The sequence below is a fragment of the Corvus cornix genome, chromosome 1 (genome assembly GCF_000738735.6).
Source record: "Corvus cornix cornix isolate S_Up_H32 chromosome 1, ASM73873v5, whole genome shotgun sequence".
In the NCBI taxonomy this organism is placed as follows: Eukaryota; Metazoa; Chordata; class Aves; order Passeriformes; family Corvidae; genus Corvus; species Corvus cornix.
In genome coordinates this window covers 25,527,818-25,599,906 of record NC_046332.1, presented here as the reverse complement: position 1 = coordinate 25,599,906, position 72,089 = coordinate 25,527,818, and the positions used below count along the sequence as shown (strand labels likewise).

Genomic DNA, 72,089 nt, shown 5'->3' with positions numbered 1-72,089 from the left:
CCCTACCTAACTGCTTAAATCTTTCTAACTGATTACCGCTTTCTGTGTTTATTAAGAGTGAGTACAGAGTTTCTGAGCTCTTGCTCTGAATGTGGACCTACAGCCCTGCATATGTACAGCTGCTAAGATCCATTTTAAACTTATTTTGTGCACAGGGATATTCTACTGGATAAACTGAGAAATACCAGGTGATGACAGAGCTGAAAACATAACATATGGTCGGGGACAAAGCAAAGGCTGTGGACCCAACTGAAAGGCTGAAATGACTAATTTCTGTATGATTAACTGTGTGATCTTTGAAGAGCCTGCACTGCAGGAGCTTCATATCTTCAGGATTTTTGTGAGATACCAAGAGCATTGGTCTATGTGGTCTTTTTGCAGAATGACTCAAAGCCTGGAAACCTTACCTTGAGGCTAGAGACATAAGAGGCTTAATCTATTCATTTTAGCATAAGAAAAGGTGAAGAGGTGGCTTGGTCGGAACCCACAAGACTTTAGTGTGGTAGAAGGTTTCTGTGAACAAAGAACCCTTTTATGCAGCAGAGAGAGGCATAATAAACCCTGTGTCTGGAAGCTGCAGCTCAGTTTATACAGATGGGAACTGAGGTGCAAAATCATGGGCTTGAGGCAGGAATCACTGGCAGAAATTCTATGCCTGGTGTTACCCTGCGGATCAGACTAGGTCATCACAACCAGCACTCTTGGCTTTGAAATCTGTGTGCCTATGATTAACGTGATTCCCACATTATATGCACACATCAGCATTGCATTTAGTCACTGAAGAAGAGAGAGAATGTATTCAATTAGCTCTGGGCTTTCTGCCTAAAAAGGGAAAATGAAGTGAGATTTTGTTTAAGGACAACCCTGGTAACACTGAAAAACACCATGGAATTATTAGCATTTGGGCAGATTGGACAGGTTTTCAAGGCCCAGCACAAAAGACCCTGCAGAAAGATCTCTGTTCAGTGAGCTGCACAGAAAGAAGGACGGAGCAGTGCCATGGAAAGGGACCTGGGGGTCCTGGTCAATGGAAAGTTGAATCTGAGTCAGCAGTGCCCTGGCAGCCAGGAGGGCCAACAATGTCCTGGGGGGCATCAGGCACAGCATCGCCAGCCGGGCAAGGGAGGGGATTGTCCTGCTCTGCTCTGCACTGGGGCGGCCTCACCTCGAGTGCTGGGGGCAGCTTTGGCTGCCACAATATAGGAAAAATATAAAGCTATTAGGGAGCATCCAAAGGAGGAATATGAAGATGGTGAAGGGCCTTGAGGGGAAGCCATATGAAGCGTGGCTGAGGTCACTTGGTCTGTTCAGCCTGGAGAAGAGGAGACTGAGGGGAGACCTCACTGCAGTTACAACATCCTCGTGAGGGGAAGAGGAAGGGCAGACACTCATCTCTTCTCTGTGGTGACCAGTGACAGGGCCTGAGGGAACAGCCTGAAGTTGTGTCAGAGGACGTGTAGGTTGCATATTAGAAAAAGGTTCTTCCCCCAGAGGGTGGTTGGGCACTGGAGCAGGCTCCCCAGGGAAGTGGTCACAGCACCAAACCTGGGAGAGTTCAAGAAGTGATTGGACAATGTTTTCAGGCACAGGGTGTGATTGATGGGGATGGTGCTGTGCAGGGCCAGGAGCTGGCCTTTGATGATCCTTGTGGGTCACTTCCAACTTGGCATATTCTATGATTCTGTGATACTGTGTTGGGGCTTAGCTGTGGTCCTAGAAAGCATATGACATGCTTATATAAACAAGTCAGAGGTAGGCAGGGCTATACTAGAACCCTTTATTTCAGTCAGATCTTGTGTAAGTAGAAAGAGGAATATACTTTTTTCTGAGGATGGTCTTATTTAAAAAGTGTGGTATGGATTATGATGATGGTGATTGGAGGGAACTACATTCTCTCCAGAGCAGCACTGGTTTAAATGTTTTGGTTTGCTGGAAAACTCCTAAGTTCTTGTAGGAACTTGAAAATAGTCACTTTAAAGTGTTCCTGACTCACATTACAGGAATACAATGCATTGAAAATACAATTTTCAAGGCAAAAAATTATGATTTTCTTATGCAAAATAACTTGTCTTTGAAAAGGTAAGCAAGATACCTATTTTTTTAACCTGCACTTTCAAATCTCATTGAAGTACTTAGGGGATATTAAAATGAATTTTTTTGGTGATTCAGAGAGAAAAGGTTTTAATAATAATTATGGTGCATGAATAATGTTTGGTCCTTTGACAGTTTATTAAGATTGGAAATACTTTGAAGTTGTTCATCTCAGGATCACAGAATCACAGACTGGGTAAGTTTGGAAGGGTCCATAGTGGATCATCTGGTCCAAGCTCGCTGCTCAAGCAGGGTCATCCCAGAGCCCATGCCACAGGATTGCATCCAGACAGGTCAGGAATATCTCCAGTGAGGGAGACACCACAACCTCTCTGGGCAACCTGTTCCAGTGCACGGTCACCTGCACAGGAAAGAAGTTCTTCCTCATGTTCAGGTGGAATTTCCTGTTTATCCATTTCTTTCCATTGCCTCTTTTCCTTTTGCTTGGCAACACCAAACAGAGCCTGGGTCCCTCCTCTTGACACCCTCCCTTCATGTGCAGGACCCTGCATTTGCCTTTGTTGAATTTCAGAAGGTTCTCCTCTGCCCATCTCCCCAGCCTGTCCAGGCCCTTCTGAAGGGCTGCACAGCCCTCTGGGCACAGCCCTCTGGCCACTCCTCCCAGCTTTGTGTCATCCGTGAACCTGCTGGGGAGGAATCTGCCACTTCACTCAAGGCATTGATGAATGGCACAAGAAAATCACTTTCTATACAGTCTTAATTTCTGCTGCCATAGGGTGCTAAGGCATCTGTAGTTGTCACCCACACACAAAGGCTAGTCCTTTCAATACAGCTGTTTATTTTGTTTCTCCATTCTTTCCATCAGAGTGTTGAGTTACTCCAGACCAACACTTCTATTTGTTGAACATTTCCTATCATCTGCCTCCAAGGTCCTCAGTTTAAGCAGAACCCTGAGGCGTGGATAATTGAACTCACTCATTTGGGAGCTTGGGTTGTTGTTGCCTTCTCTTTCTCTTCTCTCTTGCAAACTGTCATTTTAAAGATCACAGTTGTTTTTGTCAAGTTGTGTAATATGGTCTTGGGTTTTCTCATTCTGTTTTCCAGTCACCTTGCAAAGGAAGTATCATGTGGAGTCATGCTTTTGATCTCACCTAGGATGCTGGATCTGCACTATGCACATCTGAAATAGCTGGTTTAGACCCTTTTCATTTTCATCTTGTTGCTTTTGGCAGGGAAAAAAGTGTTCAAAAGTAAGAGAATTTGTTCCCGTCTGATTTGAAAGCTGAATGGCTCCCTGTTTGGTTTTTTCTTTTTAAAAGTCCTTTACATGGGACTGTTTTTTGAGGGCTTGTGATCACGCATGTAGTTTGCTTTCTGTCTAGCCACAGCAGTTTACCAGTTACAAAAGGGTCTTTCAGCACCTGACCCTATAATCAGGGCAAGATCTGCAACCTTTAATTGTTTAATTAGCTGGTCCTAGCTTAAAAATATTTAACAGTGCTCTCTCAGGTAACGCCGTTATTTCAGGAAGCATCCCTACAAAATATTTTCATTCCTTTTCCTTTGCTACTTTACCCAGCAGAAGGAAGCAAAGGTCATGATTCCTGACAGTGATCAGCCCATCTTCAAAATACTTGCAAGTAGCCCTTATCTTCTCAGCTAATGAAATAAAAGCCTCTCCCTGAGCCCTCTTATACTATGCTGTTTGTGCCTGATGTGCCTTCTGGGAGGGCATAAGCAGTGGTGGTAAAAAGAAAAAAGACCTTGTATCTTTTCACTGCTTCTTTGTTTAGTGGTGAATGGGAAATCTCTTCATCTGAAAACTTGTGTGTTTCTCTTTTGCTCCATAAAAGGGTGGAGTCAAATATAACCCCAAGCTGGGTATGAAGGCACTTTAAATACAGTGACAAACAGTACACAGAACAAACACCGCTTGTCCTGACTTCCTCTGTCGAAAAACCACCCAAAACCAAGGAAACAAACAAACAAAAAAGGTGATGCTTAACAGTCAAAGGCAGTACTTCTAAAACTGCTAAAAAGGTGTTCTTTTCAATATCAGTTAACTGTGGAAGGTAGCACTGACAGAAACGAGGTTTTGTGGGTTTGCAGACTTTGACTTGATGAGGAGAAAATTGAGCTACTGAGAAGTTTTTCTTCTTTTAGTGACATTCAGCCATTCCTGCTAGAGAAAGATGAGGAAGATGAGTTAGCATTTGTTTGCCACCTTTATCAGGCTGTCAGCTGGTCTCTTCTAGTTTATTTCTGGCAGAATTTCCAATATTTTAAATTCTATAATGCTGGAAGCTAAAAGAGTAAGAATAAACTGCCTAAACCTTTATCATTTCTGTTAGAGATAAACAAGAGTGAACTTAAAGTACATCAGCACTTTAATGGAGCCACTTTTTAGACTGTAGCTTGCTTTTAAAGTCAGCATTGCACTTGGCTCAAATGATGGATACTGACATTAAATGCTACTCAGACAGAGCCAGTGTTAATATTTTCAATGCCTTATTAAAAAGGAAGGAATGTAAACTAATTCTACTTCTGTTGTGATGAAGTTCCTTCATAACATCTGAGCAAAATCAAAACTGTTTGAGTACTTAGGCAAAGGATAATTTTCTGCTGTTTATTTGGGGCAGTGAGCAGGGAGGGAACAATTTTTAAAATGCTTACTGAGAGTCAGCTAATTTTCCTCATCCCTGTTTGAAAGTTTCCAAAAAAAGAGCATGAAGAAATCAGGTTGACTCCCATGGTCAACAGCAGCCAGTGCTAATGAATACATGTACTGTTGGTTAGTGAAACTCATTATCCCTGAGTGCCAAAGCTGAGACAATGGAGACAAAACCCACAGCCTTTCAGCTCCAAATATATCACTAGCCAAACTTGCCTGACATGACTAAGAAAATGATTGATCTAAAGAAATTACTATGCAAGGAAAACCCCACTTTTCCATCCCCAATCTTGTCCCTTCCAGCATCTGGCCCTAGCTGGATAGTCAGTCTACAGGGCACCTCACTGGCTGCTGTTATTTAGCTACAGGGAAGACTAATTTCTGCAGCAGCTGAGCACTAATGCATTACTTCTGGTAACCCCACTGCAAGGTACCGAGGTGTTCATCTATCCATTTTGCAGGTGAAGAAAAGGGTGGCACTTTCACCTCAGCATTAATTTGGTCTGCCTTGAGTCCTACCCATGTCTGCGTAGTAGACCGACATGCTTCAATTCTGCCAGGCTGATTTGCTGTGTGCCTGCTTTATAGCCCGAGCTGATCTGACCCCTCCGCTCTGTGTCACTACAGCCCTACCCTGTGCTGTTCACACATCAGTTCACAGTGTGGTCACTGTGGTCACCCTCTGTTCTAGCTTCTACCCGTAGCAAACTGTAGGCTATCAAACACTGGGGACACTGCCTCCTGAGAAAATCTGGAAACGAAGAATGCTGACTGGGAAGCAAGAACCAGACCATCTGAGAACTAGGCTATCTGATGAACTGTTTTATCAGCCTGTTGGGATAAAACAGGATAAACCAGTATCATTCCATTACCACACTTTGTAATCTGCAGTCCTTCTGTAGTTCCTAGTGACAGATCTTACGAATGACAATTCCTTCCCAAATGTTCCACAAAAAAAATACTGGCCCCAGCTGGTGATAAATAGCATGAGTGAGCTTAAGCAAAGTTAGGCAGTCCAATGCTTTGCATTCTGTAGAAGTTAATAAATACTTCTTGCAGTTCTCTTTTTACTCTTTGAATGGCTTTGGATGACACTGTTTTCCTGGAGGGTGGATAAGAATATGAAGCCTGTGAGGGTAAAGTGGTAATTCTTGCTGTCACTTATATGAGAGAAAGAAATTTGGAAAAGCCTGTGAACTAGAAGCAATGGATATATAGGGATTTAATGCATCTTGTCGACATATATTGATTGAACAACTCTGTGTCACGACCCAAGGTTATGCCTGGTACCAGCTTAGCTGTAATTCAGACAGGTTAACCACTGAAGAAAAGTGGACTTTAGGAATTTATTCTATTCAGTTTCCAAGTGCAAGGAGAAAGTTCAGTTTCCTGGTGCTGCCACAGCTGAGGAAAGGGTATGATAAACAGATATGTTAAGCAGAGATGGAAACCAAAGGAGAGTTATGTCCTCATGGTGAATAAGTGAGGCATTAGGAAGATATTTCTGTTGGAAGAAACATAGAGGTATTTTTCTCTATTCCTCTCCCCAGTTAAACAGAGCCTATGTAAGTAAAAAAGTTGTACTAAAAAATACTTTTATCTATGTTCCTAACCCCTTCAGCAGGAATCTAACTAGGTCCAAAGATTCACCAAACCTGATTCTGCAGAGATATAAAAGCAGGACAGATGTGAGGAAAAAGCCCCAACTTCAGTAGTTTTTAAGCTTCTGCCTTTCATATTCACTGTTGTCTACTCAATTTCTCTGTTACAGTGGGAAAGAGAGATTTGATTGCCCCACCCTGGACATCACAGTGTAATCTGCTCTTTTTATTTAACTGCTCTCTTTGTTCAACAGCCAATTACACGTTCATCAAATTCTCAGTTTAAAATCTTTCTTAGGCTTAGGGAATTTTTGCTGCCAATCTCAAGAATCCATCTACTTGTCTGTGCTACAGACTTGTGTCAGCTTAGACTAGTTGCACTTAGCCAGACCACAGTGCCCTTGCCTGGAACAGACAGCTTTGCTACACAAACAGGCCTGCTCTCATAAGGGATTGTGCTCAGCACAGGAGGTTTGAGCTAGCTGCAGGAAAATCTATTGTCTTGATATAAAAATCTGCTGTGCGATAAGAATCTTCCCCACCTGGATGATGAAAATCTGTTCCTTCCTTCCTTTTGCTGAGCATGTTGAGCTCTACAGATGTAAATGTGTCCATACGTGCTAAACATGTGAGTATTTATAGACGTTTCTATGGTGGCCTGAGTCAACAGTGTTGTGAAACAACCCGTCAGGACGTAGAGAAGTTATCTTTGAGAAGTGTGAGATTTTTTTTTTAAGAGCTGGAGAGAATGACAAACCCAAAATTTTTCCAGGGCACAATTTTTTACAACATGTGGTCCACCAATTTTCTAGTTAGGTCTATTTGTTGAAATCTTTGTCCTGTGTTTTAGAAATAGCTGCACTGTATTTAGGTGAATATTTATAGAAAAGTTAAGCCCTGCTCCTAAAGGTTGTCTCTGCTTTTCTCTTTTTAAAAGCTTGGTATTTATATCATCTAACCATAGGATAGTGTGGGTTTCAAGACTGTGGCTGACCAAAGTCCTGAGGGCCTGCCACACGAAAGATGACTTCTCCACTGGTTAAAACCTATCAAAAACAACTTTTCCACTGGATGTGCTGGGAAGCATCTCACTGAATAAAGCAACTTTTCTAAAGAGGACACAGTTTTGTGGCATAATTCTGCTGACTACACTGAACTTCTGCCTCTGAAGGGTTCTGCCCCTTGCCTCTTGCCTTTGCTATTAAAAACTTTATAACCTTTGCTATTATAAATTTTGCTGTTATAAACTCTTCTGCTTTTAAAGGATAATTGAATCTTGGTGAGTTTCATCTGAGTGAATTTGCACAGAGGTAGGACTGCAGCAGATTTTGAACATTGCAGCAAATTGCAAAGAATAAATCACTAGAGTATTTTTCATAAATGTGAAGAAAAGAAACCAGCCATACTCTCTGCTGCTTGAAATTATTGGTAAGTTCAATGTAAAAAAGAGAGACTATATAGCTTCCATTTCAGAACATCAGAAGTGTGAGATCCTCAAGTACTTTTTGACAAGCTCTACCACTCAGTTGCAAAAATTAACATCATTTAAGGTAAAAGGCCATTGCCAGTTTCATCTGTGTTTTATAAACATAAATTTTCTAAAATTGGAATGTTACCATCTTCCCCATCCAACCACTGAGGCTTAGTTATAAACGAACACTGGTATGAGCCATTCCATGCCTGAACTGGCAGAATGAAACCAAAATTGGTGAGGTTTTCTGACCTCAAACTAAGCCTACCTCTCATAACGGAGATAAGAATAAACTGAAACCTTTTATCTGGATCCCAAACTGTGTTTGTTTAGATGAATAGGGACCTGAAGCCAGGCTACCCACAGAAGGTGGAATGCAGCCACCCGGGTCAGAGTCTGGTCCCAACAGCAGAGGCGATTTCTTGTTGTTTCTAAGAGAACTGGAATATCTCTCACGATTAGAAGGCTGTCTTTCTACTGTGAGAAACCCCAAGTGTTGACATTGTGATGCCAAGCTGCAGCCATTCCGCAGAACAAGCTCTCTCCTTTGCCAGTCACAGCAGGGCACTGTAGCTTGCTGTTTGTGGAAGCAATGGCCTCATCCATAATTAGTGGCTGAGTGGCTACACATGTAAAATGCTCTTGTGATATTCTCTCCTTACATCAGTTCTCTTGCTGCAGAAACAAGGATAAGTGACCTTCAGGTTTCATTTGGATTTATGGATCTCATGACCAGCTGTGGCCTCAGAATGACACTTGGCACATATCATGTGGCCATTTGATGACATCACTGTTTACTCAAGTGGTCCTGTATTTTTCATCTCCATGTTCCAGATAAGTTTACTTAGCCTCCATTAAAAATTATGTTTTATTCAGGATTTAGATAACCTTTCTCAGCCCTCCAAGCTTCAGTTCTCTCTCTGATAATCTCTCAGCTATCTGGAACTTCTTTTTTTTTTTCTCTAGTAAATAAGTAGTTATCTTAAAGGTGAAATGTGGAAATATCGCTGTGAAAAGGGTAAATATAAGAAAAACAAGGAAACAAGGTTGATTCAGTCCCTCAAGCTGTTGTTTAGTTTAGGGTCTCCTAACCAAATGATTTATCTACCACACTTGAGGATGTGAAACAATAGATGACTAAACACACATGTGTTCTTGCAGAAAATCTGACTCCATAAAAATGATGAAATTTGCATTTATGGTGTTTATGCAAGATAGAGTTTTTGACTGACCTTTGTCCAAGGCACCTTGGAATGCTTTGTGTCAGCTGTCTTTCTCTAGCAGTAGTGCTCTGTCATTTTCTAATTAAGTCTGTGCAACTGTTCACATTAGAATTAAAACTCAGCAAAAGGTTGCAGGGTGCTGTGTCTTCATTATCTATTTTTCTCATCTTGTGGCTCATGCTGAGTTGCATTCTGCTTAAACAAAGCAATATGGTTCTTACTATTGAGCACACAGGACTGCAAACAGCAAGCTAGTCCATGGCTGTGCTGTTGTTTTGTGCAGTACCAGCTGGTTCTTATTGAGGAAACTGTACTGTGTAGTTGAATAATTTTGGTCTCTACAGTCCTTATTGTTCTGTTTTGGAAGGAGTGAAAAAGAAAGTACTAAATCCTTTGAAGAGCTAGGAAATGACAGTAACTGGAAGAGTATGTACTGCACAGCTGATGGAGAACCAGATGATCTTTCTCTTTTTTTCTTTTTTTCCTTTTTTTTTTTGGTTGCTGAAAGCACTGATTGACCTATGATGGGTTTACTGAGAAAAAAAAAAGAAGAAAAGATTTTTCTTCTATTTTCCTTCTTCTCGTTTCAAAACCATTAGAACATGACACTGCTCTTCCAGAACTCCAGCAGATTTTTCTTTTTAGAACTGTCTCACTCTATTGCTGCCTAAATTGATCACCACATTTGCATAATCTCAGCATGCATCAGTTTCCTCCTCTGTAAAATATCTTGATCTCTTAAAAGGAATTATCCTTCTCTTAAGTTTATGACTTACAAATTTAGAGATCTGAGGTTGAAAAAGATGAAGGTCACACTGTAACCACTCAACAAACTGATCATGGGGCTTCAGTTATTACACAAATGCTGATAAATGTCAGTAAGACATATATTTTCTTTCTTTCACATACACTTTTCTCTGTGCTCTACCCTGAGGACCCTAAATTTTTTCTCTGTTGAGTGATGAATCTTCCACTGAAAAAAGGTCTTTTGCACATACTAGTAGAGAATTGGGCTGGTGCACTCAGTGAAACTTGTTGCTCTGTTCCTATCTACTCTTAGGTACAGCATGCAGGTTGGAAATGGTGTTAGCCGTGTTTTATGACATCCTTTGACAGCAGCCATGAGTTGAATAGACTTTGGGCTGCACCTCCCTATGATGTGGAGTCCTTCTTTGAGTCAGGTCAGAGGGAGAGAATCAGCCTGGGATGTGGTAAGGTATGAAATGTCTCCTTCTTCTCTTCCAAGTGAGTTTCTTGGGAGTGTATCCCAAAGCAACAAATGGTATGAGATCAGAGCACAGCTCTAGGGTTCATCACCCAGTTTTCTATTGTGCTTGTGCCAAAGCAGAAGGTTTGGCTTGCTTGAAAGGAACATCCTTGTGGAATGGGGATGCTTCTTTTAAATGAGTGTGGCTGGATGGGGAACAGTGGGAAGGACTGAGTGCGGAATTTATCCTGGTGCACATTTCACATGATGAAATTTCCTTTGCTAAAGCAAACCAAGAAAAAAAATAAAAGGAACAGAAAGAACTTTGGTTTTTTTTTGTGGTAGAGCTGTGCTTCACGTGCTGCGTTGTGAAATGAATCCAACTGTATACAGCAGACTTTAATTAACTTTTTATTAGGAAGAAAAAAATCAGCTCTACAATATAGAAGACTATTTAAAAAATGAAGTATCTTGGCTATTTTTGATCCCAAATGCACAAAGGAACCAGATTACAATACATTCCAGTGGCTTGAAACATTTTGATTGGAAGAAAGAAATGTAGCTAGTTTTGAGTCATACAAGAAGACATCGCCACATCCTTAGGTTTTATTGCCTTTACTTGCACTGAAATAAATAGAAATCAATTTGTTTTGAAATAATGAAGAAATTACAGAACCAAGAATAGCATCTTCATGGCGAATTTCTGCTTTGGGTGAAACATTTAGAGCTAAATTGCTAATCTCTTTAAAAAGTCGTTGGCTGAATGAGACAAGTCTGTGAAGGAGAATGCTGATTTGGGGCTTAATAGCAGCAGTATATGTGTCCATGTCAGAAATTACATAAATAAACCAGGATGAGTGTGGAAGCCCTCATCATCTTGTTCCCACTGCTTAAACAATGGCTAAGTTGCTTCTAACCTACCCTCACTCACTCTACTTTTTTCAGGCAAAAATTCTCAGGTATAATGTTTTCTTAATGTGAAATAAAAGGAGGTTGATTTTTTTTTCAGCTGTGTTAGTAGTCTATCTTTCCTAACCCTGGCTTCTGTTTTCACCTAGTAAACTTTTGAACCTGATGGAAAGCTCAACGATAAGTATTTTCCTACAAGTTTTGTGCAACTGAGAAGAAAGGCCCAATGTAATACCTCTATGAAGGAGACACAGAAGGCAAGCAGGCTTTATTTGTTTCACCAGCCGTGCTATCTCTTATGCAGGGGTGTGCACAAGAAGACCTTTCACAGAGTGGAAATTACCTTTAGCAAAGTGGGAGAAAGCAGGGGGAAAGAGTCTTACGAAGTCATTACACCAAGTAACAATTTTTGGGCAAAGTGAGTGAAACCATTTTGGAAAAATACTAACATCTCTTGCCCCAAGAAAAGGTAGAGTATAGCATTTACCTAGTCCTTGTCTTGAGAGTTGTGTGCTTCTGTCTCAGAACTGACAGAATAATTTTGTTCAAATTCAGCTATTTTCTAGATTTGCAGAAAGAAGAATGAATAAATCAAATTCATTCAATTAATCAGAAAAACATTTGAAGGGAACTTTAAAGGGGTAAATTGGACCTAATTTCTTTCAGCTCTCAAAGAAACACAGCAAATGATTTGATATCCAACATCCAGAGAGCAAAAATGTATAAACCAATGCAAGCGTGTCTTTCAAATTAAATTATTCCTGAAACTGAAGTATATTATATGATAGCAAATTTGTCTTCTTGAAGTCTGCTACTCCTGTGTATTTTTTATTAAGAAACGAGATCCTGAGAGCCATCTTAACTTTTTCTTAATGAAGCCTAGAGGAAGACTGTGGGAAAAATCTCTTTAAAAGATCAGCATTTCCATTAGGATCACAGAATATTCTGAGTTGGAAAGGACCCACAATGATTATCAAGTCCAGCTCTTAAATGAATTGTTCATACTGAGATCAAAGTCACAACCTTGGCATTATTAGCACAGTGCTCTAACCAACTAATCTCAGGGGGGTTTGCCCAATATTCAATTTATCACCATATCATATTATTTAAGGATCGTTGTCCAGAATAAACCATAAATTTATGAAGTGGAGAACAGAATCCAAAAGCATTTTGATTCTGTGGAACCACCATGTTGTCAAGGGGCATATTTTAAATTCCTCTCCATTAACAACTTTGTTGCTTCCAAAACATAGAATCCATATTTTCTCCCTTGTCCCCCCTGCCCAGTAAACAAATATTTTGTGTCAGTGTTAGAATACACATTGCAGAAATCTCTCCCAATCCTCCCTGATCTAATGTAGATATAAGTATCTAATACTTCTACAGTAAAATAGTGCATCAGAATATAGGAGATATTAGGCCATAAACATAGAAAGGGTCCATAGCTAAAGTATTAAAAAACCTCTTCTTTTCAGTCTCAGAGGTTAATACTTTACATTTGGGGAGTGCATTTATGTTTAGTGTGGGACAGGAGAACATGCTACGGGGGAGTGTGGAAATGTTTCATGGTTACCCACTTTGGGAGACAAATCGCACGGAGGGGGGGCCTGTGCCCAAAGCAGGACACAGCCTCTGCTGTGAGGAGCACACAGCCTGAGACAAGGGTCTGTCCCCAGGGCCTCTGCCATGGCTGGCTGACAAAAAGAGCCGTGCGTGATTTCCCAGCAGATCATAACTTCCTCACTATCACTGCCTGTGTGTCAACAAAGGCTGGGGGCTGTTGGCATAAACTGAACTGGGAGAAAGGGAAACTGGAAACTACTGGCATCCAGCCCAGGCTTCAAACCACACAGCTATCCTATGTATTTTTTTGTTTATCTGAACTGGGGTTCTGTTTGAGGTCATCTTTAAGATCTGTGTATTCACCCAAGGACCACTCCTATATATAGCACACTTGTTTATGTTGCCCTGCTGTGCCAGAAGCCTTCTCTCCAGGAGATCCACATTGCTGACTCATTTTGTCATTGTTCTTTCCCATCTCTTGCTGGTAAAGGGCATAGTTGTTGCAAGCTGGTACTCAACTGAATTTGCAATTCATTATATATCAAATAATTCTGAAAACAAATGTCACAGTTTTTGATCTTTTCAGTTTCACCCAGTCTCCAGCTTTGTGCCTCAGTTTTATTCTCATTATAAAAGAAAGTTGACTTCAAGAGATGGGTATTTCTTAAAAGAAAACCTGTGTGTGCAGGAGAATGGGAAGGAAATACCCCAGAAGTAGTTAATTGGGAGATACATCTGAGACTAAGCCATTCAGATTTATAAGTTGCTTCATTTCCAGAACTTTCAACTCTTACAACTCCTGTGAGATATTGTTTGTCCCAGTGTAAAACTCCAGGGTTTATGGTGACTTCCCAGTGATGGCTCACTGGTTACTGTGGTATCTCCTGCCACACAGAAAGCACAGGTCTGAACAAACAAGGAATATAAGGATAATTCTGGCTTGGGGCAGCTGGATGGATTCCATCCTGTGGTTTTCTGTGGTCCTCTAGTCCTATTCATCTGTCTGGGTGGATGAAGACAAGCCCAGGAAGATGTGTGGCCACACTGGGGCTGCTCAGGATAAGGATGACACAGTATGTGTGTGGAAAAATAGCATGGTGTTCACATAGATGTTGTCTGGCACTGGTGTTACCAGTGTATGATCAAAAGCTGGGGGCTATCATTGTAATGAGGATGGCTTTACACACCGAGCCTCAAAATAGGGAAGAATTTGTCCATCTGTTTCTCTGCTAGGGCTGCAGTACTACTTACATTTCTGGCACTACTGCATGACTGTTTCTCTGTACCTTTCTAAATCTGCCTTGTTGAGCAGAAAAATTGGAGCTGAGCTGTAGCACAGCAGTGGGTAGTTACAGTATTTTGGCAGGGAAAGGAAAATCCGGCTCACCAGTGTCAAAGGACTAGAGGCTTCTCTGCCTTCCCTGAATAACCTGTGCCTGTGCAGTGCAGGAACAGACATAGCTATATCTGGGATCTAAGCTGCCCTCAAGGGTGTATCCAGGACCTTGAACTGGAAGGAGCAGACACAGAAGGATCTCAGTAGTCTCAAAGGACATTTCAGACAGATGAATAAAAAATTGGCAAGTTTCTCCAGTAAGGAGCATCAATTTAGACAGGTGAAAAAGTTGCTGTGGTGAACAGCCTGCTGCAAAGGTCTGCAGAGCAAAGCAGCATCACAGTGCACATTTGGGCAAAACAGATGGGAAAGCTGATGAATGCCTAAAGCTGTGAGGTTCAGAGCCTGCTAGAAACAAGCTGTTCCCATGCAGAAAGGTCCCTGGTGAAGCTGTCAAGTCCTGTTCTGTTATTCTGAACCAGAAAAGTCAATGTTTGCTCATCCTGGCACAGCTTCAGCAAAATCATCATAATAGTTTCCTGTGTGGTCTGAGATGAAAAAATAGCAGCTCAAAATGATTTTCTGTTCAGATTCAGTTCAGTACCCTCTCCAAAAGGCACTCTGGAGGAACAGCTCATTCTCAGAGCATACCAGTGTGCCTGGATGGTAAGACGAAAGGTTTTAATTGCTCTGTGGATTTTGACCTCAATTTTGCCTGTGCTTTGTTTCACCTACCATTGTGCAAATCACTATGTCACTGCTCCCTACTCACTCAGCAGCTTCACTGGGATGAGTGAGTGGGTCACAGCTTGATTCCTGGTAGGTAAAGACCCGTCTTTACAAAATCACTGCTGTGCTTGTGCCTTCACAGAAGTAAAGAGGCCAGTGGCTGACTAGGCCATGGAAATGGGCTTCTTGCCCTTAAAAAGGACCCTGGAGATTAGGGTTGCAACACATCAGCATGTGCTGTTGGCAGTAGCCGCTGCTATAGCTCATCTTTTAACACATGGAGATATCAGGCTCCAGGATCATCAATCATACATTCATTTATTTTAATGAAAGGAAAGAATGAAGACTCCAGTTTCCCTGGAAAAGGATGAAGAAAAGCTTGACCTAATGCCAGACTAAAAATTATTAAAAGAAGACTGTACCTTTCCCCTTCTCTATAGATAGGTGTGCTGCCAGTTCCTGGGCCCCAGACACTGCAGTCAGTGGAGCAAAAGAGCCATCTTCTGTGCTATTCTCTGTGCAACAAGTGCAGCATTTAGACCAAGGTCAGGCTGGAATTAGTGCTTTTCCCCCTGAGGGACATCATCACTATTATGCCAGAACCAGTCTGCACTGGGTGAGTTCCTTTGCTGGATTATCCCTTCCCATTCTGTGTGCCTCCTTGCCCTGTGACTCCCAGCCTATTCACAGCAGTATCCTTAGGGCGCCTGCAGTGCTGGGATCCAGCTGGCAGCTTACCCAGAGTTGCTCTGGGGAAGGTTTTAGTGGGCTGTTCTCCTCTGCCTCGCTCCCACCCTAAAGCCACACACTTTCATGCTTAATGTACACACAGGCACACCACATATGCACTTGTACAACAATCTGCTTTATCAGCCTGGACATTTTCATACATTGGAGATTTACACTCCCAGCTGCCGTGGTTACAGCCTGACTTCACTGGCGAGGAATTAGACTACTGTAAGGTCTCCTAAGCTGTGTAGGCATTTGAAAGGCAGCTGCTTTGCAGTGAGCAAATTTATTTTGTGCAGAAGGGGGCAAAATTATCAAGTTATCAGTTTTACCTTATTTTGGGACAAATCTCCCCAAATTAAAGCCCCCATTGTGCACATATAAAAAATGAGAGAATTTGGACCACAATATTGAAGGCTGTAGCTATAGATGGGGTGTCAGAAACTCTCTGGTTATGATGCAATGTACTATATAACAGTTCCTTCCAGCTGTGTTTGGGTGGTAGAACACGGTTTTATTTTATAGTATGGATTCCCATTTGATTTATAGCTGAATTGGTTCCATTGCTGTCAGTGAGCTGTTCCAAAAGAGGCTTTATTTTCCCTCGTGTGTCCTGCAGTGACTCTTCCTTTTGCTGCTAAAGTTTGTAAAACATCTACTGAGAAGTGTGACGAGAAACAAGGTTTGCTGGATGCATTTATTTTCCATTCAGTCATACCTCTACCACAGGAGAAAGCAACAAGAACAGAACAATAAAATATTAACTGGTGTAACTGAACACAGAATTGGACTTAACTGTTTTCAACAATTATCACACTGTCTTTAATTTTAGTTTATTTTAATTCTTTCAAAATAACCTGTGAAATCATAGGCAGTCCACTTGGGAAGTGCATTTCTCTCATCATTTGTTCCACTTCATTTTGTCTTGTGTAAGCAATTTTTCATTTCCAAAACTTCAAGAAATGACACATGAAATTAGTTAAACCTATTCTGATACTTTGTATCCATATATTATCCCTATTAATTGCTTCAGGAAAGCTGATGCAGCATCAGTAGTCAAGACTAAAAATACTGGCTGTCACTTGAAATTATGTCCTTCCACCTTTTTCCCTCCATTGGTGACAAATAAGTTGTGCCTAGCACAATATACTTCACAGCATATTCTTTCAGTCACCCTCTGCCTGTGTGGGTTTTTCCCCCGCTATAAAATTTCCAATTCATTCCTGTATGCCACCAAATTCCTGGCTAAAGTGACTGCCTCAGTGGCTGCCTGGGTTCTTCTTTTCTTCTGTCTGAGATGACTTTCAGTTTGATGTTAATCTGGGCCAAATTTCTCCCCACTTTAGCATTCCTCAAAATCATTGCACATATGTGACAGCAATAGGATTAAGTCCATGGTACTTGAAACTGATGCTACAGATTTACACAGCCTCTGTGGCAGTCATCCAATATTCAGTAATAATGTAATGGTTTTGGATCTTTTCCTGATTTTTCTTAAGCATCTTCATTCTGGCCTCAATAGCCTCAGTCTCCCCTGTACAGAAACATTCTGCTCCAACTCACATTTGTTACTTCACTCTGGTAAGTCCTCTGTGGCTCTTTTGGAGGTGAATACAGTTATTATGGGTAAGTGTGTGCCATTGATTCATATAATGCTTCTACAAGGTTCAATGCATTATTTCTCATTCTGACTTAATAAACACTTTTTTAAGTCTTAGGAAATGAGCAGGTAATGCAATATTTATGTCTTCTAATCATCCATCACAGAAACTGTCATGCATAAAAGAAGCCCATTGTTTCATTTGCAGTTCATCCATTCTGTCCTTTGGTCCCATCACGACTTTTGGTATGTCTGTTATCCAGCCTTGGTGGCTTGCTTCTCTTTTATTTGTTCATTCTGAGCTTCTAGTTTCTGACAGCATATTATCTTTATTGTCTGAAGAGCCTAACGCCAGAGTCAACTTCTCAGTGCTGTTTATTTAGCCAAAAGCCAAGGTGATGAAGATTTTCTGCAACAAAGTCCCTTAACCATGCTGCATTGGAAACATGGAAACACTGGAAACATCCGTCTGATTTCAGAGCACCATGAAAAAAGAGATTACAGGGGCATTTTGTGAAAAGGAAGGAGTGATGAGAGGAATTAATACTAACATATGGAGCCTTTCACCTGGAATTCAGTAGTTCTAATCTGTGATAAACAAAACTTGGTTAGTCCTGAATCTCTTTGGTTGTTTTGTGCTCCCTCTCGTTGTTGTGAACCCCTGTATCATAACAAGCACTAACAACTCCAACTGCAGCTCATTCTGCAGCAAGGCACACTGTGCAATCTGTGGATAACTGAACCCTAAACCTAGTCTTAAAGTAGCATTGAGATGGATTTACACTGCTCCCATGCAGCTTTCAAAAGGGGAAAGAAGCATATGGAAAGCTGTTAAACTAGTGCTAAACAAAACTTTAAAGGAATGCACTTACTGATCAGTGCAAATTCTTGTCCTAATGTAAACACTGGAAAAACTCCCCCTGAATTATTCTGGATTTAGCCACAGGCCCCTGGAATATTCATGTGAGTGAAAATGGGATCCGTTAAAGAAGGCTCCTGGCCAAGGTGGTACAGGCCCCTGCCTTACAAAGTGGCTGCTAGACAGGCTTTTGAGACAAAGAGTTGACTTTTGGTGTTTATTTTAATTTATATTTAAAATTACTTGGGAGGGGAAAGTCAGGAAGGAGTTGACAGGCTTTCACCTTATCTGAGTTACAATGTGGACCTGATTGCTGTTCCACCACTCCAATCACCACGATTGATTTACCCTGATTAACAAGGAAACACTGCGGTGCAGGCTGTATCATTGCCCTGACCTCAGCCACAACCTCTCCCTGGGTAAGAGCTCAGGTATGCATTTATGGTGCCTGCTCTGAATATTTGCAGGCAGGAACGGCAGCCTGAGCTGCTCTCAAGTCAGAAGGGAGAGCCAAGGTGCATTACATCATACGTTAGTAATTCAACCAAGAGGCACTTCTACCAACACTCACTGAATTTCTCTTTTTCTCCTTCTGGAAAGAAAGCCAGTTTCTATCGTACCAGGTTCTATTCACATTTTGTGACTTTTCTGGAATGCTCAAATGGCCTGTTGGCCTAAGTGAGTTAGGGAATAAAGTATCATTAAAAAGGTGAAAATTAATCACAACAGTATAGTCAGAAGAAAGATGTTTGATCAATATTTTCCCCAACACGCTGCCCACGAATGCTCCATAAATAGCTGTCGCACTGGTATATACAGCATTTTTGTGGGAATATGTAGGTTTGTGTGGACCTTTGTAGACTCTTAGGATTCTGTGCAACCAGTGATTTACTATCCTTGTAAACAGACATTTTGCAGAGAAAAATCTATGATCATTGCTTGTCTTCCAATCTGTGTGGCCTAGGATTTCACAATAATCCTTAACTCTTTCAGTTAGCACTTACCTTCAAGAAAATCTTCCTGACTCAAAGTCTTCACCAAAGCAGACACATCCAGTCAAAAGGTTGACATCCCTTTGCAACATATGCAACATGAAATATGTAACATATATTTGTTGTATATTATGTTTAAACTACATTTGCTTCAACACTGGTTTCTAGTAATGAGCTGTCATGAAGCAGCTAGGCTAGGATTAAGCACATACTTCTTTGGGCAGAAGCACATGGTTACATGCAAGCCATAAATCTGGAATCTTCCTCAGCTCTGCCTACAAATTCTTCATGATGCAGTGCTTAACTGCTGAAAATGTTACAAGGAATTCTGAAGGTAAGGAATGTGCCCCACAGATCCTAGGAGTATGGTGTCAATGACTGAATAAACCAAGCAGGGAAGGCTTCCTGGAAAGTCTGAGGCGGCATATGTTAATGGGGGAGGTAGACACTTGCTTCAGCATCTGGCTGGCATCAGTCATTTGTTCATTTGTTTTGTGCAATGTAAGGTCTGGTCCTTTTCTCTTTTTAATCAGCAGGTACTATAAATTAATCCTGGTTTAGTGCTTGAGATGTAGTGTACTGTGAAATTAGTATATCACTCCCTAGGAGACTAATACTCCTTCTGATTCAGTTTATCTTACTTCCATTTGTGCAGGAATGTGTTTAAGGACAAGACATTTTAACACTGAGAGATGGGGAAGAAGGAGAGGTGAAGCTAGTATCTGAACACTCCACAGCTAGGAGAGGAAGTGGGGAGTTTGTAATTAGATCCAATCTGGCTTTACATCTATTGTGTTGCATTTACACTTCATGCTTGATCAAAGAACTATTACATTCACATGGAGAAGAAAAGGTTCAAAATCTGAATCTGGAACAAAACTGTGTTAAGTTCCACTCAACATCAGAGATTTGCTTTTATCACAGCTGATGTCTTACCCACTGATACTGATATGGAGAATACACCTTTTTGGTGTGTTTTTGTTGTTTTTAATGTTCTGGCCTCTTTGGAATATTTTAAGCTGAAGACAGAGTGCTTTCCCCAATGAGCACATACATTAACCATGTGGAAAAACAAAGCATCTTTTTCACACCCAAGCCCTTCTATAGTCATTCTGTGCATTCTGTGCACGCCAGGTGAAGCAGTCAGACGTACGGAAGCAGTCTGCAGAGGCAGAGCCTTGCTTTGGTTGATGTTCACCATAAAATGGTTCACATTTTTTCTGAGAGCTTTTGAAATCTCTTACAGAGCATCAGCCCTGGTGACTGATCCAGAATTGCTAGGGCATGGCAGTAACACCCAAACTGCTGTTACAGAACTGAGTCACTGATGCATAAACCAAATGAGTGTAGAGGAAAAGAGGACCACAGTGATGGGTAAGATGTGCAGACTCTCTAAATCTGGTTTTTCATGTTATCCCCTAGTTTTTCACTGTTCATGAACTCATCAAACTCATCTTAAAACATTTGTTTACATTATTTTGTCAGCTCTAAAAATGATTCATGACAACTGACTTTATTGACTTCTGTGTATCACTGCAACAGCTGGGGCAACTTTGAATCAATCCCTTCCTTCATATGCGGGATTACTCACCTGGGCACTGTTAAAAGATATACCTAACCTGAAGTGAGTGCCTTAATCAGTGAGCCCAGACCTGTTCTTCAAGATACGAATATACTTAGCACCTTGTGGAATTTATGTCCTTACCTTAGGCATGCAGGCTCCCTTGTAACTAGTTCTGTAGTGTTTTTTAGAACATTATTAGCACTCCTAAAGATTCCGAAAGGTAGTCGAGAAGTAAAGAAGTAGTAAAGAATTTCTTTTGAGGTGACAGAAAAGGAGTGGAAACCCTTTGCAGTGGATGAGATGCTTTTACATGTCGAACAGCAAGCTGAGTTGCCCATTCTGCATGATTATGTAATGAAAGACCCTATTGTGACAACGTGATACACCCAGGGAGAAGGGGTTAGAGCTGCTCTGCGATCCTGCAGTCTGAACTTCCTGATCTTTCTGCAATTAAAATTTCAGACAGCCTTGCATGTGTGCATTCTTTTGACACTGCATTCCCTGAGAGAGAGGCTGTTTGGATTTTGGGCAAGAGACTTGAAAACACTGCTGGATAAATAAATGTAAATCAGCCGCAGATGCCATTGTGCAACTATTACTCCTCCCTAAACTCCTGCAAATACTAAACCTCTGTGTAATGAATGAGTGGTTTACGTTAATAAGGTAGTTTGAAAGGTGTTAGGGTGAGGTAAGGGAAAACAAAGCAAGGGATCATGAAGTGCTTATGAACTTGAGTCTGTTTTTCCTTTCACTGGCAGTGCAGCCAAGTGCTGCACAAAACACAGAGTTGTTGCCCTCTACTTTAACTCGTTTTCCTCTACAAATTCCAAGCAGGCCTAACACTTCTGACTGCTAAGCACAGACCTGTTCTTCAGGCTGTCCAACAATTGCCTTTCCAGTTGCAGCTCTCAGTCTCCTGTGTTAATTACATGCTGCATATCTGAATATGCTGGATGGCTGTGTGATCTTTCTATGACTTAATACTTGCAGAGTATGAGGTCCCCCCATGTGCCATCTGAGTTTGAACTGAATAACCTACTATAATTTCTGCCACATATTGCACAAGCATGCCTTAGGAGTAGTATTTTGGACAGAGATATGAGCCAGTCCCATGTATGAAGGAGTCTCATCTTCTCAGCAAGGTCAATTAGCCCAACTAGATTTCCACGTTAAACTGATTCTGAAGTAGTTCTGGTATCTGGACAGGGAAGACATAACTCTCTAGAGGCAAGGCCTGAACCTGGGCTGTGGATTTCTCTGCCATCCTTTGTACACACGCTTGTAAAAACTGCAAGCCTCACCTTTGTGCCTTTGTGCCTCTCCCAGGCATTTTCAAGCTCTTGACAATGTAAGACTGCAGGAACATGAGAACAGAGACAGTACAATTTTCTGCCTGAGCAGTGCTAAAGGCTTTCGTGTAAATGGTGATTAAGCTCTTTGATTCTGGATAATACAACACAATCAGTGACACTAAGTCCTTGGAATTCATGGAGGCTTTCTTTTCTTTCCCCCAAAATGGGAGCAACCACCCTCCCAGGTCATGGGCTTCTAAAAGGAGAATATTTCCAGATGGAAAATGGACTAAGCTCTGCTCAGAGAGAGGCCTCTCTGGTATGGAAAGAATGAATAAACTATGATACATGTCCTCCAGTACACTGTAACTTTAGTAAATTCCAAGTGAGCTAAAAGCTTTTATTGTCTGCAGCACAAGGCAAAGTATTAATGCACTAGGTTCACCTTCACATGTTCTTGTCTCCATCCTCTCTAAGAGAATATTCTGGTTATTCTGGTCATCCAGGTGTCATAATCAAGGCCTGGTAATACCACAGTGCCATCAGTCTTATGCAAAGTACAACTGGGATGCAGAGCCATGTACTGTCCTGTCCTGGCAAAACACATTTTTGCAGCCTAGCTCACCTCTAGACGAATGAAAATCACAATCCAGAAAATCTAATTAGTATTCCTAATATGAGGGGTCAGGAGAGAGGAAAGAATTGAGCCTTACTTGGATATGGTCATTGGCACAAAATACAGCTGAGTATTGCCTGGCTGATGAAGATGTGCACTTGAAGACAGTGTTCCTGAGGGCTGAATTACTCAGAATCTGCCTGTTGTGCTCCTTATGGAGAAAAGCAGGTCTTTTGCAAGTACCTAGAACACCAGCATTTTACTGAACTGTACAGGTAGAGTAGGGCAGAAAAAGGGTTTGGCACCAGGATTCCCACATCCCGCTTCCTGACCTGGTTTGGATTCTCTGCATGGCATCTTACTTTTCTTGCAAAAGAAGAAACCACTATCTCCTTGGTCTCAGAAAGTTTAATTTTGGGATCCTCTGTAAGAAAGACAAGTAGTGAAGGTAAAGATAATCTACTGACAGTTACAGAAAGGTTATAAATGCATGGTTTCCTATGATTGCTTCCATCAAATTTCCCCTCAGGTAAATCAATGTGATTAGGAAATTGTAGCATCAGCAAGGATGTTGTCACATCAGGAGATCAAGCAAGTTGCTTTTTTACCTCCATTCCAGTTCAGGTTAATCTGGAGCTGAAAATGTTCCTGCTTGGTTTCAGTTCAGACCACTAATAATTTGTTAACCACTTGCACCTGACTCACAACAGTCAGGTGCTGGAAAAGATTCAGTGGAACAGAGCTTCAGGCACAAAAAATATTACCTCCCCTTGTTAATTAACTAAAGTAAATTTTGAGAGGGTCTGGTGCTAGTTCAGGTTCTGCAAGGCTCCAAAACTACACTCCAATTCTGGTTCAAAAGAAAAATGACATTTCTAGGTGGCTTTTGGTTGGGTTCATTTCTCTGGTTGCATTGCCAGCAAGCATGGTGTCTTAGTCACCTGCTGTAAGAAGTGGTGGGTGCTACAAACAGAAAAGGCCTACTGACTCATTTACTCAGTGTTCCTGGTGAAATGGGTTTATTTGATTCCTTGCATTTACAATTCCTTAGTCCAGTTAATTGTATTTGAAACAGTCAATAAAGCTTCTGTTACTTAAGAGACTACTGTTCCAATTAACAGATCTTCCTATCAGGAAGGTCCCTTAATTTTCTTACAATTTCTTCCAGCATTGCTGTAGATACTTTTTCCTCCAAGGAGGCCAGACCAATTAAAACTTGTGGTAGCTTTTTCTGCTTCTATGTGACTCCATACAAAGGGCCAGATTTGCTCCCCCTCTCCCCATTGATACCTTCCTCACATGAGTAGTCCCACAGAAAGGAACACACTTGTATGACTAATCTGCTCAGCAGCATACAAAGTTCACTGTCTGGACTAGAATTAAATGACTTTTCTGTAGAGCACTACAGAGGTTGCAGAGGGGATGGATTAAAACTCAGGAGTCCCTAGTGGCAAATGCCTTGCTTTGAGAACTAGACCGTTCTTCCTGTCTAACTTAACTGAGTCTGGACACCAACATTTTTTTCTCAGATATTTTCTTTCCCCTTAAAAAATAAATAAAATGCAACTTTTTTCCTGTAAGGGTCTCCTCAATTGTGCCACTCTGTCTTAGTTGGATTAAATGCCTGAAAATGGTCTTGTTTTCCCCAGACATTCGCTTGCCAAACTTGTTGACCTAGCAGACGTATTGCTGTATGTTGGCGCATACATTACCTCAGCTTAAACTAATTTATGGGATGTGGCACCTCTGACACAGTTCCCCTGTTCCAAACAACAGTCTTAATCAGTCACACTCAGAAACATGTATAATACAGCTGAGGAGCTGTAACTACTAGTAGCTTTTCTCTTGATTAGGACTTTGGCGCTGGTCCATTATTCAGCCCTCTGTGAACAAATGCGTGAAGCAGCTCACTGAAGCAGAGATGGCATTGACAGATGGGTCAGTGATTTTTTTTTCTGTCAGGAAGAACAAAAATGTGTTGAGACAACTGGGAGACAGGGAAAGTCATACAAGAGGATCCTGCCTTCTTAAATTTCCTCCTTGAAAAAAGATGTCTGGAGTGAGCCTGCACTAGACCGTGGTAGCATTTATTTGTTGTTTCTTGGGATGCTATGGAGGATAGAGCTTCCTGAGGCACTGGAACATCTCTACAGTCACTTTGGAAAATAGGGATGCCGACTGTGACTCTCTGCTCTGCTTCCTTGAAAACTGCAAAATGTGGCCCTCAATATAAACATACCCAAGGGGCTGCTCCAGGTTGGAGCAAGGTTACATATCTCTTCATGACTTACTCTGAAGTTTGGGAGGACTAACCTCTCTACTGTATCTCTTTCCAAGGTCTAACCTGCTTCATCTTTTCTAAGCTAAGAACTACATAAGAGAGACCCTGGTTATGCACCATATTTATTTCTGCATAGGCTGTGGTCACTTTCTCAGCAGAGTTGTGAATTTAGCCTGACATCCCCTTCAGCATCATTTTAACTGAGGAAAAGGAAGGAGAAGCAGGAACCGAGGGCAAAGAATTTACAGGGAAATTCTAGATACAGCTAAGTACAGTCCTCTGTTCATCTGTTTCTGCAGCTTGTTTCATAACTCAGGAAAATAATTAAGGTAATTAGCTAAAAGAATTCACTTTAAAGAGTGATCAGCATTTAGAAGTGTTTTCCTTAAATTTGCCAAAAATATTTTTTCCATTTAACTCACAATTTCTCACTGCTTCTTCCTTTACTTTCCAGCTAAGTGAGCTGTTTCAAAAAATATTTGCCTGTCCTTTAAAGAAAAAAGGAGAAAAATGGGAAGCTAAAAAAAAATGGTCAACAAAGCCAAACAAAAAATTGCAAGATTTTTTCATTTTTACTAAATAACTCAAAACCAAGAAAAACAAATCTCTCTGAAGTTTGGTTTGGCCTTTTTTTCACCCTAAAATGTGTGGATGTGCAGTAAGATGGATGAAATCTTACTGTGTGAAATGGGCTCATGGTGAAGGTCCTGGTGGCTGTGACGCAGCTTCTTGCTAAGCCGGCATAGCTCACCCTCATGGCCGCCAGTTTTACCTTACTTTGCCCTACAAAGAACACCCTGAAATACGAGGTGTTTCACCCCACATTTGAAACAAAAAGCAATTTAAAAAAAAAAGGAAAACATGACTCTGGTTATTTTTGTGAACCTGGGTAGGGTGGTGCTGCTAGTAGCGCACCAGACACCGGAGCTGCCACGGGCTGCACTGAGCTGGGCAGGGAGGAAAACAGAGATGTTTTCAAGCACTCCTGAGTTGCCAAACCACCACTTCCCATTGCACTAACCCTGTCCCGACCCTTCCACCCTGCAGAAAAGGCCATTCTGCCCTACCCCAGGGCAACATCGCCTCTGCACGAGATTTCAGCCGATGAGGACGTGCAGGTTATAAGGTGGTGTTTGGACACAAAACATTCTGGCCCCACAGCTGTGACGGGAGGGAAGAGGAGGGCACCCCATGGGCAGGGCATGGGGAACAGCTGTGAGGCACAGGCAGGGGCTTGGGGGGCTGTTCCTGAGGAGCAGCAAAGGGGACTGGACTCCCTGCAGCCCTTGCTGAGATAAGAGCTGGTGGCCATGCCTCTTTTGAAGTGGGGAGATAGGCCCAAACTAATGCGTGGTGGCCAAGCTGCCCTGCAGCCAGACAATATGGGCACTTCCTGTGGGATTCAGGTGAGGGTCCGGCTATTTGGGTGAGGAGGGAACTCCTGGTTCATTCTGCTGCTTCTTTCAAGCCCCACATGCCTTGGTAGTGTTTTTAGGTGTCTGACAGATACCCTGAAATCTGTCGCTTCTGCCAAAGAATAATGGGATGTGTAAGTATGTGGGACACCTACCTATATGTTCCGTCTGCCTGAAGTAAGAGGATTTTTTTCATCTGTCCAGAATGAGGTAGGAAGAATGGAGTAGACACTGTCTGATTTTTGAAAATATAAATAGGCAGAGATGAATCCATTTTTTTCTCAGTGAATAGTGTCTTGTCACATGAGAACCAAAATATAATAAGAAAGAGGTGCAAGAAAAATGATACCTGGAGAAGAGATTGGAAGTACCTCTGGTTTTCTAGCTGTACCCTTTCAGAATTACGTCCCCTTAACAATCTGCAACCAGCTTTCTCATCCATCAGGTTTAATGGGTTTAAGGCAAATGCATTTGTGTACTGTGGGCTGAAGATAACAAAACCCAGAAAGACTGTCAAAAGCCAAACCCTAAAGCTTTGTAAGTCTGATTTCTCCTCATGTTTTCCTGCATATGTCCAGCTTCTGTGTGTTAAACTAATGTGGAACTTTCTCTCACCAGTAACTCTAAGGAGGACTAAGAGACTCAGGATTCTAGGTTTGTTTTTTTCAGTACACCATGCTCTCTGACTGTCAGCATCCCATAAGAAGCAAATTGCCATGACTAATAAGTTCCATCTCACACTTCATATGAAGAGGTTTGGTAGCTTTTTCCAGAGCCTTAAATTGAATCAGGGATAAGCCAACAAAGAGATTACAGATATATCAAGAGTTTATTTTGCGTGATTGCCACATATTTGCTGCCAGATACAGTATCCTGTTTTCCCTCTACACTTCACTTGGAGATCAGATCAAATAAATCTCAACTTCTCAGTTATGTAGAAATAAAGCAAGCTGCCTTCCAGTTCTGAAATACTTTTTATTTAGCCAGAAATGAAAAAACCCCAGGCATTATGCTGAGAGAATTCACTTGATTTGAAAAGAGATTTTGGTGAAAGGTTTTTTCAAGTCTTTTCTGGGAGATGAGCCTGCGAGCCCAAACCATGACAAACAGGACTGGGGGAGAGGAGAGAGAAAAAACAATCCTCTGTGGACTTTTTCACTTAAAAATACTTTGGTTGTTTTCTGAGAGCTTTTCCTCTGAGCCCTGACCTATTTCCACCTGCTGCCTGGCATTTGATGAAGCACATTACTAAATGAATCCATTGTTATGGTTGGAAATAAATTTCCTCACTGGCAAAGGTTAGACTTTAGGATGCTTTTTACAGCCTTAGACCTTACAGTCAGCACATATTTGGGTGGATACTCAGGTTTCAGGAGCAGCTCCTGGTGCTGCCTCTCCTCTTAGGTCTCTGGATGTGACTAGGCACAAGTGACCTTTCTTTGATCTACAGAGACCAGTGAGAGCCTCTGTAGCAAAGTGGCTGCTTGTTATCCAGCAATGATGAGTCCATAAGAGAAGCTTCAACTTTTACCTGACACAAGGAAACCCATTGTGTTGAATTGACAGTAAAAAAGATCTTCAGGGTAATTATGTTGCAAAGCAGTGATATATTTAGAAAGCTTATCTATCTTTAATTGTGGTCAGTGAACAGGAGGGATAAAATGATCCTGCTGCTGAACACTCTTGGAATAGTCAGGTGCTGGTGACTGCCATCATCTCTGGCAAATAATGTGTGAGTCTGTGGTCTCCCAGCACATTTATCTGTGAGCATGAGTCATGACTGCACACCAGCATGCCCACCAGACTTACCTGCTCTCTTCTGTACTCTTCTATATGCACTGCTCTGCTTACAACTCAGGCCAGGTAAGAACCTTCAGAACAAGAAGTTGAACAAATCTATTAGAAACCTGTCATTCCAACAGCTCTTTACTAATGAGGTAAATCCTTTCCAGCTATTGGTGGAAAAAAATCAGGTGATCCTATGAAAAGCAAATTTAGGTACTCCAAACTATCTAACTGGAGGAGCAGAAGTTGTGGACATTCTGATATGGAGGATAGAGGGAGGTGCTGAGGAAATTCAGTTTATTGAATTTGATGGGTGTGAGATGTTGGGATGCATTTTGCCATGGATATTTAGTGCAGGAACTGTGCAGACACTGTAATTTCATTCATCCATCTTCTGTGAAAATTAGAGTACTTAACAGCAGAGTCTGAAGGCTTTATTATCATAGTAAAATGCAACTGTAGATGTATAAAAATGTGTTGCACAGTACAGAATAAAAATAAGACAGATTCCTGCCCCAGGAGCTCATCAATTAGATTCCAAATGCCCATGTTGAATTCCAGCTTCCAGAATTTTGAGTGCCAGCCAGGCTTTCCACACGCCTTGAATTCAGGGGTTTGCTGTGGCCTCAACTCTTGCTACATAGCTCCAACCCTTTCTTCTGCTGCTGCTCTGGGCTGGCTTAAGAGGCTGTTGCACTGTGAGCTGTGAGGGAAACAAATGATTCCACAAACTATTCCAAGATTTGTAGGCCTCTGAAATAGGTCCAGAACTGGGAAGTGAATTTGCAAATTTATACCCTGGCACTTCCTCTGTAACCAGCTGAGCCTAATAGGTGTGAGCAGGGCATTCCTACTGGAATGGGCCATCTCTAGAGGAACCAACAGTGGCTTAGGGCCACCACACACTCAGGCACAGGGAATGAGACTGGGGCAGCTCTACTTACTGCCTTTGGTAGCTGCACTGTAGAAACCTATCAGGATACTGGGTGCCTTCCAGGTGATCCCCAATGCCTGGCTTTGTTGTTTCTGGTTAGAAACATATGTAACCCATGTCTTCATATCCCAGAGTTTAAAGGAAAAGGTTGAAATTCAGTGGTAATCTGAATTAATTGGCTCTGACCTCACTGTAATAGGGAAAAAAATCTTAATGGATATAAGTGAATATCAAATCTGAAGGAGAGGGACTTGATGGGGAGATGGAGATGGAGATCACTGTGGCACACTGAAGAAGATTTCACTTGCTCTGACCTATAGTTTTTGAGCATTTCAATCAGAGAATCTGACCATTCTCTTCAGTGATTTATTTTCACATTACAGAAGCTAACTCTTTCTGCATGTCCTGATATCACTGGGAGAGGGAGCCTCATTGCATAACCTCAAAACCCTTTTCAGTTTTGTTTATTCTTACCAACATGTTGCATGGGTTGTTACCAGGGTTCTGTGGATGGCAGGAATCAATCTCAACGAAGTGGCTAGAGAGCAGTTATTGTGATGCTAAAGAAATCACCACAGCAGTAGACTTCTGCTCCTGTTGCCAGCAGAGGTTTGCAGACTCAGACAGTTGCTATCTCTTAGTATCTTATCCCCTTACTAAAATTTCTGCGCATCAGGCAAGGGATGATGAGGAGGACATAATGAGAGAGGTTATATTTTTCCTAATAGGAACTTCATTTTTAGAATTCTCAAGCAAGCATTAAGTTCATGAGAAAAAAATACTGACATTATCCTACAAATACTTTTATCTGTTGCCAGGCCAGAAAGCTGATTTTCTGGAGCTTAAAGTGTAGCCCTGGAAGCATGTAGGCTTTGTAAGCCTGCACTATGTGAACAGGCTTGCCAGTGAAAGTTACAGGAATTCCAGTTTATAAGTATGTAGCACTTGCAATAACATCATAAATATTTCCTTTCACATCACACTTGCAGTTCCCAGCACTGTTAATACAGATATATTGTCAATCCCCAGCCACTGAGGAAGGCGAGCTTGTCTGGAAACTGGTTCATTCCTTTACTGGAAAGCCCATTCGTTCCAAAAGTCTGTAGTGAGCTGGTTGTAAAGTGTGGGCCCCTGGTTTCCCTTCTAAGCACAAGGAGATTATTTTTGTTATTTCTTCTCTAGCAAAGACTCTGGGGTCTATCATCTGACTTCCTGACATGTTTGTTTATCCTGGGCTCGAATAAGTTCTTCACCTCTTAAAGCCACAGACAGAAGAGCATGTCTCAGTATAACATCTCATTTCCTTTAAATCTGTTGCTGGATAGATGGTGGGATCCTTTGTGCTGCCGATTTTCTCAGTAACGCATTGAGAGCAGGACTGTAGCAGAAGTAAGGCAGCACTGAAAATGATGACTATTTTTCCCTGTCAAGGCAATGTCTGTATATGCACATTAGAATCCCAACAAGCACCCTTAATCCTTTTGTGCTTCTTTATATCTTAGCATGTTTAAAAGTGGTTCACTATGAAACAATCTGAAAAATAAAGTGTTTTTCTGAGAAATTAGCACAACTTTAAATGTTAAGTTTTTTTTATTTATGTGTAATAATAAAAATGTTAAAAATCCACTCTTTGCATTGAATCTGAGCAAAGAATACATACAAAAGAGAAGCTGATTTTGCTCTTAAAAGGTTTCTGATGTGCAAAGTGTGGAGGTATACCAGAAGTGAATGGCAAGATCTGACTGCAGATATCAAGGCTCTTTCTGCAAATTTAGAGAGATGTGTGTCCATGGAACTGCTCCATCATCACATCCAACAGCTGACTTAACACTCTAGCTGAGAGTCCAGCAAACAAGATTTTTGCTATGTTGTGTTCACTCACCTCTGTTCATGTTAGATTGTGGTCCAGGAATTCGAACTGTCATGGTCCAGCCCAGCAACAGCTGTGACACCATGTCTGGTGGGGCTGCAATTGCATTGGCAAAGCTCCATGGAAATGGACAGTACAGAGGATGATGATGATGACTTTTGCCTAAGAGCTGAGAACATGGCTTTAGGTCTTAAATATGAATACTCTTCTATGCCATCTTGAATGGAGCCTGCTGGACCTGCTTTTTTAAGTGTGTCATTGAAGAAACCCATTGGCTTTGCAGCTTTAGTCTTGCACAAATTCCATATTCCATAGGGTGGAACCCAGCACAGGTGCAGCTCTTGTCGAGTACCCAAATTCTACCAAGAACTAAGGGCTTTAATGCATCATGTTTTTTGAAACCTGCAAGAGCAAAATCTTCAGTGGAACCCTGCAAGGGGGATATCACAACATCCAACTTTCGGCATGGAACTTAGATGAGTAAGATTTGAGTGTCAAAACACCATTGTTTCTGAAGAGATCATTGTCCTGCCTAATGACACAAACACAGATTATAAACCTTGGATGTCATCTTGTGTATTTATAAAGTATGCAAAACCAGGAGCATGTTCCTCCAAACACAGTAGGAGTCAAGGTGTTTTCGGTTCTTAGCCTTTCAGAGACAGCATGGTGAAAGCCGCCTTTCTAGACCTTTTCACAGAGTTCCCAGTGTTTCTATTTAAATGTTGAATTTTGTTTCTTTTCTTTGCTCTCACTTACATAAGTCCATCCCCTGCTCTAATACACAGAAAAACATGCATGCCCTTGTGATATAAATATGTACCTAATGAAGCCATTCTGCTGATGTGTTTGAGGTTTTCAAATTGCTTTTCATTTGCATATGCTTTGTGTGGTTAAGGTACCTGTGGTTTGAGGTTACTATCAGCTCATACTGTTAATTATCAGACTTTGATAAATTGTTCTTTAATGACTTTGTGTTTATTGACATTGTCCAAAGGACTCAGTTGAGCTTCAAGGAAGATTTTTAAGAGTTCCATTAATTTCACTTTTTCAAATCCAGATAAGCAAATTAATGAGGCAAATGCTGATCCCTCTGAAAAGTCAGCTGGACTTTTTCTATCCCTTCCCATACATTAGCAGTAGGAAATATTCTGTTGGAAATGAGACAATAGCTAGGGGAGCAGTGGCTGATGCAGACTATACCCCACCTCATAATGGCTGAGGCTGGATGTGTGGCAAGGTGGTTGGGTGTGTAATCTCACTTACCAGGAAATGGAGCAGTCCACATTCCTGGCTCACGTGGAGTGAAAACTGTTCTTGCAAAAAGACCAGGAGAGAGCTACGTAGCACCTTGGACTCTTCACAAGGAAAAACCCATGTCAGTTTACTTTGTTGCTTTTCTACAAATAACCACTCTTTGAGGGAGATTTTATTTCCTCTCCCAAAGTTTGTATATTCAGAGTAGTGTTTCCTTACACAGACTCTGTGCTCATCCTGTGTTCTTTGTCCTTTCATGTCCAACAATCCAACATTAATATTTTGGTTCTGTGGTTTTCTGACTATACACATGGATGCCTCCAGTTAGGCTAATGACATGTGATTTTAATTATTATTACTAGTAGTAGTAGTAGTAGTGTTAATATTTCCTCCAGAAATACAGAGTTCCTAGACAGAATCAGAGCCCTACTGGAATGAGTATTTTATACATTCATGTACTGTCTTAAGAACAGATCTAGTTTTCTATTACAATTAATTTCTAATTGCTGGCAAACCAGAAATCTTCAGGATTTCTTTAAGCAGATGTTTTGTTCTTTTTCCATATGAAGCAGAACTTTTCATTGTTTATTTGCTTTTTAGGGCTCAGTTATCACTGAGTTTTGCTTTTGTACATTTTCATCCTCATCTACTTAAATCTCGTGGTGTTTCTGTAGATGTATCTTATCAGTATTGTCTTTAAACATATTTAGGGAGAAGACCAAATGGAAGGGGACCAAAGTATTATCTGCATAGTACCAAGTATAACATTTGTTTCGGAGCCTGCACTGGCTTTGGTGCACATGGCTGCTGGTCTTTGGAGCCAACAAACTCCTTATATTTCATTGTCTAACACACAAACAAGCCCCAGTTACATAAAATATTGTTATGAAATACAGTGGAGTTATGCAATGTGTGAATCAAGTTGAGCTTGAAGCAAATCTCCATTTCCTGTGAACTTAAACAATGGTGAAATTTTGGATCTGGGTGAGAATTCTGTAGCTAAAGTTGACCTGGAGAAATTTAATTGCTGGATATTGCTAGGACCTGATTAGTACCTGAGGGTTCAAATGCTGACAATGATTCATTTCCTGCTTACTGCCAAGGGAAGTGTGCTTCAACATAATGCAACAGGGAGGAAGAAAGGACAGGGAAAAGTCAGCCCCCTGCCACTTCACAAATGGCATTAGACTGAAATCTTTTGTCCTGGGAATTGTTTAAAACAATGCATGGTCTGTGAAAAATAATCTGGAGAATCTCCACGATGAATCTCTCCAGACCAGCACAGACTGTGAAAGCCAACAACAAAAAAACCACAAAGCTTGTTTTAGTGAAAAACAAACAAGCAAAAATCAAAACCCAAAAATCCGTTCTAGGGCTTGTAATTTAGGACAAAAAGTGACAAATGCATTAGATTGACTTTAAAAACCAAAAAGACATGTTCTAACTAGTTGCAGTGAACCAAGACTTCTATCACTCTATTCTTCTAGAGAAGCAGACTAGATTTATATGTAGTTTTGGAAGGGGGAAAAGAGCAGATTCTCTCTCAAATCAGTTTCGTTTAGAGCACAGCCTGATGTAGCTCTGCTTTCTGTCATCTGTGGATGAAACAGCATTTTTTCTTCACACACAAAAATAATAACTGCTAAAGGGTGTTACTTTCTCTTTTGCTCATTTTCAATTGCTCTTTCTATTCTTCTAGAATTCACTGATCTTCTTGGTAGAGCCTCTTGAAAGTGCTTATGCAGATCATAGGCAGATCTTTATATCTTATGCCTGTAATACTAACAAAATATCCTCAGTACATGGTATCTCATTTGCCCCTTGAAGTCAGCCAAAAAGCCTCTGATTTACTTTAGTGCTGTTTGGCTCAGACTCTGAATGTTGATTTAGTAATGTCACAGCAATAAACACTGCTTGAGTTTCCTGAAAAACAGTTGAAAGCTGTATATTTACTCTTCCTAACTTTTCTCTTAGAAGATGACACACACATCCTTAAGCCAAGCCTAGCCTGAATTAACTGCTGTCAAAGAATACCTGACATAAATAATGTTGTGTTAAAGCAGCTACAGTACGGGGAGGAATTTTTTAACTCTCCCAGTGTTCTCAAACTCAGACTTGTTATATGAATAGGACCTTGTACGTGTAATTTTTACTGAAGCATACTAAAAACTCCATCAAATTAGCATTATCCCCTTTGAATTGGCACTGCTCACTGCTTCCATGCTCTTCATTAGAAGAAATACATCTGATCTACAGTTGTACTTCTAAACTTGTTTTCAGGCACTTTCCCTGCACATCACCATACAGCTGCCTTAAGATACAGCAACCCACATTTCTTTAGAGAACCTCTAATGAGAGCAATTCAGAGCAGACAGCAATTTTAAAGATATTTAGTCTAAAGCATAAAGAGTAAGTGATATGAGGTGGGGGTTGTTGTCCTGGGCATTGAGTTGGCTCTTTGGCAGAAAATAACTGGGGTTATTCAGGAGCTCTCTGGCAATTTTGATGATGCTGCCTCTCATGAAAATGCTTGTGTTTCACTGCCTCCACAGAAACAAATCTAGTGACAGGTTTCAGCAGTGATGTAGGAATCAGCTCTTTTCCATCCTAACTTGAAACCAGGACTTTATACGCTAATCTACTTAATGAAAATACTGCTGTTTTGTCCATGCACAGATGTAAGGAAATGAAAAACAATTGAAAATATTCAAAAGCCATTTATGTCCACTTCTATAACATAACTCCTCCAACGGTCTCTTCTAAAACAAGAGAAAATAGATACTGAGGTCCAATTCCAATTCAGAAATGTGCTTGATGCGTCTGATCAACTGTTAGCACATTAAAATACTCCTAAATTAGGATGTAAAGATAAATATCTCTGTTGTAAATCAGGCTCACAGTTGTGTGATAAGATTTCCTATTATTGCATTGTTACTGTTATGAAGTAAAGAATGCTTACTATAAATTTAATGTATTTTAGTAACCTAGCAAAGATTGCCAAGGTTTCTTATAAAAGGAGCAAATCTGGTTTCTATTCTTCCATGTTTTTATGTAGCGAATATTCTTTTCAAAACCCCTCTTTTGGCCTTTGTTTTCTTGTCATTGTGGATTAATGAAACTGCTCTATCATTGGGATTGTCACGTAGATTGTCATGGAGCAAGTTACAAGTACAAGTTGAACAATTTACCTCTGCCTCTAAATGACAATTGGCAAAGGGTTTTACTCATGTTGCTTGCATTCCTTCCTGAAGAAGAACTTTTATTAGTAGCTGGTTGTAGGATATGCCCAGCCACTGCCCTGGAGGGACGTCTGCTGAGATTGCACAATCCCCAGCAGGACTCCCTGGAAAGGCAACCACTTCTTTAGTCACGGCGAGAAAAGACAGACCCAGAATCCTCTGGGAAACCCTATGCAGATCCTTTGTAACCCATTGGCCTTTACCCTCTGACACCCATCCCCTGTATCCCTATAAAAGCAAGCCCTCTGCCCCTGCAAGATAGAGCTCTCGTCCCTGGCTTTCCCCTTCGCTGGAGTACAGACCAACAATAAAGCTACCTCGTGCGGAACCAGCCACACGAACCTCTCGTCTCTCTCTCTGGTCTGGCTTGGCCTGGAGGCTGCCTTGCAGAGCTGAGCTGGAATCACGAGCTGACAATCACTAAAGAGCTGACAGCTTCTGCACGGGCCCTCCTGCCAGCAGCTGAGGGAAGACACCGGACCTCAGGAAGGCGATTCCTTTCGGGACCATCTCCCCAGACCGGTCACCTCTTCCTGGGTCAGAGCTACTGACCCCTCCACCAGCTGTAATAGCTGGTGGCTTTACTAGTGTGTCATGTACAGATGAAATACAGGGCTGTCACCTTCAAAGAAATTGAGTTCCACAGCAGTATCAGGCATTTGAGTTTTATTCACTTTGTTAAGCAGTTCCTATGGAGTCTACATCCTGAATCTGACAAAACAAAATGCTGAAGGGAGAAGCACACAGGTTTGTGGAGTGTTGGAATGATGCTTCAGCTGCCTTGAGCTGAACATAGTTCCTAACAGATGAAAAACATTTTTGTTCACTTGAGATAACTGCAAGGCAGCCAAATGATTACATTCAAACTTTCCAAAGCTTGGAAATATTTGCTTCTGAGTCACAGCCAAACATGAGTAACGGCTGCCCAGAAGGGATACTGTTGTTTGGAAAGAGACAGACAGCTATAACTGATTGCTGTGCTGAGCCTGGAAATTCCATCTCAACCTTATCTTCAGCATCATGCTTTTGCAGCGCTCTCATGAGCTCCACCACTGCTGAAGCAGCAATCCAGGAGCAGCAGACCCACCTTTATGATGCGACAAACTGCTCCAACAAAAATTGTGGTGAATCCCTACACTGAGAAACAAGTAGTCTAGCAAGCAGGTAGCCTGGAGAACAGAAAGCAGTCATCAGTGTTCCTTCCAAAAAACCATAAATGTACTGCATAAAATTCAGCAAGTGATCTTTCTCTTTTTTTAAATTTGATTTTGATTTTTTGATTTGTGTGGTCAAACAGGATGTTCTGCCAGAATTAAATACAGGTTAGCCTTTATCAAATGACTGTGAGTAGTTGGCTGTTAACCATTTTTGTTGGTTTTGTGACTTGGAATCTTGGCCTACAGCAATTTATTTTTGCGTGTGGTGAATGATATTTCACCTATTTTTTGAAACACAGTTATTCTTGGAGTAAGAACTAAACATTCCAAGGACTTGCTGTAAATTGAAAAGAAACATGTAGGATCTTTGTAGAAACAAGTCACACAGGAAATGCCTTCAAAACAGTTTTGTATTGGACTGAGCAAGAGATACCGATTGGGATACTCATGGAGAATCAAAAGTGACAGACATGCAATATTTGGTTCTTAACTTTATTTATGGCGCCAATATGTCTCTATCCAATCTTCCCCAAGAAGGCTTTCTTGAAGACCTTAGTATGATCTTCCCTACTCAAGCATCCTGCCATTTTTAATGGGAGAAGGTAATAACATTAGGAAACAATCAAAAAAACCCCCTCCCAGGTTGAAAACAGTGCCTTTCCTGTGGTGCTTCAAGTCTCTATATGGATTTCACTTACCACCAACCAAAATGTTCCTTTTCTAAGAGGAGGAAGACTGACTCTTGGAAAGGACTAAAAGGTTCTGGGCATTTGGAGTCTCTCGTTGCTGCCAGCTTTTCAGCTAAATACAGTTGCAGACTCTCCACTGTGCATAGGGGGATAAAAAGCAGATGCCTTTCAAATCCCATGAAGTTTCTGTAACTGTCATTTAAAAGAAAACACCTTTGACTTGTGCAGCAGGCAAGCCTGAACTGAAACCATAGGGAGAGAGTAAATATGGTCCTCCTGGTGTCATTTTAAAAGCCTCTTTTCTGTCTGTAACTGCTCTTTAAAGGTAAATAAACACTGTTCTCTTAATACGTGAATTTCTTCCCCAGTACTCTGTTAGGGATTGCACAAATATTACCTCAGTGTATATTCAGACATTATTAAAACAAATTATTCTGTTGCAGTACTGCTAAGGCCCATTCATTCATTCATTCATTCATAATGGTGGAGGACTGTGCAATGTCCCTGAGGTATGCCAGAAACAACCGTTCTCTTGTAAGCTTACACAATCAGTTATTTAAAATTGATTTATTTTGTTAATGTCGTATAATGGCTCCCAGGAGGAGATGAAAACAAACAGATCAGAGCTGATTATGCCTCCAGGTTATAGCTTGAGACAAGGCAGTAACTCGTGGGTCTAGAACTCACAGCTACAGAAAGATACTGCTTTGTGCTCTGTGTGCTTTTTTCTCCTTGCAAACCTTTGAACCTCACAATGTTCATGTGCCTCAGGGCCTAAACCACCACAGGCCTGCATTGTACAGCTCGGCCCAAGGTCTCCAGATTGCCTGGACTGTACCTGGCAGAAGTCCAAAGAGGCTCTGTGTTGTACACACAGCTATGGGTAGTTTCAAACCATCCTTTAAAGCTCCCCTGCTCTTAGGTTCCTCTAGTCTTGGCCAGGTATTGGCATTGGATAAAACTGGCCAAAGAAAAAAATCTCAAAACAGCTGGGGATTCCTGGTGAACAGAGACAATTTGTTCCCCCTTTTATACTGTGTGTGTTGAAAACAGCAAAGGCGTGACCTAGAATACAATGATCTGTATTGGAAATTGCTCAGCCCAAATAGGAAATTTGGAGCCATGTTCTGATTTGGCTTCCAAGAGGGATTTTAGCATATAGACATCTCTCTTCCTCTCAAAACCATTGTTCATGGTTTCATCATTTCATGGTTTTCATCATTCATGGACATCGTTTCATGTGTTGCATGGTCCTGACTCTCCATTTGTTTCCATTTTCACGTCAGATGCAGGTTTCTGTCAGCTTTAATTAGCTTTAATTAGTCAGTGGTACGACTATGCAGCAGCTTTCTCTTGCCACAGGAGAGGGGTCATTCCTAACCTTGCTGCTGAGGTCGTTCCTTACCACTGCTGCTGTAAACAGCCCATGAATTACTTTTGCAGGAACAAAGCAAAACATCAGAAACACGAAGGGAGAAATCTGCTGTGTCGTGTGTCCACACTCACACTGAACTGCTGCGAATGCTCTCAACCCAGAGGCCGTTTGGCCAGCTGGATGAGGCACACTACAGACAGTGGCTAAGAATGTAATTTCTGAGTAGGACTGTTGCACTGGCTGCTGTCACTGTGGTCAAAGTGCCTTCTGGCTGCAGTCACACATGAAAACCTGCTATAGTGGGAGCTGCTTCGCTTGTATGTAGCGCAGCACGAAGCGGTGTTATCATACACATTCCCCTTCCCAGCAAAGCTGTATAAGGGCTGTCAGATCTTTGCTCTAAATATAAAATTCATGCCTTGGAGCTACTTGACTGCTGATCATTATGTAGCCCTGCAAGACTAAATCCTTGGGATTCTGTTGCTTGGCTGTGCTTGCCTCCGCAATCCATGCTTTTAGATAGTCCCTGAGGAGCAGAATCTGCCTGGCCTGAATGGTGATAGATTGTTGAAAGCAAAGTCATCCCCTATCTGTAAGAGAATCACAAGTTTTCCTTATATTCCTGGATCTCTGAGGCTTCAGTGGATAACAAGATCTTATTTCAATCCCTTGGCAACTATCTAGGGATCTGTCCAATAAAACAGTTATATTACTTCAAATAAAGTGAGGCCAGGACCAAGGATACATTTATGGTTTCTTAATGCCTTGTTTAACTGTTGCTACTTTAATGGTGTTTGGCCTTCAGATTTCGGCCTGATTCAAACCTCTGAGGGCTGAGCTTTCAAGGCAGAGTTGTCCCTACATCTCTTGGGTAGCTGTATCAAGTATATTAGACTGACACAACTGTGACCCTGGAATGTACTTTACGCCTGTGGCTGAAGGCCCTGAGTAGACCCTTCTGAGTGACACTTTTGAGTGTCTTCTGAGCATCTACTGAGCAGACACTTCTGAGGCTTATTCAGAGAAGGCCTAGACAGCACCTGCACACTTAAAAGCTGTTGGGAATCTCTGCATAGTCTGAGGTCTGCCCAGCCCTAGCTAGAGCCTCACAGTTTGTTTTAACTATGATCTTCCTTGCATGGGTCCTGGAACTGTTACACGCTCCTAATGTAGATGTGTCACTCTGTGCTGACAATGGCTTCATTCTTTGGGCCCTGCCTATTACAAGATGTTTGATTTCTTTCTTTTTATTTTAATGATAGGTATAAAACTCACTGTTGTTTAATTTGCAAGTTCTTTTTGAGGTGCATGAAAGGCATGAAGTAAAAGAGATAGAAAGTATACATCTGTCATGAAGACTTGAAGTTATTTTCTTACACACTGTACCTATTTTGACTATTCAGATGGTAAACTATCCCTGGTAAACTAGGACCTCTAAATTTACCAGTAATGCATAAATAACATTAAATAATAGTAATGTTACATCCATATATCTATAAATGCATATGGTATATATACAGCACAAATCTGTTTTGTAAATACCAGTTTAGGATTCTGCTTTTTTATTCAGAGCTTTTTATCAAGACAATCTTTTGGTAAAATTTAAAAGCACGTGAAATTTCCAATAAAAGACAAACTCTAGAAAAAGAATAGAGCAGGCATTGGGACAAAAAGGATGAGCAAATAATAATGTTTATATGTAGAGTATGGATCAGATTTCAAAAGCAAATGAAATAAACTTAAGCAAAACAGCATGTATTCCAAGTTGGAATCAGCTATAATGTTATGAGAAATCTGTGTACCTCCTATTGTAAATATTTATACTTTTGAATTTCCTTAGTAAATGCCAGATATTATTCCCCAAAGAACATTATTTACTTGTTTTAGGTTTTAGCTTATCTGCCCTTCAATTCTCTGGTGAGATCAAATTCTCACATTACTGACACATGGGAGTTTGTTTATTGCAGATCAAAGGGGAATACAATTCATACATGCATTACAGCATAATCTCTTAACACCTAGCAGAATACAGTGATTAAAATCTGACTTCATAGAGCATTAAAATTTGAATATGATGCCAGAAAATGTACCATAAATCTCGCTGGAACTGAAATCCACTAGTTATCCTCATATACGTAACTTCTGCACGGCCTTCCCTATGTCAAATCACTGCCAGTTCTGCAACACAATTTCAAAGGGAGAATTCCATGCACTCAGAGATCAGGGGATTATTGGTGCAGGAATTATTCTATTTAAATTTACATATGAATTCTGCTCTGTCTCAGCATACCTGCAATTTTTAGGTTTCTGACAATACACAGTCTATTGATCGGTCTTGCTCAAGGTGATGGGACAGATCCTGAGCTCTGACCTACCTATCTAATTCCAAATTACCCTGTATCTGTAGATAATTTCTGTCCCATCTTTCATGCTTTATGTTTTATCTGCTGCCTACTTTCCCCACTCCTCAGTGGGGATACAGTGAGGCTTACATGTCTTTTACTTAACTGCCTTGATGCCTGCCCAATAAAGTCATCATAACAACGTAGTTTGTTATTTTTGCTTTGAGCTTTAAAATGGAACATGCACTATTGACTGCAATGGCACAAGATCCAGCTTTTGTTTCTACAGGAGGTTGCAAGGGAAATGGAAATTCTCAGTGAAGGGTTTATATCTTCACTAGCTCACAGAGTCAGTAATTTAAGGTGAGCTTCCTCTACGCATTTGTGTATCTCACACCCTTTTGGAAAATCTTCTCTTTGATCTAGGAAGGTGTGACTGGGCATTAAAGTACGAAATATGCTGCTACAATTGCACATGCTTTCCAAAATCACTGATAACATCCTGTTCTGTCAAGTTGGTGTGTCTGTTTAACTTATAAGTTCCTTAGGTCAAGGACTGTCTACAGCTCCTTGTTTATATGGTAAATTAATCTTTGTCTGCGTTGATTAGTCCCTAGACATTACAATAATAAACAAAGCAGTTAGGAATCATCAGTCACATCAGATTTGAACTAGAAGCATAAAGGCAAGGCCTAATCATCCCTTGTGCCATTCACTCAGTCTTTTTTCAGCACAAGATGTTTCCACCTCCTTTCCAGCAATCCCCATCTCTTATTCTTTCTTTATGTGGCTAAAAAAACAGGTAAGAGAATAGTCTCAAAAATTCTTAGGAAAAAATTGTCATCTGAGCCCCTCCAGGTCCAGACAACAACAGAAAAACAGAAAAGCGGGGGAAAAAAAGAAGAAAGAGTGTCTAGTTTGGCAAAAAAGTTTTGATCAAAACAGCTGCAATTTGCAAGGATTAGATCTGGTTCACTGTCCTACAGAGGTAAGAACTGGACAGTGGCTCTTTATGATTTCACAAGCCTCTGTGTAGGCTGCCAAATTAAGTATGTTTTGGATGGAAGTCTGAAGAAAGAGCTGGCATCAAAAAAAGTTTTGGTGTCCACTTCCAGCCCTAATAGTTTTCTTTTAATCTTTAGCCAGGGCATGGGAAATACAATCCTCCTTCATTAAAAGTATTTAAGTGATCATCTGTTGGACTGTATGTGACTTGATATTTGCCCCCTTTATGGGATGAATAAGCTGCATGGAATCTGGTTATAAGCTGAAAAGTCGCCATGGAAATTTTTACAAAGTTTCTCTCCTCTTTACCCCCCCCAAAAGTAACTTTTTCTTTTCTAGAACTACTTCTCCTCCTTCTGATGTGATGTGAGGAGTAAACCAAGGAGAGCACATATCTACCTGGAATAATACCTAAAAATATTCAAGGTAGTCCTACTGTATTTTAGTTCCCTAAAGCTCTCTTTCACAGCCATGTGGCCATTTAAGTGATTTTCTGTGTTCTCTTGTATGCTTACAGATAGAAGAAGGAAAAAAGTAATTGTTTACGTTCGGCTGGTGCAATTGAGCTTGAAATAGTAAGTGAAAGCAGATGATGAACAACCAAAGTCTCAATACTGTACACTGGTTTTGCAGGGTTTTTTTCCTAGTTCTTTTGAAATCAACACTCCCACCCCCACACACACGTGGCAGTGTTTGTAGATTTTGAGCCTTGGGATTGTTAGCAGCTGAGTCTTGTCTAACCTTTCCACTCTGGGGCGGGAGTTCCTCAGCTTGTGCAGCTAAACCACTGCTGGGCACTGGTCAGTGTGAAGTGAGGAGGCCACAGGAAAACAAACAAGCCAACAAAAACCAGTGTCCTGTGGAAAGCATTGCCTAGCAAATAGACAATAGACAGTGATTTATTTTTTGCTAAGTGACATCTTAAATACCAAAAGACATTAAAACTTTCAATAGTATTCTCTGTAAGGATATTATACACACTTCTATGACATGGTGCAAATGCTGGGGGCTGAAGGACAGCTTGCCCATCTAAACTCAGTTTGCCAGTTTCAGTTTGATGATACAATTTTCACTTTCTATTCTGTGACTCTCAAATATTCTGTTCTCTCAGCTTTCTGTTCTCTCAGTGTTCAGGCTCAGAGGCGGCTGCGCTTTGAGGTTAAAAGCAATACTTAGTTTTTACACAATATCTGACATAAGTAGAAGACAATGCACTTCACAAAATAGACCTGTATCATTACCCTTTTACTTAAGGGAAAAGTGAGGCTTTTAGAGGTGACGAAATTGGCTGTTGATTATTAGAGTATTACAGGCTTTTTTTTTTATTCTTAAGGAAAGTTAGAGCATGTTAATTATTATTTTATTTTTTATTTACTCTTGCCGTAGATCTGTCCTGATTTTTGAGCAGTCAAAATGTGGTTCTTGGTGACTGTGTGCAAATCACAGAATCCTTCTTTCCCTTTATATTCTTGTCTATGGAAAATATTGATGATACCTTGATTTTAATTTTAAAATACTGATGATAATTGAAAGCAGATTAATAGAATTAAATTTAGACGTAATGGTAAAGTACTGCAAGATCTTTGGCTAGGAAGTATTTACTGACAGGCAAGGCAATATTATTCATATGCTACAGTATTCTGGACTGCTCTTAAAATACTGATACTAAACCCAGAGAGCCATGACTGACTACTTACATGAGCCTTATTGGATTAGCAAGGTAAAGGGAACCATGTTTTTTTAAAAATCCCTTTTTTATTGCCTCCCACGCTGCTCTGCTGTGGCAGTGGCAGTTTCTACATTTACAACAGCATCCTGGTTTGGATATTCCCTAAATCAGATTTCACCTTGATAGAAGATTTGTAATGTGCTGAGTTGTTTTCCTAAAATGGAAGTCCTGGAGCTGGAAAGAGGCAGTTGCACTGCACCCAGCCAGCGGTAAATACTTCTAAAAGGCATGTTACTACAGTCATTCATCTATAAATCATCTCTGTATAATCTCCCCTAAGTTTCTTCTGCAGATCTATGCTGGTGCCACCAGCTAGCCCAGATGTCCCTGTTCTTTGCTGGAACCTCACACCCACCTACTTCCCTTTCCTGAAACAGCACGCCAAGCAGCATGATGGATCACACGAGTCCATGCCCAGACATCTGTTTACTTCCTATTTGGAAAAACAGCTTTTCACATTATATAGCCCAGTGTGCACGTCTTCAGACATCCGCAGTGTGTCTGTAATGTGACCATACAGGCGTCTCATGTTGGCAGCACCCAACATTTTCATCAGCATTTCAGTATTGAGAGTTCTGAGTGCTTGCAGAGAGGGCTGAGTTGAACTGAGGATATGAAGCGGTCACTCACGAGAAATGTGAAGGGAATTAAGGTGTGTGACTGTGGTGGGATGCAAACTTTTAATAGTATCTGGTCCCTGGTTTTCACTGTGAGAGAGCCATAAGGGCTGTGAAATAAGTGTTCCTGAGGGGTGTGTATGTTTCCCTGTGATCAGAAATTCTTGGCCACTTTCATAGGATTGCCTCAAGATAGAAAGGCCCCTCATAGCAGAGGGGTAATACATAGGTCATACCTTTAATAGGCAGGGCCAGCATCAGCTCTTCTTGTTTACATGGCTCTCCCCGGCTTAGCCCTCCATAGAAGCAGAAAGTGACCACTGTGTGCTCTTTCCATTGTGTTTTCCATTAGGTTTTGATCACAATTACCCGTTGGGCTGGTATGCAGTGATCTCTCACCCACTTCCTTTTTCTGTGTCCAAACTGAAAGATGGAGATTAAGCTTGATAACAACCCTCATGTGACGTCAATGGACACCCTAAAGGATCCCACCTTGTCAAGAACTCTGTAACTTTCTGGTTTAACAGGTGAGGGATGTACAAGGGAGAGGAGTAGGAAATTTGGACAAAGCTGACCTCAGATGTTTATTTTGTCTAGACAATAAGGACCAATTTTCTGCGTAGAATAACCACTGGACCGGATGGTCTGCTCTGTTGTTACTTATACTGAGGTCAGGGACCTGTGGAACTGAGGGCATGAATTTTACTGAAGGCATGGGATGTCTCCTAAGGTTTCTACTGCAAATCTGTGGATTTGGACCTACCAGCAAGAGGACTAACTAGCCCAGACATCCCTGTCCTTTGCTGGCTCTCTGCTGGGACACACACCTACTTCCTGTCTTGAAGCAGTAGCCAAGGAGGTATGAGGACAGTGGGGTCTGCAGGGAGGAACCAGCTGCTCTGTGGACTCCAGGCAGTACACAGATTTTGATACTTAAAATAAAGAGAAGAATGAGCCTTTCCACTGTGAAGCTGGAGTGCTGAAAATGGAAGGGAACTCCTGTTCCTATCTGCAGTCCTTTGAATTCTCATTATTCACTCCCTCATTTGTCTTTTACAATGCCAGCCCTACAGATCCCACTAATTTTTCCCTATTCTTTTCTCTATACCCTCAGAACCTACTTACCACCGAGCATTTGAGAGTTGTGTATACCACAGAGAAATTTCCAGTGATGTTTTAATGAGTTTCTTGGTGTATACCATGTTATTTTTGTTGGTTTTCCTTTTAATTGCCTTATTTCTCAATGTTGTTATCCACAAGAAAATGATTTTTTTTCTTTTTGTGAGAACATTCTGCCACAAATGGAGCTCTAAATGTAGGAAAATGTGTCACTACAATTACAAATCTAATAAGAGAGTATTTGGAGAACTAATGCTTCTCCTGTGGAAGTGTTTTCCATAGGGCGAGGTAAAACTGTCATCTAGTGGTCATGATCTGTTCCTGAATTCCTATTTTCATTTGGATATAGCCAGAATGTTTCCTATTCCCAGGATGAAATATACTGAAATACACCTGAAAATACTAAGCTAGAAAAAAATATGTGTTCGAAAGGCTTTGAGGTAAAGGGAAAAACCCTAGAATCTTTCATAAAGAATAAATTTATAACTTCATGCAGCAAAGCTGTGAACTCCCCTTTTTCTCTCTCTCCCACAATTTACCACAGTGACATATCACTTTCTGCCTTACTGAACAGCTGTGGGAGGCAGAAGATCAAGATAACTGAAGCTAAAAGAGACCATCAAAATAACCTCTCTTAATAGGTGTCCTGCTACAGTCATTTTACAAGTCAGTCTCAACTTCTCTGCGACAAGCACGTTGATGCTATCAGGAGAGAGCTGACTGTGTGCATCTTCTCACTTTGAGCTTATTTGTGTACCAGTGCTTTGCAGCTGCTGATTGGTAAAGGCAATGCTCACACCTACATATTAACAACTGGAGTTCAGTGAATAAATGTGAAGAAAAGCAGCACTGGGACATGGTGTAATAAGATTATGCCCTTACAAAAAAGGAGAACTGGCAGAGCAAAATGCAGTGCTATGAGTTTATTGACTCAGGCTGGAGTATTGCTGCATAGGATTAGCACCTGCATCTAGTACCTGTGATACTGTGGACAGAAGCAGGTGGGATTCTCAGATTTTTTAATGGAGAAATTCATGTGTCTTGATGAGTGAGGAAGCTTTTATGCAGGCAGTATCTCCTGGAGTGAATTGGCTAGTATAAATCATAATACTTAGCAAACAAGCTTCCTGCTCAGTTTGGTTTCCAGATTCTGTTTATAACTTGTATTTTCACAAGGTGGTGGATCCCTAGTTTTGGATTAGGATCCCTTTATTCAAGGTGCTTTGCAAACTCAGAACTTCAAGATACTATCTGCCTTGTAATGCTTAGCGTTTTAAGCATATATTGAAGGGCATTGCTGACAGAGGCAGATGATGGGGACCACAAGGAAATTACAAGATAGTCTGTACATAATTAGGAATAATTCCAGTATGCCCACATGCTTAAGAATGTAATTTCTATTGAGCAGATGTTATTGAAGAGGTTTAACAAAGATATTAATAAAAATAATGAGGTACCTTTCTGGATGTTTATGCGGTTTCCTGACTGAGGACAGTGCTATCTGAGGTAAATGACAAAAAGCACAAGGTGAATTATTTTTAAACTTAATGCATAGTCAAAAATAGTTGTCATCTTTAGTCCACCAGAGAGAAAAGATTTCTCAACGGTGAATGCAAGGGAGAACAAGTTAGGCTGTGGAAGCCTTTCTTACATATTCATTATGAAATACATTTAGGAGTGAACATTCTTTGCTTAGTATTTGCTGTGAATAGGTTTTGCTCTGACTGCATAGCTTCTGTGCGAATGTATTTTTTTATCTTTCTTTCTAGTTATGACTAAATACACTGTACAATTTTCTTTCCCTACCAATTAAATATGAATCTGTTTTTATTCTGCTTATAAAGATTTTAGATTTTCTTAACATTTAGTTTAATAAATTGGGTTTTTTGAAAAAAATTATCTGGTATTCCCTAGCCAATATACTCATTCTCCAGGTTTGTGTAAGTACACTCATTCTTTAGATTTGTATGAAGAAATCCCTGCTGTATCTAGAGGGAGAATGCTCCTGTGAAAGTCATCCAGCTCTAGCATGAAAACTTAAACTTCTGTAGCCAGTAGGATAAATACAGAAGATCCTGAGGTAATTTTACTTCATAACTGGAAGTAAGCTGAGCAATACTTCAGCAGTCACACACTGAACCAGAGGGTCATGATGGACAGCAGGGTTAAAAACTAGGCTCCAGGTCGTAGACAAACAAATACGAGTAGGTGATACTGGCAGGAGAATGCAGTTGTAAATCCTGAAAGCTGTTGGGATGCAGAGACAGGGTTATGTCTGAAACACCACTTTCACTGGACTCTGTTATTAGCAAAGCTGTTTGAAGCAGGTAAGTGATGATATAATGACCTTTCTGCTGATATTTGCAATGTAACCAAATCTTACATGTTACTGTGATGGGTGATGAAGCGCTTTACCCGGTTCTCATGAAACTATTTCCAGTTAGGGAGGCCAAGGAATTGATGCATGTACAGAAGCTATATTCAGTCTCAGGATTTGTGGTGCATCCATTTTTTAGTACTCCACTGCTATCCTAAAGAATAGGTGAGCAGCTACTCTGTGGATGCACAGCAGCAGAGAATCTGCTGACATGCTGTGCGTGTGAGCTGGGTGCTCGGGACTCTACAGTCATAAGGTAAGTGTGATTATTAACCACCTCCTTGGAGCAGGAATGGCAGTTATAAACTGTCAGGAGACTGAAACATGCCTGTGAAGATAAAATATAGTGGTAAAAGCGTGAGATGCAAATTTACCAAAATCAAATGTTGCAGCACAAGATACAGCATCGGTAAATGTGGTTAAAGCCAAAACCTGTCTGTACGGGATGAGCTGAAAAGCTGCTGACTTTCTTCCTGTGACTTTGCAACACGCTGGGGAGTTTATAGGGCAGGCTGGCCTGACTACTAAGAAACAGCTAAGAAACAGCCAACACAGAAGTTTTGTGTGGAGGATGCCTGCACCACAACAGCAGCACAGTGCAGAGAGGAGCAGCAAGCACCCTGACAGAGAAAGAGGAGTGCACAAAGGGACTCTCTGCTTTAGATTTCTGTGCCGCTAAGGACAAAAAATGCACTTGTATATGTGTGTATACATAAGACTCTTAATACTATTTACCACAGTCACAAACTAAAATCCTGTTTTCTGCCCATAGCAGGTCTGATTGTGGAACAAAGTAAAGTACAAAGAAAATAATCAACCAATTAGCAACTTAGCAATGTCCAGGTCTGGAACTTATGTGATTTAGTTCAGTGTGATAGGCCTGTGAATGATCATAAAACCCCACAGCTAGAGAGCAGTTTAGTAGGTGATACACGTCTGTAAATGTAATATATTGCTTATAAACTGGCAACAACCTACCTTTCAAGAGCTGATGAACCCCATTTATGAACACTGAACAACATAAACCACTTTCTAGTCCACAGAAAAAAAGCCTTAAGAAGGGATGCAACTCTATTTTTGAGTGGGAAAAAGTATCACTGGTGGAGAATTTCAGAGGATTATGCCTGTGTTGACTGTCTCTCTTCCTTGGTCAGTCACTGGAAAGGGAAGTTCCTTTAAAAGTTGTTTGTAGCTGCTTGATATTCAGCTTTGATCCCTTCCACTCTAAAATGCCATGCAGAAATGGAGAAAAGCAATACTTGCACGCAGAGAGCACCTGGACAAGAGTGGCTGTTTCATAGCTGCTAGAGTGAGAGTAAATAACTCTATCGGTCTACATGAGTAATACATTTGGGAACTGCAATCAGTCTAGAAGTCTGTTTTCCAAGCACTGTGTCATAGCCCTTGGGAGCTTTGCTCAAAAGAAAACTGTAGCAATGTGTGTCAGAAGACATTTCTAAATCTAAAGGAAAAATCCAGTTCTGATGCTACAATCAGACCAAGTACCCAGTCAGTCTTTTAAAATACTGAAATAAGAGGTAGTCAACAGCGGTTTATAAATATATTTCTTTACTCTTACTGTAAAGTCATTTCATGCTTTAGGTAGAAAGGCATCAATCCAAAAAGTCTGAGAACTGCTATTATATGGAGGACAATTTATTTTACTTATTCCCAAAGGATATTCTGTGAAGGTGGGAACAAGTCACCTCAAAATGAGACACAATAAGATATATAAGCTAATTTACAGAGTAAAACGTGAACTTGCAAGTACATTGAAAAGAATATGAGTAAAATATCTAGACATACAAATGAAAAAAACTTCATTTGTTGTAGTTATAATAAATATGACTACAATTAGCAAGCATTTGATCATTTTTGTACATTATTGCACATTTATAGAAGATGTATTTGTAATTGTTCTGTTTTGTGAAATATTTTACGTTTGTTTCTGGTAAAAGTAGTCTATGGGTTTTGAGTAACAAAATTATTTTACAGCATCTTAATGCTTATACTCTTAAGAAAGAGAGGAATGCCGTATCTTCATAGAATCTTATGGGAAAATAATCATACCAGTGATCTGAAACACAGAATGAACATATTTAGTGGACATCACAAAATCATAGAGTGGTTTGGGTTGGAGGGGACCTTAAAGATTATCAAGGTCCACCCCCCTGGCACTGGCAGGGACACCTTTCACTAAACCAGGTTGCTCAGAGCTCCATCCAACCTGTTCTTGAACACTGCCAGCAACGGGGCATTCACAGCTTTTCTGGGCAACCTCTTCTAGTGTCTCACCACCTCACAGAAAAGAAACTTCCTCCTAATATCTAATCTAAACCTACTCTCTTTCAGTTTGAATTCATTCCCCCCTGCCCTGTCACTGCACACTCTTGTAAAAGTCCATCTCTGTCTTTCTTGCAGGTTCTCTTCAGGTACTGGAAGGCTGCAATTAGGTCACCCTGCAGCCTTCTCTTTTCCAGGCTGAACAATCCCAGCTCTCTCAGGCCTTCCTCATAGGAGAGGGGCTTCATCCCTCTAATCATCTTGATAGCCTCCTCTGGATCTGCTCCAGCAGATCCATGTCCCTCCTGTGCTGAGGACCCCAGATCTGGATGCAGCACTGCAGGTGGGGTCTCACCAGAGCAGAGCAGAGGGGCAGAATCCCCTCCCTCCCCTGCTCGCCACACTGCTTTGGATGCAGCCAGGATGTGTTTGGCTTCTTGGACTGCAAGTGCATGTTGCTGGGCTGTGTCCAGCCTCTCACCCACCCCAAGTCCTTCTCAGCAGGGCTGCTCTCAATCTGTTCATCCCCTGGCCTGTGTTGATACTGGGGGTTGTCTCAGCCTGGGTGCAGCCCCTTGCACTTGGTCTTGTTAAACCTCATGAGATTCCCATTGGCCCTCTTCTTAACCTTGTCCAGGTTCTTCTGGATGACATCCCATAATGGCTTCTCAAAATACTGGATATGAACCTAACAAGTGAATTAGTCATGCTAGTGCAGTCTCTTTCTTAGTGGATGACCTTCTAAATTTCTCCCTTATTTCCATTTTCAAAACCCAAGTCTTCCCTACCATTATCTTCTGCTATTTGAGGTATTCAGTGATGATCAGTACTCAGGTCACATGTTACTAACATATGAATTAGAAAAAAGTGGCTGTTGGTGGAAGAGTGTTTCATTTTAGTTCAGACATAACACTCCTCTGGTCTCCCAAATGTGTGCATCATAGTGTCAAGTGCATCAAAGTAACTACAAGTGACTGACAAAACTAGGATCTCCACGGCAAGAACAGCAAAGGGAAGACTGGTCACAACTTCTTTTCCAGGAAAAACTGTGGTGTGTGGTCTGTCACGTCTTCCCAAGGAATAACACATTTTCCCAAGGAAGAAAGCAAAATGGGGAAAAAAAGAACTATGGACTCATCAGCAGGCAGAGGTGTTTGAACAGACCTAGTGGTCTATGCTGCTCCAAAATCTGAAGAAATCCTCTGAGAAGTTTCTTTCTATAAGCAGTCTTCTATAAAGTACCTCTTTCCTTTTCCGGTGTTGTTGAATCATTCATGCTTCTGTACACAGGTCTTGTGGAAGATTCTGCCCCACTGTCAGATCAGACACTGAGTTGTAAATTACATTCTCCTTCTGCACATAAGTAGTATAAGGTTCCACTTCCATCGTGTCATCCTAGCAAAACAAAACCAAGAAGTGTGAATACAAGGAGGAGTTTAGTTTGGCAAGACTCTGCAAATCTTTCATCTGGACTGAAGAAAATAACTGGGAAATAGTGCTCTCATATTTATTCCTCTTCAACTAAGGGAAAAAACCCCCTTCTATTGCTTTTTCTACCAAGGAAAATGGATTGCTGTTCCTGTCAAAGATTTGGAGTGTAAAGCTAAGGTATTGTTTCACTTGCCACCTTTTTTTCCCCTTTTACTCTACTTATTTTGGCCTGAAAAAAAAAATTGTATTAGGTTCTAATTCTCTAGAAAGAGCAAATAATATGCTGGAGTGTTGACCTTGATTTGTTCCTCCATCAGCCTACAATTTAATAAAAGTCACATGACATGACAGCAAGAACACTGGAACTTAAATCATTATTTTACATTAATGCAGCTGCATCTGTCAGCAACAACGGGGAGGTAGGAACAGCAGAACACTAATAACTAGATTTGACTAAGTCTCTTCAGAAACTGAAGCATCTTTTAAAGTTGATGACAGATTTGGAGGCTAGTGTATACTGTGGGTGCACAGATACAATATAATTGTAACACATCTTGTCTGCATAGAGATGCTCTTATTTGGGTTTGGCAGCAGAGAACAGAGACAGAGCTGACAGGTGAATTGATCAGCTACACAGGAAGCTTTTAACAACGTAGGGAATCCAATAATATCTCCCAGTTTGCAGCTCAGCACTTCTTCCCTTGCCTTGAGTATGATTATTTCTTTGATTGTAGATTCACCATGCAAGAAAAAGACTGGCCTTCAAAACTCACATTACCATTCTGGACACCAAAAGAGATATTCTTTTTCTATTGGTGTCTGTTAATCTTGTTGCTTAATCTTCTTGTTCACTAATAGTTTTCTTAATATTCCCCAACCCAAGATATTGAGTACCTTCCTGATTATTATTTGGAGAGCAGTTGTGGTCAGAGTATCTGATATGATGAGGGAAATGTGCTAGGACTCACTTCTTGTTAAGATTAAAGGATGGCAGTAGCTGAGTGTTTGCTGTTGGAACACCCCTCTAGTGTTTGCTCCAAGGGAAGATAAGCTTTGTTTTGTCCTATAAAGAGCTAAGAGTAAATATATAAGACACAGTAGTACTTGCTGAAAGCAGAGAGTAAAAATCTAATGTTTTCCTTTCACTGGTCATGTTTCCATGGCTACCAGAAGATCCCTGATTTGGTGATGGTCTAATTTGGAGCATTGTCCTTACTTGTTGGGAATGTGCAGGAGCAATTTCAGGAGGCTTGGTTTTGTGGCATGGTCTGTGAAAAAGAAAACAAATATTAAAACATGTTTGGCTGGATCACAGCTTGGTTTCTTTGATCAAAAGCTTATGACATATTTATTTTTCTTCTCTTCAAGAGTAAAGCTTTCTCATGTTTCTCTCTCCTTGAATTTGATCCTGAAATTATAGCACCTTAATTTTCTTAAGAAGTCTTTTCTCATGTTTGTGGGAGCTTGTACATAAAATGGAAGCAAAAGATTAAAATCAAAGCTCTCTGTAAGTATATACATTTTGTGGTTAGTGGAATTGTATAGAACTAATTCTTCACCTCAGAGGGAAAAGGCCTGAGAGAAAAACAGTTTCTGAACAGGCAAATGAGGAACATAGCTGACGTCTTCAGTACAGGTGCCAATTCAGCTTTCCACTGCACAAATGATTTCTGTAGATTTTCCTTTGAACTACTTTTTTTTCTTCATAGGAAATCCTAAAGAGGCTAGACTCCAGCTACACCCAGGGAACTTTTTCATAAATACAGATACAATCTGCTGTCCCTTCTGATCATATGGCAGGCTGGCATTGATCAGCCCTCTGGCATTTAGCACAACTTACTAGGCAGCAGAACAAACGCCCTGATCTAACCAAGAGAGACACTGACAGACTATCACAGTATCTGAAGAACAGTTTTACTCTCACAAATTCCTATCAGAATGAAGAGCTCCCCTTTAGCAGGAAATGCAATGAGGGCCCTCAGCCAACTTCTTCCCATTTATATTTTACTCAGGTGCATTATTCCATGAAGATGTGCGCAATGCACAGTGTCTGCAGTACAGAAATATTTGATGTAGTTAATTCAGTTATTCACAGCAGCACAGACTGACACAATCATATTATTTCAAGACACAAACAGTACTTTAATATTTCTTCCAGTGCTAGAAAATATTTCCTTAGCACCTTATCACACATACATACCTATCACTGCAGAGCTTGAAATAGTGAATGACACCCAACAAGATTATAATGAGCAGAACACAAGGAATGGCGTAGACATACCGGATAAAGCTGTCTCCCTCTAAACACAAAGAGACAGTCTCAGTTATATCTTCTTACTTCTCAGTTTCTCTCTTATTTCAGTAGAAGATTAAAGTTGTTTTAGCATATACACATATTTTCAGCATGCTTGTAAATGAAATATAGAATGAAATAGAATGTCCTTCAGCAGAAGGGAAAGTCAGTAATGAAACCTGGCTGAGAAACACAAATAGAGTCTGTGTCGGAGACTAAAGCAGATTCCACAAATCCCACAGTGGACACTCAGAATATTTTTTCACAATGCCACATCTGAGCTCCTCTCAAGGACTCAGCTTTTCTCAGTACTCATGTGTAGTTCTCAAAAGCAACAAGAAAATCAAATACCAGAACCCAAGGGTCATACAGTGTCAGACATTCACAACTTGGAATGAAGTAATTCATTTTTTTCTGCTAGCCACACAAGAGTTGACTCTCTTTCTCTCTCTTACCATTGATGCCATGATGATTTTTGCCTTTTCTTTTATACTCCTGTTATACCTTTTTACAACTTCTGTATTCTTAGTGCTTTTTGCCTACATTCTTGGATTTGTTTGTTCAGCTAAGAGACAAAATATTTTAGAAGCTTCGCAGTTAGGGATCAGTGTGCCCCAGACCCCAAGGTCCTCTCCAGAACACATTCTGTAAACCAAGATAGAACCATCCAGGGGAAGGTTCCTGGGGGAGGGGGGCTCATCTGAGCCTCTCATTGGGGAATTTTTGATAGATATGCTAATTAGTAAGACCTATAATGTTACACCAGATCTTTTGGGGGTGGGCATTGCGGTGTGCATTAAAGGACATTCGACCTAGACATAGCGCACCTAAAGATCCTTAAAACAAATACCAAGGTAAAATCCCTTTTTCCCTTCTAACCATGTTTGACTCTTGATTTTAAGACCAAGAAAACGCATCACCATAACATTTACGTTTGCATAAAAAAAAAAAAAATTGCTGATATTCTCATTCCAAGTTATTATTTTATCCCAAAGATCATGACTGATTTGTCTTCGCTTCCAACAGCATTTCCACTACCAAAAGAACGCTACAACATTTGTATATATATCCCTCTCAGGGAAGAAACCATTGGGAAATAGTGTCCAGAACACAAACAAGCTGGTGATGTTTCTGGGCAAAGGCAGCTGGGGATGATACCCTTGTCTTTGCAGGACTTCAGTGAATTTTTTAGAGATTTTCCCTCCTAGAAGGAACATGAGCTGACAAAGCTGAACAGGGGTTTGAACACCAAACATACAAAGGGAAACTCACCTAAGGGATAACACGCTATGGACTCACTCCAGTTCCCAGCTGGGTGGGACATCATGCAGGTGGTCACATTGGTCACACTGGTGTTACTTGCTGTGAACCTGCTGAGAACAGTCACTGTCCCGTTGTCGTGGCCTTTTTCCTCTGCAGTGGAGCTGCTCTCTGGGACCCACGAGAGCTGAGCCGGCGGCTTCCCTGCTGCTGCCTTGCACACGGGGTTCCCCTGCTCATCACAGTACAGGCTCGGCCTTGGGGGCGCTGCAAAGCACCAGCAAGGGGAGATGCATGGAGTTAGTTTGGCACAGCAGGGCTGGGCTGTTCTTGTTCCCTACCCAAAATGAACCCAGTGCAAAGAGGAGGATAAGGCTGGCGGTCCCATCCCATCCCATCCCATCGCAGAGATGTGGCCCCAAAGCACAAGAGACAGACAGTGTCTCTTTTTCCCTTTTGCACAATTCTCTCCCACTCAGGTGAGCCTCACCTCAGCCATTCATATCCTCTGTGAGTACATGGGAAATTGCTTCACACCTGTCATTTCTAACCAGTGGGAAAGGAAACAGCAGAAAGAGTTTTGGAAAATAAAGAGAAGGGATATGGCAGCTACTATCAATGAAATCCATGAGTTTATCCCAGCAAGAATTACAGAATGGCTTAGGTTAAGGGAATTTTAAGGGACCTCAAAGATCATCTAGTTCCAACCTCACTGCCATGGGCAGGGACACCTTCCACCACCCCTGGTTGCTCAGAGACCCATCCAGCCTGGCCTTTAACACTTCAAAGGATGGGGCATCCACAGCTTCTCTGGGCAACCTGTTCCAGTGCCTCACCAGCCTCCCAGTACAGAATTTCTTTCAAATATCTGATCTAAATCTTCTCTCCTTCACTTCAAAAAAAGAAAAAAGTTCCACTTCTTGCTGCACACTTCCCCTGCTGCATGGGCAGAGGAGCTCTGTATGTCCAGGCCTGGCCATGGTCCTTTGGATAACTGTAAAAGGAGCAAGGAGTGCCTTACCCAGCACAGTCAGGTGGTACGTCGTGGGGAAATTCCCCTCTGTTGATACCATTTCGCAGCTGTAATTTCCCTCCTGGGCTATTCCCACTTGCCGTATCTCAAGGGCAGGAGCCAGACGTGGTCTGAATATCAAGTTTATGTTGTCACAGCAGTTTGTTCTGTTTGTCATGTTCTTATCAGCCCTGTATACCAAGGAGCAGGAGCCTCCAGCCTTGGGGCTTGTTGTCCATGTCAGCATAGTGATATTTCCTTTGAGAGGGCAGGTGAGTACTGAGCTGTCACCTACAGTCACTGACACTCTGCTGTTCCCTGAGGAGAAAAAAAAAAGAACATGTGAGACGGTGCCCAGGGATGTCTTAGCCTTGGAGTTGTGGTCTGCACTTCACAAGGAGACGTCTGCCCTGGTACACACCAGCATGAGGGCATGGCTGTGCTCATCTGCACATTGTCTGTCATCTCTTATTGTAACTGTGGGTTGTGGAGCCAGTGGCCTGTCACAGCCAACCCTCGCAATACTGTCAACAAATTTCCCACTGGGGATCATCTTAGCGGACAAGACTGGATACTGGAGAAGGACCCTACTGCTGCCCATTGTCTTAAGCAGTTCAGCATCCAAACAGTGTGCTTCTATCAGCAAATCCTCCAGTGGGTTGCTCACAGGGCTGAAAATACAGAAATATGACTATTACATCTGGTCACATGATAGTGGCTTTTCTCTGGAACTGTTGCTACCAACAAAGTAAACAGTTTTACTTCTGCATTCCTACGAATCCAGCACTGTGGGCAAAGGCCATCTACACCTCTCAGGCATTACACAGGCGCACATAACAGTGATGGAGCTTTGTGTAGGAGGAAAGTCATGCCTAAGCTTTCTAAATATTTTTCATATATTTGTAGCTTTGTAGATTTCTAATACATGGCTGTAGCTCCCAGTACTTTTCCTACCCCTTTGCCCCTACATTTTAGAACAATAAGGTAACACTAGGACGTATTACACTACATTCCTGAAATATTATTTAGTCTTGCCTCTTTAGCCAAGGACATCATATTTTTTTTACCATGTATCCTAGACATAATAAATATGGGTCTAGAAACTTGGGGGGTGGTGCTCCATATGGAGCAGAACCAAAAGGGGGATTACTTAACTAACTGCTCTTTTAATTGGACACTTGTTAAATATGCTAATTTGTTGAACTTATAAAATTGTAGAACTCCTGTATTACATAGGCATTTTGCCATATTTACACCTGGATGCCTCCAATTAAAGACCTGCTTTTATATTACTTACTATATTAATACTGTCTTGAAAGTGTATTGTTTTGTTTCTAGATTTTGAAGGCATCAAAAGAATTTTGCCTTATGTCTCAGGGTTGTCTTATATGTGCATTAGTGTTGCCTACACGTCCATAGGCAGCCTCTTTTGTGAGGCACTGGTGAGACTCAGAGAAGAGTCTGAGGCACAGGTTGTGAAGAGTAGGAGAGGGAATGGAACTTTTGTGTCCCTTGGCTCCTGCTGAAATAAAAAGCAAGGAATCCCTAGAATTCACAATGTACGTGAATGAAAATTCACAATTAATGAGTTAACAGGAATAATACCCATAGCTGTAGTCCAAACAAACCTCTATTTACCACTTCACTCAGTTCCTCTTTTACTAGGTGGCCATTAAACTTTGGGGCCGTAAACCACTCATCTCTCAGTTCCCTGTGTCACTGGTGGAACACAAGTTGCTCTTTCCTTGGGCTGAGCAATGGTTTTAGTGGCATTCTGAAAGCTGTGTGTGAGGAGAAAATCAGAGTACTACTTTCAAAACATGCATTAATCTGGACAGACAGCTAAAGTTAACCAATCTGATTGGTACTGACAAATGAGTTTTTCACAAATGATTCCAAAAATGTTAACCCCCTCCCCAAATCTTCCAAGCAGATACACTAATGCAGCAATTGAAAGTTCATCTGGAATATGCAAAGAATTAGAAGATTTAATTTTTGCATGATTAGTCAAACTCTTGTCAGTCTTCCTCCATGGTAGCAGACCTGATTCCTGATTTTGTTGGGTTTTGCTACCCCCTACCCAGGTCTGGAATTATATTACCTGCGCTGTTCAGCACAATGTGAGGCCCAGTTCCTGAACATTCACAATGCTATAAGCAGTGGTCTTAATGAGCATCAACTTTAAATCATTGGTCAAATCATTACTATTAGCCTCTTTGAGAAAACTATAGTTGGTTTTACCTCGATAATATTATCTGAAACCTCATCATCTTCTTGAATCTAGGTGAATGAACCATTGCAGCTCAAGCACTTTTGCTTGTTTGACTGTTTTCTTGGGAAATGATTGCTGTCTTGCAAAATGAACACAGTTCACTGCCTTTTAACTTCTTATATATTCCTTTAAAGGTTTTTGCCTTTTCATTTCGAGCATTAGGTATCCTTGGGGTGAAGACACTTCAGCTGTTAAGAGTGTTCTGTGATGCATTATTACACTGGAGGTGTTTTTAAATGACAAGTATTTTTCTCCCTAATCGCATTCCAAGAAAATGTGAGGCACCTGTTTTAAACTCTGATGATTTTACCAGGAGTGGAAATAAAAGAAGCCTTTTGTCTCGTGATAGTTTCTGGATGAGTTCAATGAATGTCTCTGAAAATTGGAGAACAAAGTGTTTCCTCTCCTAGTTTTACATTGCTGAGGGCCTCAGAGCTCCGAGTCATGCAGAGTATGGCTGACCTCATCTGAAAATGACTAAGCAAACCCAAGCACTCAAACAAGCCCATGTATTGGAGCTGGGATTTTTTGGATGATGTTTGAAAATGTTGAGCATGAATGACAGTGCTGTACATATTTAACTGTGTACACTTTCATTTACATATTAAAGCAGCATCATTTTACTTGTCTTTCAACTCTTCATCTCCTAAGGAGCTCATTGCAATGTAAAAGTTCCCCAACATAATGGGTTTTCACGCTTCAAGGCTGTAAAGAAAGAGGCAGTGAAAGTGGGGCTTTCTGCCATGCCCTTCATATTCTCCTCTGAATGAATCAGGTACCATTCACTTCAAATAAGAAACCACATCAGTCAGCTTATAATCTGCTGAATCAAGTTTAAGTACAAGTTTAGGTTTACAGAAAATTTGTAGAAGGCTTGTGAAATCCCCTGTATCTTGTTATTAATTCAGAAGGCTCTTAGTAAGGCAAGAGCTTTTCCCCAGATGGCCGATTATTAGTAAAAAATCTTCTTGCTTATCCTCTCCATACTGCTTTCTAGTTTTGCAAAGGTGCCTTATTAATATAAAAGGTTAAACTGTTTTTACTTTACTGCCTCTTTCATTGCTAGAGTGCAGGTAAGCAGCATTAGTGTAAATATTAATTGTGAATTTTCTTCCTCGATCTGCTTTTTTTCTGTACATGCTGCTAGAAACATGATCATTCGATTTCTTTTACAGAAGAATGTGTCTGCCAAAAATCCTCAAAGGTTTGGTTAATTTGTGCTTCCGAAGTAACTCTGAAGTGACTTACAAGCAAAATAGGACTGGACCTGGGTAATACTTGATGAGGAGCTTCCAAACCATGAAGAATAATGTAATCCATTTTCGTAGCAGTTTCTGATGAACTTTCCATTTCAAGCTAAAATATAATCTCAGGAAATGTCAAAACTTGCTAGTTTTTACCACAGAGTGAACTTTATTTAGAAGCCATCCAAAATGGATATTCCCAGAAGTTAATATGCAAATAGCTATGGGATCCACAAGCTCAAAGGCTGTTCTTTAAATGGAAATTATCCTCAGCCTTATCCTGTCCTTCCTGGTCAGCCTTAGCATTTCCTCCAGTTTGGCGATGTTGCTAGGACCTCATGTTAGACTGAAGTTGGGCATACTCTGCTTTCTCTAATTTCTCTGAGCCTACCAAAAGCCATCTAAGTATCTAAAAGTATATTTTTATTAGAACATAAATCAATATGCTAGAAAGGGACAGTTCTGCGGGGAATGCAGAATTGCTGGCTATACTCATGAAAATAAAAGACAAGAAAATAAATTTCCTCTGCTTCCTCTACCCCTAAAGAACAGGTTCTTTCCCTCAATCCTCTTTTCTACTCCACAAGCTTTTGTTGACTTGTCAGGCTGCATATTTCTTACATGATGACATCTGAGCTCCTTTTCCCTCACTTCCATGACTTCTTGTGGGTCTGCTCCAATCAAGCCCTTTGCCTGGGTCTCCTGATCTGCTTTTTAGTCCTTCTTATGCTGCCTGCCCCAGCCTGTGCTCTTGGATGTGGACTGAGCAGCTCTGAGGGAAGACACAATCTCCCCTTCCCTCTGGGAATTTCACTAAACCTAGAGGGTGCATGTTTAATCTGCACGAGAACTAAACAAACGAAAGTATTTCTTGTGGTTTAATCCCAGCTGGCAATAAAGTCCCACACAGCTGCTGGCTCACTCTCGCTCACTCCCCCCACAGTGGGATGGGGAGAGAATCAGAAAGGTGAGAAAACTCTCATGTTAATAGGTAAAGAAAAGCCATATACACAAGCAAAGCAAAACAAGGAATTCCCAAGGGCAGGCAGGTGTTCAGCCATCTCCAGGAAAGCAGGACTACATCATGCATAATGGTGATTTGGGAATACAAACATCATAGCTCCAAGCATCCCTTCTTCGTTCTTCCCCTGGTTTTATGTGCTGAGCATGATGCCACATGGTCTGGAATACCCCTATGGCCAGTTGGGGTCAGCTGTCCTGGCTGTGTTCCCTCCCAGCCTCTTTTGGACCCCCAGCCGACTCACTGGTGGTGTGAGAATCAGAAAAGGCCTTGGCTCTGTGTAAGCACTGCTCAAAACATCCTTGTAATGTCAACACAGTTTCCAGCACAAATCCAGCTCCATAGTAACTACTGTGAAGAAAATTAACTCTATCCCTGCCAGAAACCAGCACAGCATTCCATTCTGTTAAACAGGAAAGGTTCAGTGCTGCAAGTGTTCTAATTCAGACCTGTCATCACAACACTGTTTTCTGGAATGGTCTTTCATGCTGCAAAGTGGCTAAAAGTCATTTGCTGATGTTTCCTCTGTGATAAGCAATTGGTTTATGACCATTGCATTAGGGAAGATATATGGCATCCACATCAGCATTTCTCTACTCAAACAAAGGCTCAGAAACAAACCAGCAATGTTGCATGGCTACATCTCTCAAGGTGAAATCTCATTTTACAGCTGAGCTGAACTGACAGCTTGCTGTGGCTGAAAAAGGGGATAAGAGGTGCAGCAAAGGCCTCATCATCTGTGGGCCTGCAGAGAACAAGTGATGTGAAGAGGTGCGAGTTATCACACTCTTCAGTGTGATAGCTCACACTGCATCTCGGTGCAGTGCTAACTGTAAGATGGTAATTAAATGTCAGTACTGTTAAATATTTCATTGCACACAAGAGAGATAAAATGAAAGGTCATATATCCACATATTTATTGTAAATAACATCTCATTTTCAGTCATGTTCTTCACAATGAGTTGACTCTGGAAAACAGCAATCATTTTTTCTGTTAGCCAGAAAGAGCAGAGCTCAGGAAACCAGGATTACGTGCTGCCTGTCACACCAATGTGGAAAAAAGGTGAGTCAGGTTCTGGGAGTTCTGTACAGCACCAGGCTGAACCGTTTTATTTTGGTTGTGAATGCAAATCCATTGTGAACAGGTTTCACCTTGGAGACTCATCTGACAGTAGCAGGCCTTTAGACTGAGGTCCTCCAATTTGACTCCAGCCTTTGAAATCTAATTATGCCTCATTGTCTCTCCTTGACTGTTGAAGAAGACTTCAAGCCATGTCTAAGAAGGTTCTCAAGCTCTATTGCAGTGCATTGAGTGCACATTCCAGCACAATGACAGATTCCACTTTTATGTTTGAAAATGGACATATCCTCTCTCAGGAAAAAACAAACTCGGTTGAGGAGTTCACATTTGTGTTTCAAAAATGTGCTGGTTATTGTTGTCATGGTAAGATTACTGTAATTGACTTTGCTCCTTTTTCTTCAGTGTGGTTTATGTAGAGTGTTCGACAGCTCTCATGAATAACTAGTTGCACCAGCTTCTTTGCAGTATCACTTATTTAGTCATTTCTCCTGTTTCTCAGAGACTTTCCCACACTAAAAGAAGAAAGATTTTAAAAACAGGAAAATTTGATGGTGAAGCCACTAAACTATTGAGGGGAATCACTGCAAAATCAGACACAGCTACGCAGGCTGAAAGTGCTTCTGGTTGCTTTCAAACACGAAAGATTTCCAGCCTCTGTTATTCTTTATAGCAGGTTTTAAACCACAGTAGAACTTTTTATTGCCTCAATTTCCATGACAGCCTCTTCCAAAATTTAACTGTTAAAGAGTTTTTGCACTATAAAGAGACTGCTTTACTTTCTCCAACATATTTCTCAGACATCCTACTGATTCTTTATTTCTTAGAGCAACAATTTACCACATCATTTTGATGGATCTTCCCCCTACACCCCCTGCAGATATTAAACTTAGAGATATAATGAACTGAAACAATGATCATACCACAGCAAATGCCTAACTGTATCTTGGAATGAATGTAATATATGAGTCACAGCAAGTCATAATCAAAAAGGCAGCACCGGACGCTTGGAAGAGTTCAGATACAACAGTATCTGTGTTCTGCATCTGCGTTCCCCCTCTACTGCCACAGAGTTCCTGTGACACTCCGCAAGGCTTGTCTAGAATGAAATGAAAGATAAATAGAAGTGCTTTGCACTAGGGTAGGAATTGCTAACATACTGACAGACTCGTATATTGTGGCTTTGTGACTGTGAGAACATAGTCACAACAGCACAGGATGGAGGGTAGGCTAAAAAACACCCCTGTGTTTCAGGTGAGTAGTAAGTAGTTAGACTACTTTAATTTTCATTATAGAAATACATCAAATAGCTGACCTAAGCTCATATGACTCTGTTTCTTGAAACTGAGAGCACAGCTTTTTCAGCACACATATATCTTTTAAAGGACACATTAAAAGACTTACACCTTTATTGCTAGTTTCACACTCATACTGTTTTATCCATACTTATCATTATTCCTCGAAAAGATATCCTATTCTCATTTAATTCTAGTTAGGCTTTTTCCTTATCTTCAGAAATTCCTTTCTTCCTCATACTCAAGTTGTTATTTTGCTCTTCTTTTGACACATTTCTTTTCTGTCACCACTACCATGCCAGTTGCAGTACTTTTCTTGCCACCAATACTGTGTCACTCTTTCTTGCTGTTTCATGCAAGCTGAAATAGCAACCTTACACACTTTGTCATTGGTTTTACAATATGAAGTGCTCATAGCATGGCTGGATTTTTTTAGATTGCAAACTTCAACGTGACTTTATATGTTGCAGAGGGCTGAGGACACTGATAGCACTCAATAGTGATCCCAAGGTTTCAGTCTTCCCATTCAAGGTGGAATATACCTTTGCAGTTGCCAGTTCCTAGTGTGTAACTTTTCTATGATCTTTCGATCGTCTTGAGCTTTCTCCAGTATCTTTTCAAGCAGTCTTTCAACACAACTGATTTTGAAGGCAATGAAAAGATGTTAATGTGTTTGATACAGTGTCCTCTTGAAAAAAATTAGGCTGAAAGAATAAAGGGACAACTACATGATGGATGAAGAACTGGGGTAAGGAGAGAAAGAAAAGGCAGTTAAATGGAGGTGCCAGGTTGAAGGTAGCTTGCTGATAATGTTTCTCAGCAGATGATTTTTGCTGTAATTCCGTTTAACTTTTTTACTAATGGCATTGGCTGTATCAGGAGTGTGTGAGGGAATTTGTTGAAAGCAGGAAGAATACAGTGTCATTAGTGTAAAGAATTGATATGTCACACTAAAAGAACCAATTGACCTTGATGAGTAGAATGATAGATGTGTGCTGAAATTCAGCAGCTAAAAATGTCATAATGATAAAACCAGGTAGTACAACAAATTTTGACTGGAAAGTAGAATAGAGAACCATGCCTCAATCAGTATTAAAACCAACTTTTCAATAAAATAGGTGCTTGTTTTGATGCTCAAATTGTTTATTTATTTTCATCACTGCAATTCGATCCAGTGATTCAGTGATTTATCCTCACGTAAATAAGTTATGTCTCGATATAAACATGACTGTGTAGAAAAAAAAGGATGTGTACACTTGTTAAATGAAGAAATTAGTTGGTGTTTAAACGATGTGTCAGTCATGCAGTTTAGAGAACAAACACTGTTGGCCAAATCCTCAGCTGATAATAAATCATCACTGAACTTAACAAGCTGTTACATAGTACACCAGTCTGGCTGTAAACTTTGAACTTTGCTGCTTTTGTATGCAAAGTAAGTACATCTTTGTCCTTGCAGAATACGAGCTGGAATGGATGAGGGGAAAAGGGATTTGCACTGGATGTCGAAGTGCCTTGGGTAGAATTGCTTTAAGAGTAGCACTGTGACACCACGTGTAACAAAGTGCTTCCAGTTCTCACTACAGAAACAGATGCAGATTGTTTTATATTTTGTTCTGTGTGCTGAACGTGGCCTTTTACTCTCGGCCACATGAGAAGAAAAATAAACCAAGTACTCTTCACTTACGCTTAAGCGGCATTTTCCTACTATTCTAAACAAAAATAGATCATTGACTGCAAACTGTAGGTTGTGTGCCTTCTTTTTTCACTCTTTGCTGACAGCAGATAAGGGACTGCTGTGAAAACATACTTATGACCTCACTTTTATACGATTAAAATCTCAGTCATACCCTGTTTAGTGCTTATCTTTAGGACGGTAGTTTTCATCCCAGCATTTTCTTATTCAACACCAAGATAAGGCAGCATAAGAAAATCCCCTACACATTTTTTTCTTATGAATGATTGTACCTCTAACTACAAAATATATCAGCTGTGAGTTTTAAGTAGCATGTGTCTCTAGAAGTGCATTCGCAGTTAACGAAAATCTGCTTCCTTTGTAGGTCATGAAGTATGTGGTCAACTTGCAAGACTGAAATTCCTTCCTTCTGTGGTTTTGAAAGCAGACAAGTTCAGACAGGAATGCACTCAGTGTGTTTGGACCACAGCAAAGTAAAATGTTGGTATCATAAGGACACGCTTGGAAGGTTGTACTATGGCAATTTAGATGCGTTCTAAGAAAATTTTTGCTCAAAATAGTACAGAATTATTTTCTAAGAATTTGGATGAGAAAAACAGGCTGCTTGGATTAAGATGTTTTTAGGGTAAAAGAAGTCAGAACGATTCCAGCACATAGTCCCAAAGGAGCAGCAAAGAAATAGTAAAATGGAGACAAATGTAAGTTTAGCATAATAGTTTTTTTAGGCTATGATTTTTTATATCTGGAGCAAGACTCCACCATAAACTAGAATAGAAGGCAACAGAGACAGGTGCAGTGAAACATACTAGGACAGAGAGAGTCAAAAGGCAATGAAACACTAGTACACTAGTGAAAAAGAATTTGCCAGTTTTTTAAGGAAAGAAACTAAATGAAAGCAGTAGCATTCAAGAAAGTTATGTAGGAGAACTTGAACTATAGCTAGGTTGCTCTGTAAATCAACTTTACTTTTATTCACCTCATACTCTACAATTCCAGCACAATGTCACAGACTTCAATTTTGCACTATTGATAAAACTGAACAACCATAGAAAATCACATCTCATTACTGATAATAGATTTCTTGCAACTTCCTGTGAAGCAGTTGGACATACCCATTGTCACAGGATGCAACTACAGAGGCAGGACTTACCCAGTCAAATGCTGCAAATGTTATTTCAATAAAAAGAGATTTATTGCATGGACTTCTCATGGAAGATCTTATCTGTCCTTACCACTTCCCTTTGGAGTATGTACACAACCACTTGAGGTGTCGTGTGCTTAGTTAAACTAGAGAAATCTTCAAAGCATTACCAAAAATATTTTAATGCTGAGTCTTTTTCACTGCTGCTCCTGAGGATCATCACGAAAGGAGTTTTAGTAGAGATCATGTCCCAGCAGCTTCAGTAGCTTATTATCCAACTCTACCTGAGGGCAGCTCTAGGTATGACAATTATGAAGCAGCCTCAAGCCTTTTTTCTAAGCTGTCCCATCTGCTGTGGTAAAAACTAACCCAGTCACACAAAAACAACACACTAAGGAAATGTTAAGGAAAATGTTAATGGCGATAAAGTCTGGTTACACACAACAGTTTTTTTCACTACTTTATGTTTTTCAGAGTAGCTTGCTCTAGTCTTCAGAAGGGGGGACATAGATCCTTCTGACCTTCATGCAACACTGTGTATGACATACATGACTAAAATTATGTGGACAAAATTCACACATTGGATCAGCTTGACACATTTAGCCTGTGATCTCTGAAGAATAAAAACCCCTTGCCACTAGATCTTGCTCAGAGGAGCCACCCTAACATAGAAGGAAACAAGTTTAGGATCAGTGCTAGCTAAAAACTTCCCATCAAACGTGGGCTGCTTTTTATTGGGAGCAGGTTGGAGGAAGAGATTTCAGGTGTGAAATAAGATTTTAATGGAACATCTTTTTCTACATTCTTTGAATGGCAATATATTTCATTAACCAAGACACCAAGAAATTAAAATCCAAGTACCTTAGGGTGAAAACCCCCCAGTTTTTGGCATTGGACTTTTTAAAATATTTCCAGCAAAGTGAATTTTTTAAAATAATTTTTGCCAGTAGGGTTCCCCTGTCTCTCCATTTTCTTCAACATTCTGTGGTGTATCTGCACTCCTTTACTTTTTGAGCAACTGTATTCAAAAATGTAGATGGTCTCTGATGCTACCGAAATTGATCTGTATGAACTTGAGCAGGTTCCTCAGTATTCTTTTGACATAGTTCTTTACCTACAGAATAGGGACAGATTTTTTTACCACCAGTATGCCTGTTGTGAGGTTAGTGATTCAAAGTTTAATAATGTTCATGAAGTATTTAAATTTTTTCCAGTGGGTAGCACTGAGGTAACCGTTTGGGATCCTTTATTATCACTCAAACACATTATAGATGGATGTTCCATCACTGCCAACAATGACTGCATCTGTTTTGCTTTAAAATATGACAAAGGAGATATTTTTATTTTCGGACCAAGTGGAATGAAGTAAACTCTTGTCCATTTAGTTTAGTTCTATCTGTCCATAATAGGAATGGACACATGCATGTTACACATTATTCAGAGATGTCTGAAGTTTAATTTTGATCTCATGGACCTATCTGCCTTCTTCCTCCTGTACAGAAACAGTTTAAGTTTCTGGAACTGCTCCTCAAATCCCTAGTTCCATTATCAAGTCCCTGGATTGCTGCATGGTGTCTGGAAGAACACAAGCTCTAAAAATGCAAATGAGCAGTATGTGGGAAACATTAACTGCTGTAGCTAAACTGCATTAAGACTAAGTCAACTACACTAAAGGACAGAAGATCTGGACTGCCACTGCCCTTGGCACAAAAGCCTTTCCCATCTTGATACTGGTCGTGCCCCTTAGAACAAAATTGCAGAAACTGCTCTCCTCTGTCAGGGCATCAGAGACTTTCCACTTCTCCTCTAAAAGATGCAAGAGATCCCTGCCCTATTTCAGAGTGCCTGCAGCCTCTCTTCAGCAGAAACTACATGTCCAAAAGCTTCAACTTCACAAACACTTTCCCAGGCATATTTTTATTTATTTTTTGACATTTTTAGTATGTCAAAAGGATCAGTTTCTCAGATGACATGGATTTGGAGGTCTCCGTAAAAGGCCATTTGTGACAAATTGTACATTCCCAGCTAAGGGTCTCTAAATAGTTGCTTACATGGAAGTCACAGGGAAAATTCCTGGCAGCCTTGTGACCACTAAGAAAAGAGGAGCAGGAGTAGATATTGGGAAAGCATGCCTTAATTGTGCTTCATAAATTTTAGCACTTAATAAAATCCACTGAATGATTTTCTAGAAAGAAAGGAGCTATGCACATTTCCCGTTCTTACATCCCAATGGCCAGTTGGTCCGAGTTAGACTCACCTGATAATCTCATGACCTTGGTGATGGTGAGCAGCACAAAAACATACACAGTCTTCCCAGCCATCTTCATGTTGGTTCCTGCTTTCATGGCTCAGGCAGCTCACTCCATCCATCCCTCCACCAGCTTAACTGTGGTCATGGGGAGCATTTCTTGCCTGCCAGTATATCCTCAGCAGCCAGTGTCAGTGTTTCCTCTCCCCCTTTCCCATGCCTCTCCTTTAGCTGTGCATGCTCCTGATCAACTGGTTCCTCAAAGCTGGAGAGCTTCCTCCTTCTGACTTTTGAGAGCACTTTTCAGAGCTTCCTGTGCTGAGAGCCCAGGCAAACGCTGAGGAAGCAGGGCTGAACAATTCTGCCTTCTGTTCATTGGCTCTCCTCAGGAGGCTGATGAGTGAAGATAAACCCTGCAGCAGAGTTCAGAAAGAGTAAAAGCAGAGGAGAGTATTCAATGTTGAGTTTAATATCAAAAAGGAAATGTTAGTCTTGGGAAACTAAAGAGAAACTTATTCTTCATGTTTCTCATTATTTTTCCTTCTGCTACTTTCTTTATCACATCTTAGGCACCACCTCCAAGAAAATTCTTCTTCATGTCTTCCTCAAAAAAAAAAAAAAAAAACAGTCTTACATCTTCTCTGTAAGTGACATTTTCAATTATTTCTCTCTTAAGTACCTACTTAGCACATGGACTTCTAGACTTCTCATATATATACACAGCCTTGTGTGAACTTCTAAGTTCAGGCCTTGTGAACTCTTAAATAAGTTGTAGGTGTATCCTTACTCCATCCCCACCCCTGCCAACTAAAATATTACAAATCCAAACCTCGTTTCTTCCTGAATCTGAAAAAAAATTGTGAATATGGGACAGTTTCCAGAAAAAATGCAGAATGTCTCATTCTGAAGGACTGAAACAAGGAAATAGTAAATGTTTCTGAAATGAAACACTGATACTTCACATTTAAATTATGCTTTTGTTTAGAAACTGATCTAATTTGAAGGGGTCAGAAATCTGTACAAAAGGCAAAAAATCGAGCAATTTTTTTTCTTTTTTGGCACAATTGAAATTACATTTTTCTCTGGATGACTAAAACAAAAAAAAATCCATTATTATGTGCCCTTAATCTAGTGCAGGCTTCCCATGGGGTCACAGCCTCCTCTCAGGCATCCACCTGCTCCAGTGTGGGGCTGCTCCATGGGCTGCAGGTGGATCTCTGCTCCAGTGTGAACTCCCATGGGCTGCAGGGGCACAGCTGCCTAACCATGGTCTGCTGCAGAGAAATCGCTGCTCCAGCACCTTAAGCACCTCGTCCCCCTCCTTCTCTGACCTTGGTGTTTGCAAGGCTGTTTCTTTTACATATTCTCACTCCTTTTGCCAGGTGAAGTTGCTTGGGCATTTTCCCACCCTGCTTAAATGTGTTATCCCAGAGGATGGGCTTTCCAATGAGCAGCAGTGGAGAAGTTTGTGTGCTGAAATTTCCCCAAGCGACACCATGAATTTTACAGGTACTAGAAGCTGTAAAGAAATGAAGCACTCTTTGTGCACAGAGACTTGTTTTCAGAGTTTAATAAGGTTCTTTCCTTTTACAAACTTTTTCACCAAGTGCCTTGACTTTTGTACCAGCAAAGATGGAGGTACTTCACAGAGTAGAGAGAGGAGCCAGCCCGTGGGTGTGGTGAGAGTAAAGAAACGGGATGCATAAAGCAGCATAAATGTCGGTACCATGGGGAAGATGCTGAGCAGTGTGGGAACACAAATAGAACAGACAGGAGCTTTGTGTAGATGAGAAGGATTTGGGTAAAGCACGTGTGTGTATTATGCTAATTCTGTACAGGGTGAATTAAGAGCTGCAGAGTCTTGTGGATCATTCTGCTACTGGCAACATAGTAATTCTCCTGAAAATTTCCACAGGAAAATACTGTCTTTGAATAAGAAACTGAGATTTCCTTTGAGGAAAAACAACCTGAAAAATATAAAGTTAAATCAGTATTTTGAAGGGAAATTATGATTTTCATTTAGTTTTGTCTTAAACTGCTTTTCTCTTTTCCTTGTTTATGAATAAAAAAATGGAAACAACAGTTATTGTGGATAAGGACAGGTAATCCAGTCTTGCAATCAGAATGTAGAAGAGATTTGCACTTGTTCAGAGGGAAAGCATGAAGCTGTTTCATAATGAAAAGTTTATTTTACATACTTTTCACCAGAAATAACACAGAAATTGAATGTCGCCCACATCTTTCACTGAAAAATATGTTCGGGGGTTGTTTTTTTCAGAGTACCCTTGTGTGGGTTGTTTTAAAATAATACTGTATCAGTTTCTCCACTTCCTCACTGATATCATAATTTTAGAGTCAGGGTTCCCTCTCCTTTCCTAAGCCACAGCATTTCCCCAGTGCAGTTCTGTGGGTCAGTGGTAGAGAAAAGGCCTCAGCTATTGAAAGCTACAAGTCAGAATAATTAGCAGTGAGGACAGAGACGTAAGAGGAAAAGACAGAGAACAGATCAAAGTTGGCAGGAAATGAACTGCTCAGGCACTAGGACTGCACGCCATGTTTGAACTGTACTGATGACTGCAGTCTGATGTTCTGGTAATTTTGTTTGATCAGACTGGTGTTCCACAATGGTCTGCATTGATGTTCACTGGAACACACGAGTGTGAATTAAAGTCTTATGTAAATAAGTAAAAGAAAGACTGATAATGATCATATAAAGAAAATAATGCAAGACACAAATGCAGCTGGATCATCTGGGTCCCAGGATCATCTTGTTGACTACAGCTTTTTGTGGGATGGTGATCTGTATATTTTCATCCACTTGATTTTTTCAACTCAATATAGGATTTTGACGCTCCACTGTTCTGAGGTTTTCGATGTGCTATTCACAGTAACACTGGATTATTTACTGAGTATTTACCATTGACCTTGGAATTAGTAATGCATGTGAATAGATATCATAGCTGTGTTTTAGACAAGGGCATGGAGAGGAAGAAGATATGCTTATGTAAGTAAAGATAAGAAACAAGGCTGGAGAAAGAAATGGGCAAAAAGTAAGCAGTGTCATGACTCAAATGTAAAAGAAGTCGTGCTCAAATCTGATGCAAAGACAAGAGGATATTAAGATATAGAAAATGTGCAGACTTGTTGCGTACTGGATACAAGATTGCTGCATAAACATAAAAAACCTAAAAGATGTAATGGAATAGAGGAGATTATGGAAGAGAGCAAACTCTCTTCTAAATAAGAGAAGTCCAACCTTAAGTTGTCATCATGGAAGATCTTTACTATAGAAATTAATTCAGAACCAGAAATTAGACAGCTAGATACTTTGCGTAGGGAAGAATTACTTAAGATGTTGTCATGGTTTAGCATAGTTTGGGTTTTTAGTTAAAGAAGGCTCCATCAGCCACAGAAGTGATTCTTTGCAAAGAGGTGCTTACAGCTTCCTCTAGATGCAATAGAACCAATCAACTGGCTAGTTTGAATAATGACAACTTTTTAAAGCCACTTAAGAAGCTTGACACACCTCTGTGATCCACATTTAAGAACGGACAAACCCCAGGAAAGCCTCTCTTGCTTCCAGCTTTCGGACAGGTAACTGGGGGCTGCGGCGTGGCCAGTGGGGCCGGGCTGGGCCCTGCTTGGCACAGCCTGGCCGGGTCGGCCACAGCGTGGCTTGGCTGAGATCTCTCAGCCGCTTCTCCTCGCTGGACACCCGGCACGGCCCCCTCAGTGTGGGCCAAGCCAGCCAGGAGACAGCCATCGTGGAGCCGAGTGGCCTTGTTCCACCTGCAGCCCTGCTCCGTGCAGGCAGCCCTGCAGCGCGGCTCGGCCAGGCAGGCCTCCCCATCATCAAGTGCAGCCAAAAATTCATCTGAGTCCACTGCCCGGCAAAGATCATGTGACCAACAGCGAGAGGTGAATTCCAGCTGCAAGGCCCGGGTGAGATGAACCCTTTTAGTGTTGTAAGTTCCCTCCAGAACAGATGAAGCCTCCAGATAGCAATCCTCTCCCGAGTCAAAAGGAACAGAAGGGTGAAGGCACGTGAAGAGAACACCATAAAGACACCAAAGTCAGTGAAGAACGAAGAGCTGAAACCCTGAGAGAGGAGAAAGAGATGCTTCAAACCTAGAAGCTGAAATTCCTTTGTAAGGCTATGGTGATGGACTATGATACATCAGAGTACCCATTGTAATTTCATAAAGCATGGGGG

General features: G+C 40.9%; 1 protein-coding gene across 2 annotated transcripts; it reads right to left on the bottom strand.

The window, feature by feature from the left end:
• Nucleotides 1-49,891: 49,891 nt before the first annotated feature.
• Nucleotides 49,892-68,177, bottom strand: CD200R1 (CD200 receptor 1). 2 transcript variants are annotated; one of them, XM_010396023.4, is made up of 6 exons: nucleotides 67,886-68,177; nucleotides 55,894-56,202; nucleotides 54,885-55,139; nucleotides 53,520-53,619; nucleotides 52,536-52,587; nucleotides 49,892-51,283 (listed from the first exon to the last, which is right to left on the bottom strand). In XM_010396023.4, the coding sequence occupies exons 1-6, from the start codon at nucleotides 67,971-67,973 to the stop codon at nucleotides 51,161-51,163; spliced, it is 927 nt and encodes a 308-aa protein (XP_010394325.3). In that variant the 5' UTR covers nucleotides 67,974-68,177; the 3' UTR covers nucleotides 49,892-51,160. The 2 variants fall into 2 exon arrangements, with proteins under 2 accessions (XP_010394325.3, XP_019139261.2); XM_019283716.3 differs by lacking the exon at nucleotides 53,520-53,619.
• Nucleotides 68,178-72,089: the final 3,912 nt, after the last annotated feature.

Coding starts and splice junctions, on each gene's coding strand:
- CD200R1 (XM_010396023.4), bottom strand. CDS start 67,973: ATGAAAGCAGGAACCAACATGAAGATGGCTGGGAAGACTGTGTATGTT. Junction 56,203..67,885: donor CAAGGTCATGAGATTATCAG/GTGAGTCTAACT, acceptor TTTTCTCCTCAG/GGAACAGCAGAGTGTCAGTG. Junction 51,284..52,535: donor CTCCTGCACATTCCCAACAA/GTAAGGACAATG, acceptor TTGTTTTGCTAG/GATGACACGATGGAAGTGGA.